General features: G+C 42.3%; 2 protein-coding genes across 2 annotated transcripts in view; both read right to left on the bottom strand.

The window, feature by feature from the left end:
- The window catches only part of LOC121853437 (60S ribosomal protein L6-like), a 23,455-nt gene extending 20,399 nt beyond the window's left edge, over window positions 1-3,056 (bottom strand). Inside the window, exons 1-2 of the mRNA XM_042347561.1 lie at window positions 3,041-3,056; window positions 639-661 (exon numbers count right to left, since the gene is read on the bottom strand). The gene's annotated coding sequence lies outside the window, so the exon portion shown is untranslated. The remainder of the gene's footprint in view (window positions 1-638; window positions 662-3,040) is intronic.
- Window positions 3,057-42,251: 39,195 nt separating this feature from the next.
- Window positions 42,252-69,287, bottom strand: LOC121853567 (serine/threonine-protein phosphatase PGAM5, mitochondrial-like; the record flags this gene model as incomplete). Its single annotated transcript, XM_042347790.1, is given in 3 exon segments — window positions 42,252-42,932; window positions 54,449-54,582; window positions 69,070-69,287. Coding segments are annotated over 3 exon segments (503 nt in total), but the record flags the coding sequence as incomplete, so codon positions are not given.
- Between the last annotated feature and the right edge of the window lie 2,802 nt (window positions 69,288-72,089).

Here is a 72,089-nt window from a genome sequence, read left to right as displayed (position 1 = left end):
ATGGGTGGTCCGACCTTCTCTGAGAGACGTAAACAACAAATGGTGACACTTGACTGACCAAATCTAATAATATTGAAAAATTAATATCTCAGTTACCCTTAATTTCCGGCGGGAATATCACAGAAGTAAAAGGTCTTAGAAATGTCTAAACATTACGAAAAACATATTAATAACAGCGAGAGAAAGACCGGTGTGCATGACTGAAATTTCACCATATTTTTTTCTGTATCTAACCGTGTATGACTCAATATTAAAATCCCTGGTGACATTTATCGCACATTGCCCTATGTTTTTCTGATAGTTTTTGGTGTGCTTTGAACGATTTGGACCTTCATATCTGTCGGGAATCATACATTTCAGAAATCTGATGGTATTTTTGAATTAGTGCACACAACTTTCCTATCCAAAATCGGTAACTTTGCATAAGTGCATCCAACTCTGTTGTGCGTGTTTAGACCGATGATGACCTTCATTTTCATCGGAAATTGTCCAGGGTTTTTTCAGAATTTTTTCGTGGGGCGCTTTCCAAAAAAAAAATGGCTAAGCGAATACAAAATACACAAAAGAACACTAGAAAATCATAAACCAAACCTAACCTAACTGACTCTCACCATATGATGGAATCACTTATTTCTTACCTTATTGGCCGTCTCTTCTTTGTCTTTGGGATAAGGGACGTGTTAACACAATGCCACATATGTTGGTCTTGATGATATTTACATTCGTTCTTGCACTTAGAACACTTTACTGAGGTCAGGAGAACACCATGAGATCTAACATATGCTATAGTTTCTTCGTTTTTTCCCAAAAACTAGCAATCAGCTCCATATAATTTAAGTGACACCCATGGCAGACTTCCACGGTCGGAAATGAATTTGAATTTGGAAATATGAGACCCAAAATAAAAATTGAATTTGATTGGGCCAAAAATACCACAAATTAAACCACAAATCATTTTGGTTGGTTGCCCCCAAAAAACACTTTTGATTGGCCACGTGACGTGTACGAGAACGCATGCGCGTGATTTATGAAGGAGACACGCAGTGTGGGAGGTGAGTTAGGCAATATTGGTGGATGATTAATGGAAGAAATAGAGAAAAATTGGATACACTATCTCTGTTATTATGGGTCCGACTAATTACCCAAATGTAGCCGCAATGAAGTCAAATGATGGTCCTACAAGAATAAATCGGACTGCCAATCACTTCTCGACTGGTATTTGGTGTCACGAAGTCACAAAAAATTGGAAACCTTAATTTAATCTGAGTTAATAGATCGAGTGCATGTACCTAACCTAACCTAACACAACTCAGATTAAATTAAGTTTACCAATTTTTTGACTATGACACCAAATAATAATCGAGAAGTGATTCACAGCCCAATTTACGCTTGTAGGACCATCATTTGACTTCATTGCGACTACATTTAGGTACATTTGAGTAATTACTCGCTCCCTCTGTACATGCACGCGATCTATTAACTCAGATTAAAGTAAGTTTTCCAATTTTTTGTGACTTTGTGACACCAAATACTAGTCGAGAAGTGGTTGGCAGTCTGATTTATTCATGTAGGACCATTATTTGACTTCATTGCTGCTACATTTGGGTAATTAGTTGGACAGGTTATTATACATTTGCGACGTTATGTAATAGAAGAAAATTATCTTAAAATTAGACATCTTATTCGAATATGAGAATAGATTAGGGGTAGGAATGTGGGGTGCGAAAACGCAATAATACCCCCAAATCTATTTTCATATTCGAAAAAAGCGTTTAATTTTAAGATAGTTTTCTTCTATTACATTACCGTTGCAAACGTATAATAAAAGAGTAGGTGCATGCCAGATATTATTTTCTTCCATTAATCTTCCGCCATTATCGCCCACACTACCTCCCACTAAGTGCGTTTCCTTCATAAATGATCATGCGCAAGCATTCCCGTACACGTTACGCAGCCATTCAAATTCATTTTCGACCATGGAAGTCTACGATGGGTGTCACTTCAATTATATGGAGCTGATTGCTAGTTTTGAGGAGAAAAACGAACAAGCTATAGCATATGTTAGATCTCATGGTGTTTTCCCGACCATAATAGTGTCCTAGTGTATGAACGAGTGTTGATATCGTCAAGACCAACATAGTTGGCATGAACCAGGCCAATAAGGTAGGAAATAGATGAATCCATCATATGGTGATAGTTAGGTTAGGTTCGGTTTGTTTTTTTCTAGTGTTTTTATTTTTTTTTGTATTGGCTTGGTCACGATTTTTGTCGGAAAACGCCCCACCCAAAATCCCCGATAACTAAAACAGGTAATTTCCGACGGAAATCAAGGACAAAACCAATCAAAACACACAAAAATACTCTAGAAAAATAGAGTTTTGACTTCCTAACAGTTGTGTGAAATAATGCAAATTTACCTATCTAACTACAGGGGTGATTTTAACTAAATATTTTAACAAGTAACCTACCTAACTTTTAACACCTGAAACTCGGTAATCCATTCCCCAAGAACTCGTCTAATGGCTCATGTTCCTACCGCTACCATTTAACAAATGTTTCTATAACATTACATTAAAACTTCCCCGCGTCCATAAGCCATTCCCAAATTAACCTGTAAAAAGTAAAAATACTGTACAGCGTAACACCACGCCAAATTCCCTCACGGTACACGGTTAAACTCAAATACCTGACTGGAAATAAAGAGAATAACATCTTAAGACTCTTGAATGAATGCTTGCGCATTAATCTATGAAATAAACCATCATATAAGCCAACGTATTACAATAAATACGGTTTTTTGTGGTCGCAACACCCTCGTGTAGGAGCTTCCTCAACTTTGTTTACATCAGTCCGCACCGATACCTCCACTTCACCCTCACTTTTCTCCAAATATCCTTTTCATTTCAGGTAAATTTAAACTTTTAAACTCCTTAATAATATCTACACTTCTCAATGTTTATAACCTCTTCAGCAATAAAGCCAAGATGAAGAAGATGTACAAAGATTAATACTTGTATCAACAACCTCTACACACACTCACGTCCACTCAAATAGGAAAGAACTTCAGAGGGTGGCTACCAGATGGCTCTGCTTTGATAACACATCTGGAAAATATGTAACTCAATATAAACAATAATCGATACGCTCTTAAAAGAAATTTGCACAAATACTATGTATGGTTAATTTTTAAATTATGTTTATTGTTATCATTAAACTTTCAATATAGTTGTTGTTTTTTAATGAAGTCAAGGTGCATTTTTTATATTTGAAATTCCACTTGTCTCCAGAAAAAAAAATTGTAGACAGATTGATAAATGGATCATTATATAGATATATTTCCAATAAAATAATCATACAAATTTAGCATGATAATCAAATCCAGTGTCAGCGTCGTATATAAATAATGGTTACTAAAGGGGCGGATCGAGGAATATCAAAAGGGGAGGGGGGTCCAAGAAGTTGAATGGGGGGAACATGGAGGAGCAATATTATGGGCATTTTAAGGCCTTTTTGAAGCCATGTACAGTTGATATTAGGAGATATTCTGAGGCCAATAGTAATTACTTTCTACTGTGCCAAAACGCCTGAGTAAAATACTGCATTAAATAAAGTATTGCAATTTTCTGATAAAAAGGTGGGCTCCGGATAAGGGAAGGGCCCCCTGTGGTAAGGCATAAGTTGGTTATGAGTAGCCAAAAACGGTTTTTAAAGCTTATTTCCTTTGGTTTCCTTATTTGATGCAAATAAATTTATTATGTTGTAGTGGATTTCTCCCCTACAAACATTGTTTGTCACTGAGTAGCCGACCCTGCGAATTCCACAGTGTATGCCTCGTGGTCTGGGTCAACCAGCGCCGCCTTACATGACGGAGGTCAACTACTAAGCCTCGCCTACCTCCGCTATTTAAGACCTGACCTCGTGGTGACCACCCTCTTCTTCTAGCTACAGCCGCAGCAAGCTACACCACCTCCTCCGCCGCTGCCTGGCGGTCCTCGCTCCCGCCGGCGAGCATGGCGACCCACAAGCTGGTCCTCCTCTGAGCATCCTCACCAACCAGCTCTCTCTACATCACGCTTGTAACCACGCTGCCACTTCCCAGCACCAAGCTGCACTGTGCATCCAATACAACATGTATACAGAGAGCATATTGTGAGTTTCCTTTCTCCATCCCATCCTGAGTCCGAACAAACTACCATACCCCACAATGTACCAGAATCCTGGAGGATAGCGAATGTAATACCGATTTTCAAGAAGGGGGATAGATCACTATCCTCTAACTACCGCCCAATTAGTTTAACATCAATAGTAGGCAAATTACTGGAAGCAATCATCTCAAACTCTATTCGAAATCACCTGGAGAAGCACAGATTGATCAATGATTCCCAGCATGGCTTCACAAGCGGACGCTCTTGCCTAACTAATCTATTAACATTCTTTTCATCAGTTTTCGAATCGGTGGACGAGGGGCACAATTATGATGTGGTATATCTCGACTTTAGCAAAGCCTTCGACAGAGTCCCCCACGAAAGACTAATTAGAAAGGTAGAAGCACATGGCATCAAAGGTGACATCCTTAAATGGATTAGGGCGTGGTTACAGGACAGGAAACAGCGAGTGAGCATTAACGGCACTAAGTCCCATTGGAGCAACGTCACAAGTGGTGTTCCCCAAGGCTCAGTACTTGGACCATTATTATTTATTATATACATAAACGACATAGATATCGGCATAGACAGCAACATAAGTAAATTTGCTGATGACACTAAAATAGGACGTGTTATTAAATCTGACGAGGACTCGGCAAAACTACAGGAAGATCTAAACAAGTTTTTCGAATGGTCTGAAAAATGGCAGATGAAATTCAACGTCGACAAATGTAAAGTACTCAGTATAGGAGATGTAAACAGGGAAACCAGATACCAGATGAACAACGATGCCATAGAGAAATCCGACTGCGAGAGAGATTTAGGAGTAATGATAAGTAGGAACCTTAAACCAAGTAAACAATGTGTTTTTGCTCGTAACAAGGCTAATAAAGTACTTGGGTTCATACAAAGGAGTGTTAGTTACAAGACTAGCGAGGTCATCCTAAAACTGTATCTTGCTCTTGTGAGACCACACCTGGACTACGCAGTTCAGTTCTGGTCACCGTATTACAGAATGGATATAGAATCCTTGGAAAGAATTCAGAGGAGAATGACAAGACTAATCCCGGGCATTAGGAACCTTGAATATAGAGACAGGCTAAAGCATCTTAATTTGCACTCCCTCGAGAGACGTAGAGCGAGGGGCGACCTGATAGAGGTGTATAAGTGGAAGGCAGGGCTAAACAAAGGGGACATTACAAAGGTACTCAAACTATCCAACCAGGAGCGAACTCGTAACAATGGTTTTAAATTAGATAAATTTAGATTTAGGCGTGAAATCGGTAAACACTGGTTTGGAAACAGAGTAGTGGATGAATGGAACAAGTTACCAAATATCATCATTAACTCGAATACGCTGAATAGCTTCAAACATAGGTTGGATGCTTATATGAGCAATAGGGGTTGGGTGTAAACGGGACTGCCCAGTATGGGCCAATAGGCCCGCTGCAGTTTCCTCCATTCTTATGTTCTTATGTTCTTATGTATTATATATTTCAGAACACAAAAATACAATATGAACACAATAAATGTATTAAATAGAAATAAAACATAGCACTATGTATGTAGTTGCAATATAGAATTGGTTAGGTTAGGGTTGGCATTACTTTTATCGTTTGCACTTCGCCACTGATCGGCTAGTTAACCTCTTTGGCGGTTGAATACGTCTCTGCTACGCACTGTGGCATGTACTGTGTAATATGGACTTGTGGTTTACCTCTACAGTATATTGTTCTCTGAATTGTTCTTATGTACGAATGTGTGTGTAAGGGTCCCTTTAACACACATTAGTACATAAGAACAATTTCTAATTTCCCTGGACTACATCCCTTACTAAGGGATGTAGTTCAGGGAAATTACAAAAAAATTCTACCAAACGTTGAACAAATCCATAATGAAATACTTTTACTTTAATTTTATCCTCTTTACCACTGATCGGTTCGTTAGCCGCTTGGGTGATCGGTCACGTCTCTGATTACTTTTCCTTTTCTTTTATCCTCTTCACCAAAAGATCGGCTCGTTAGCCGCTTGGGTCACGTCTCTGTTACGCACTGTTGGTAAGTACTGGGCATGCACCGGCTCCTGAATGTACCTGAACCCGATCCAGTGTTGGACAAGTCTTGTCTTGAAAGAGCTCACACTCGGTGTCGTCACAACACTTTCTGGTAGATTGTTCCAAGAGTTCACAGCTCTCACTCTGAAAAAGTTTGCCCTCACAGTTTTCTGGACTTGCGACTTCTTCAATCTTGGGCTGATACTTGGTAGTTTAGTTTAGAACATAAGAACATAAGAAAGTGGGATACTGCAGGAGGCCGACTGGCCCATACAGGGCAGATCCCTTTCACACCCATCCCAGCACTTCCATGTGCCTATCCAACTTCGTCTTGAAGCTCCCTAGCGTTCCCGATCCTACTATAGCACTCGGTAGCCTATTCCACATATCCACAACTCTATTACCAAACCAGTGCTTGCCTATATCCTTTCTGAATCGGAATTTATCTAATTTAAAGCCATTTGTTCTAGTTATTTCGTTATTACTGAGCTTCAGAACATCTTCCATTTTACCCTTGTTAATCCCACTTACCCACTTGTACACCTCTATCATATCTCCCCTAACTCTACGCCTCTCTAATGAATGTAAGCCTAAGCTTTTCAGTCTTTCTTCATATGGAAGGTTTCTAATATTATGGATCATTTTTGTCATTCTTCTTTGTACTCTCTCCAAAGAATCTATGTCCATTCTATAATAAGGACACCAGAACTGAACCGCATAATCCATGTGTGGCCTCACTAATGCTAGGTAAAGTTTCAAGATAACGTCAGCAGTTCTGTTACTCACAGACCTAGATATGAACCCAAGAATCCTGTTTGCCTTGTTGCGAACGCTAATACATTGTTTTCTAGGTTTCAAGTCGTTGCTAACAAATACACCTAGATCTTTTTCACAAACTGAGTTTTCTATTTCCGTGTTACCTAGTTTATACTTAACGTTTGTATTCGTCTTCCTATCTGTAGTACCTTGCATTTATCAGTATTAAAATTCATTTGCCAGTCTACTGACCACTCATGTAAGGTATCTAGATCTCTTTGAAGGTGTTCAAAGTCACTGTCTGAATTTATCACTCTCCCCATTTTGGTATCATCTGCAAATTTACTAATCCTACTAGTTATGCCTAAATCAAGATCATTAATGAATATAACAAACAGCAGAGGGCCTAATACAGATCCCTGGGGAACTCCGCTTCCCCAGTCTGACTTTAATCCATTTATGCTGACTCTTTGTTTCCTACCAGTTAACCATGACCTAATCCATTTTAATACTGATCCACCTATTCCATGTGCTTCTACCTTCCTTATCAATCTCTCATGAGGACTCTATCGAATGCTTTACTGAAATCTAAATAAATTATATCATATGACTTATCATTATCTACCGCTTCATATACTTCTGAGAAAAAGCTAAGCAAATTTGTGAGACAAGAACGTCCCTGGGTGAACCCGTGCTGAGAAGAATGAATTAAGTTGAATGTTTCAAGGTGGCTTCTGATTTTTGTAGCAATAATTGACTCTAGCAACTTGCCTATTGACGTGAGACTAATGGGACGGTAATTTGATGCTATTGATTTATCACCCTTTTGAAAATCGGAACCTACATTTGCAAGTTTCCAAGCTTCTGGCACTAGGCCCGATTCTAATGACTTATTAAATAAAACTGCTAATGGATTACTCAACTCATCTCTACATTCTTTTAATATTCTAGCATATACCTCGTTTAGTTTAGTTTAACAAAGTTATTGACAAAGATTGGAGTACAGTTTGCCTATTCTGAGTAATTCAGTCAGGTCTTGACACCGAGGGTGGTACTGTAGTGGATTCCTCCCCTACAAACGCTGTTTGTCGCTGAGTAGCCGACCCCGTGAATTCCCCAGAGTATGCCTCGTGGTCTAGGTCAACCAGCGCCGCCTTACATGAAAGAGGTCAACTATTAAGCCACGCCTACCTCCGCTATATAAGACCTGACCTCGTGGTGACCTATCTCTTTCTACCTACATTCCAGTCTTCAAGCAACACCTCCACCGCTCCTGCCTGGCGGCCCTTGCTCCCGCCGGCGAGCATGGCGACCCACAAGCTGGTCCTCCTCTGAGCACACTCACCAACCAGCTCTCTGTACTCAACGCTTGTAACCATGCTGCCTTCCCAGCACCAAGCTGCACTGTACATCCAATACAATATGTATACAGAGAGCACATTGTGAGTTTCCTTTCTCTATCCCATCCTGAGTGAGAACAAAACAACACGTACCCCACAGTATCACTTCTCACTGCCATGCAGGACAGAGGTTCATACACAAAGAAATACATTATATTCATTAACAATATATATATATATATATATATATATATATATATATATATATATATATATATATATATATATATATATATATATATATATATATACATAGATCAGATTCATGTGAGTGATGTCACTGTTCACTGCCATGCAGGACAGAGGTTCGTACACAAAGAAATACATCATATTCATTGACAGTATATATAGGTCAGATTCATGTGGGTGATGTCACTGTTCACTGTTATGGAGGACAGAGGTTCGTACACGAAGAAATACATCATATTCATTGACAGGATATATAGGTCAGAGTCATGTGGGTAATGTCACTGTTCACTGCCATGCAGGACAGAGGTTCGTACACAAAGAAATACATCATATTCATTGACAGTATATATAGGTCAGATTCATGTGGGTGATGTCACTGTTCACTGTTATGGAGGACAGAGGTTCGTACACGAAGAAATACATCATATTCATTGACAGGATATATAGGTCAGAGTCATGTGGAGTGATGTCACTGTTCACTGCCATGCAGGACAGAGGTTCGTACACGAAGAAATTCATCATATTCATTGACAGGATATATAGGTCAGAGTCATGTGGGTAATGTCACTGTTCACTGCCATGCAGGACAGAGGTTCGTACACAAAGAAATGCATCATATTCATTAGCAGTATATATAGGTGAGAGTCATGTGGATGATGTCACTGTTCGCTGCCATGCAAGACAGTGATTCATATACATTGGACGTCATATTCTAATTGAAGAACTAATCAGTGTGGGCTAGCAAATTTGGGATAAACAGCTAGAATGTCCCCCAGCACCCCCGATTCAATGTAGTATTTACAAAGTTCATGATACAATAAGCCAGGTGGCCTAATTCTGGCCACGACTACATCACATTGTCTGGTTCTGTCCTTATGCTGGCCATACCGGTACCTCTCGTCACAAAATTTGTCATATTTACTAATGCTACAACTGCCATGTCTCTCTGCATTTCTCAGTTCTTCTAGATCAGAGTTCATGATTCTGACTTGAATGTTTTTAAGTACAGCATTAGACAGGTCAAAGTCACGGTCAACATTTTCTTTCTTACACACCTCATTGGCCAGTCTATTATTCTACTAGACTGGGGGTCACTAATGCTAAGGGTGAATACTTAACTCTAATCTTAATTTCTAAGGGTCGCTGCCACCAGAACCCCTCTGGACAGCATGTAGCTCATTAGGTAGCGTGCAGATTGGACTAGGCATTGGGTTAGGTTTTCCATTGACCAGATCGATAAGGGGAAAGAAGGGTGAAACCATAACATGTCTTAATTAATTTATTCCTTATAAAGCATGCTGGTAAAAAAGTACAAATGAATTGGTCTTCCTCAGAAGAACAACGAAAATGTTGGTTACCCAGATGGGCACCAGACGTCTTACATTAATGGCGTGTCATCCACATACTTATTGCATAACAATCTGTGACCACCTTACCTCGGTCATTCCTTCTTACACTATCCCTTAACACATCAGACTGCTCCACCTGTATGGAATATAACACCGTCGGTTATCATACATAGTGGCACCATCTCAACACACATGTTACACTCCACCCCTGCAGGTATGGGACTCCTTGTAACTTCAGGTATACACAACAGGCACCTCGTTCGCACACCGCCCTCGATGGGTAAAGACGAGGGCTTCACCTAGAGACATACCAGTACTATTTCTACGCCTGGTATTATAGGTCGCTCCCAGTGACGACCGCAGAGTTTCTCACGGTCTCCTTATTTGTTACTACTCATTTGGAGTGGGGGTGCTGGAAATCCACAGGTTCACAGTGGATTGGCATAGCTGGGAGTAGTCACCACCTGTTGGGACGCTCATAGGGATAATGGCTGCCGGGCAGCAGCACTCCGACCGCCTGGAACCTGAGGTGACGGTAGAACGGAGGGTACTGAGAAATAATGCCTGACGGGCGGTTATCACACCCCCTAACACATTACTATTACACTTATATATCAGGCAAAACTTTAAACTGTAACAACTTCTATATAAGCCTTAATTATAGGGCGGGATATAGCCCGATAGGACACTGACCTGAGGTGACGGTAGAACGGAGGGTACTGAGGGCAGTGCCCTGCCGCTCGTCACCGCATAGGCCTACAGTTTCCAATCTTTAATTTTTACTTTTATTTCTTACGGTTCTCACCTGAACACTTTTCGGTATATTGTCACTCATGCCGTATAAAGACATATTTTAATCCTAAATTACACACTAAGGTAAGGTCTTGGTTTGCTAGTTCGTGGGTAAATTCATTGGGTTGTAGTGGATTTCTCCCCTACAAACGCTGTTTGTCGCTGCATAGCCGACCTCACGAATTCCCCTGTGTATGCCTCGTGGTCTAGGTCAACCAGCGCCGTGCACGGAGCGGGGGTCAACTACTAAGCCACGCCTACCCCCCGCTATTTAAGACCTGACCTCGTGGTGACCTGTCTCTTTCTGCCTACACCAACCAGCCAGCAACACCTCCACCTCCTCCGCCTGCCTGGCGGTCCTCACTCCCGCCGGCGAGCATGGCGACCCACAAGCTGGTCCTCCTCTGAGCATCCTCACCAACCAGCTCTCTCTACATCACGCTTGTAACCATGCTGCCTTCCCAGCACCAAGCTGCATTGTACATCCAATACAACATGTATACAGAGAGCACATTGTGAGTTTCCTTTCTCCATCCCATCCTGAGTGTGAACCAAACATCCTGAACCCCACAATTGGTGACCCCCGGAGATTCGCACTCACACAGGATGGAGGAGAAACTGATCACGCGCCCAGTCTTCAAGCAACATGGAAGACTGGCTTATCCACACAGAAGCAGCTCTCATCGGCTCTACAACTACTGTCTACACCGCAGGTTAGACACCCTAGAGCAGCTCTGCTACTATAAGCAGACACCAGCTCCTCTTCCTGCCCCAAGCACCACGTCCTACCGACCCCAGCACACCCATCCTGCCTCAGACGCCGCCCCTGATGCGGCCCCTGCTCCTGACGCGGACCAACACACCCGTCCTGCCTCAGACGCCGACCCCGGCCCAGCAGTACCCCCTGCCGCTTCTCCTGAGGCGGCCCTTGTCCCTGAGTGCGGACCCACACACCCCTCTTTTCTCCCTCAGGTACTCCCTGCTGATGTCCTGCACCCTGCTGCTGTCGTGGACCCAGCTGCTGTTACGAGCCCTCATCCGCTTCTGCTGACGCAGTCCCTGCTCCTGACCCAGGCCCACACACCCCAGCAGGCGCATCTGACGACTCTGTACCTGCCGTGAGGGAAACACAACATTAATCGCCTCCACACACCCTTTTTCTCCCTCTCTACTCCCACAGATATTGTGTATCTAGACAGTTGTCTCCAGCGACCGGCTCATCTACGCCATCGCCGTTGTCTCACATGAGGCATGCACCGCCCGTTCTGCCTCACATGTGCTATGCAACCCTGCAGACAACAAGTCTCCTACACCGCCTGGAGGGAAGGGGGAGTATTGTAGTGGATTTCTCCCCTACAAATGCTGTTTGTCGTTGCATAGCCGACCTCACGAATTCCCCTGTGTATGCCTCGTGGTCTTGGTCAACCAGCGCCGCCCACGGAGCGGGGGTCAACTACTAAGCCACGCCTACCCCCCCGCTATTTAAGACCTGACCTCGTGGTGACCTGTCTCTTTCTGCCTACACCAACCAGCTAGCAACACCTCCTCCTCCTCCGTCTGCCTGGCGGTCCTCACTCCCGCCGGCGAGCATGGTCCTCCTCTGAGCATCCTCACCAACCAGCCCTCTCTACATCACGCTTGTAACCATGCTGCCTTCCCAGCACCAAGCTGCATTGTACATCCAATACAATATGTATACAGAGAGCACATTGTGAGTTTCCTTTCTCCATCCGATCCTGAGTGTGAACCAAACATCCTGAACCCCACAGGGTTATAATATCAACGCGGTACACCCGAGGCGGGTACAGGACGCGCCTTAAAACAAAGGCTGAATGTTCATGGCGGGGGTGTATCAACTTCACTTAAAACTGTAATTAGGGATCCTCCTCTCACACATTGCACTATCTGAACACAGACATAAGATTCTCTGATCACTGTACCTGTCGTGGGTATATGTCACGTGAGGATACGAAGTGTATTAAGTTCATACCGACGCATACAAGATATTTCCTTTCAAGTATAGTTTCTGGGTCACTTCCAATACCTCACATAGTTCTTATACATTTATCCTTTTTCCAGACCATTGTTCTCATGTATTTTCATATGATATCTGTGGAAGTTATGTTCGCTACACGCTCACAGACGTAAATAGTATGACCTTCAAACCATGATCCACACTTAGTCCTCCAGTACACTAGTCCGGCTCAACTGGACGTTAACATTCATCTTATGGATACCCTGAGTTCTCCTTAATGCTATGAATACATACAATTAATATGATATAACTGTACCTGGGTACAATACAACACATGGTCTAGTAACATTGAGTAGGTGAGTTATCCTTTATCAATGTTTCCCGTTTTCTGAGATTCTACAAGCGCGGTGGTTTTGAATGTTATATAGCGTAATATGAGTTAAATGGGGTTTTTAGGAATGACAATGATGTGCGCAGTACACTATCAGCACGGTTATGATACCTAATTCCAACATGGGACGGAATCTACACAAATTCGATACGAGAGTTGTTCTCATTGGCAGTTATCACATTTCTTTTAATATCACAGAATATCACCACCACCTCCATTTTCTTCAAGGTAGTCTGTAGCTAAGTAGATTCCAATTAGTTCAGTTTGTGTTGTGCTGGCCCAGTTGTTCAGCCTTTGTTTGTTTGACACTATCATCTCTTTTTCTTTATATATTACAATTGCACAGCCTGTTCTATTTGTGTTTGTCTGCACAGAACCATCAGTAAAAGCATAACATTCACTTGATTTAATACTCTCTATGTGTCTGTTAATAGTTTCTAGTGTGACACATCTCATCGCATGGGTGTTTAACATTTGCTTACTACCAACAGTGTAATGACCACGGTCATACACGTCAGTTAACGTAAAATCAGACGATTCATATTACGGTCAATAGCCCACAAAACATGTAGCTATGCTTTCTTATTGGAGTTCCCCATCAGAAAAGTGAGGCGACCTAGTTATGTCTGTTTACAGTTGGAACATTCAAGATCCATTGTGAGTGGTGTTGAAAGCTTCAACTGTCCTTATGGTTAGTAAAACTTGTCAAGTAAGGGAGTGTCGAGTTTGTCAGTTGGAGTGGCATATTTTATGTCGTTCGTGGGGATATCCTGAATTTCCGATCGCTACTGAAGTTATATTATTTTGTCGCCCAAACATCAGGGAATCTGATGTTTGTAGTTTAGTTAGTGTCAGTTGTCTATTTTAGGTCATTAATTTACTGAAAAGGTTCTGTCAAACTCAAAATCTCCAAGACTTAACGACTGTTTTGACCTGGAATGTGGTCTGCGGTCAGGCCAGTAGAGTTGTTAGTGCGTATATAACTCCATTTCACCTCTTTTCCGACAAACTCAATCTCTGATTAGATCATAAAGATAGACGTAGAAAATTAGCCTGACCTGTGGCACTGACGGTCACAGCTAGGTGTCCAGCGACCACTTTGAATAGAAGGTCTGTTGTTAGTAAGATTAGTCTTTCTGGTAGGGATATGCCCCCAGCCTCACATATATACGAATGCACGAGGAAAAATCACACTCTTGTGATTTCTCCTCAATGCATCTCCAGGTATGTGAATGATTGTTTCTCGCCGTCATGTTAATTCAGTTGAACTTAGTCGATTTTTGTGAATATCAGTGTTCATGTTTTAACATAGTAATATTCTGTGCCAAATCAGTCGAGTAACGTAAATATCGTCTGTACCGTTGCCAGACGTATGTTTTGTATAGTTAAAGTTAAACATTCACTCTCTTGTGATTTCTCCTCAACGCATGTCCAGGCCTGTGTGGGAGCTGAATACCCATCGGCTACCGTGGATTGGTAGCCGTATCGGACGATGTCGTTAATTTGATAGGATCAAACTGTGAAGTCCGTATCCTGCAAATTAGGCCCCAGCTCCCTTGGCATGTGTCGGTCTACAACCAACCCCTAACAGCGAGCTTCATTTGTTGTGGAGACACCAGTGTTATATACCCTGGGGCACTCCTCACAGTTACATGGGCCTAAGTATTATTGTATCTTGATAGTGGGATTAACTAACAGAAATATGGAAATCACAGGTTAAGTAGTGAACCCATAACTATTAATAGTACCAGGAAATATGTTATGTGAGTTGAGTACATGAACTGAAGGAAAAGTACCATGTTGTTCATGCCAATAGAACGTGATGTTATAGGTTGATTTGGGATATTGCCAAGTGTCATATAACCATCTGTAGTGACAATGGAATAAGATAATGATTGTTAAATGTTGTAACCAAGAATTGAAGATGTAATTTGTTACTTATAAAAGTAAGACCTGAGGGTCCAGTATTATCTGACCGTGTGTAATAATTACTGAATCTTACTTGTCAAAGAAATAATGCAACTGTTGTCTAATGAAGTAATGAGTAACTGAAGTTGTTAAATGATATAATAAGTACTTGGAGTTGTTTAATGATATAATAAGTATTTGAAGTGTTTAATGAATTAATAAGTAATGGCAGATCTGTTTTGTCAATGGTACAGTAAAACCTGAGGGTCTAGTCTTGTCTGAATAAACTTAATAGTGGGTTAATGATGGATTGCCGGTCTATCCTGTGATTGGTACAGTAAGACCTGAGGGTCCAGTCTTGTCTGAGTGAATTAAAGTAACATCTTATTCACTCGCTGTGTTAATAAATATTGAATTAGTAATTTACGAGTATCACCACTCTATTCCTTCTAAACATTGGTTCCAGAAAATAATACTTACTCACTGCCTATAAACACTCTACCACACTACCCAAAAGCTTTCCGTGAGATATGTTATATTTTAATAAAAGTCTGGGTGGTGGCAGTCTACCGTTGTAAGTATAATAAGTGTTGTACAGTACTAAGAATGACATGGTTCCCCAGACTAATCCGTGGTTGAGAATATAATAAAACAGAGTATACTTCAGCAAGGTAAGGACATATAAATTCAGAAAATATAATATACATTATATGAAAAGAAATGAAAGACTTTAAAACTATAAGCAGAGAAATATCAGAATTACTTATATGAGAATATAAGCAAGAATATAATATATATATATATATATATATATATATATATATATATATATATATATATATATATATATATATATATATATATATATATATATATGAGAAGAAAACACAAGTTCCCAAGCGCTTTCGTGCCTGAAGATGTGAATTACACAGCGCATGGGAACTTCGTGCTTCTTTCCTTGTGGTTATCATATACCTGATCATGCGCAAATACAGTGATTTACTTGCACATATATATATATATATATATATATATATATATATATATATATATATATATATATATATATATATATATATATATATATATATATATATATATATATATATATATATATATATATATATATATATATATTTATATACAGAATTTAAGAATAATAACTATATAAAACAGGATACTTATTGAAGAGAATACTACAAAGAATATACAAGTATATGAATAAATCAGAATTTAAGAGAGAATAATATGAAATGACTCAAATAAGAAGTAAAGATAAATGTCCCATTACAAATAGTGGCAGCTAAAGTGGGATATAAAATGAAAAGAAACTCGGCCCATTACAACAGGAGTGTAATTAATAGGACCTGATATATCCAGCCAAGGAGGAATGGTATTAATGGGTTTGTCTGGGACATTTAGTTTCAAGAGATTTGCAACACTTTTATGAAGCCACGTCTCAAAGAGAGTCTTTTGTGTAAGGTTAGCGAGATAGTCGGGATTACTTAGATAGAACATCAATTCAGTTTGAGCTGTAGTTTTGGGACCTTTGTTCTTCAAAACTTTGACACAAAACATGGCATTAAGTAGAGCTATCCTCTCAGATAGGGAGGGCAGTCCAAGCTCTTTCCTCATGTTTACAATTCTGGTTGATTTTGGGCATCCTAGAATGATGCGCATGGCTTCGTTTTGCATTACCTCAAGGCTGTTGAGTCGTTTAGGCGGAATAGTCACAAGATGGAGAGCATGATAGTCAACTACAGAACGAATGAAGTGAAGATAGAAAGTACAAGCATAGGTGATGTTAATTCCATAGCCCTTACCAACAAGGGTTCTGAGAGGTTTAATGCACTGCATTAGTTTGGCACAAAGGTTGCCGACAAAGTTTGCATCATTCACACAAATTCCAAGATATTTATAAGAACTATATAGTTCCAGGGGCATGCTGTTAATGTTAAAGTCAAGAGGCAGAGGGTGAGCAGGACGAGGATTGAGGACCCTCGTCTTGTGAACAAATATTATGAGACCACATTCCACAGTTCTCCAAGCAAATACATCCAGCAAGGCATGGAGCCTGAGCATGGTCTGTGTCATAATGCAGATATCATCAGCATAGCATATTACAGCCTCGTTTGGCTGAACTGGAATGTATGCAATAAGCTTGTGCATCAGTATATTAAAGAGCATAGGACTTAACACTCCTCCCTGAGGAATACCAAGCTCAAATGATCTCATTCCTGCACTTTTAACTCCCCTAAACAGAACACTGGCATACCTGTTGGACAGATAACCCTTTATCCATGTCAGGAGGTTACCTTGGATGCCAAAATTAGCTAGTTGCTCAAGTATAATGTCTCTATTAGCTACATCAAAGGCTGATTTAAGGTCTATGAAGGCTGTTTGTGTCTTATCTTTTGAGTGAACAAGATATTCTGCAAAGCATGTCTGTGTGCTGTGCCCGGGCAAGAACCCATGCAGATTAGGGCCAGTTTGTCTTTGACTTGAAACATGAGACGGTTGAGAACAACTCTTTCAAGGACTTTACATATACAGGATGTGAGTGAAATGGGCCTGAAGTTTGGAGAGTTAGCTTTAGGGATTGGTACTATGTTTCCATGAGTCCAAGTCTTAGGCAGAATACCCTGTGCGAGCTCATTTGATCCAGGTCAAGCAGTGGATGGTTAGGGACCTCATTTAATAATCTCAGGGTGTTATAGGTTATGCCATCCTCACCAGGGGAGGATGATTCATCCTTTATTAGTGCTGTTGTTAGTTTCAATATTGAAACCCCTATTAATGTGTGTGGTTTTAAGATATTACTGTATGTCAGGAGGCAGGGAATTGATTTGTGACACACTAGACCAGGGGTCACCAAACTTTTTTCACAGTGGGCCGGATAACTGAAAGAATGACGAGCGCGGGCCACATAATATTTAAATTTAAATTGTATCACAACGTCTCGTGTTCCATACGTTTTATCAAGCAAATTCAAGTACCGTCGGCGGGCCTGATGAACTGACGTCGCGGGCCGGATCCGGCCCGCGGGCCGTAGTTTGGTGACCCCTGCACTAGACCATTGGTCTAAGAGCATGTCAGCATATTCTGCAGGGCTGTGAAGAAGCTGGACTGGGGTGGGTAACTTGGTAATGGCTCTAATTTTGTCCCACACTTCTGCTAGAGTGGTTGTTCTATTAATCCCCTGTAAGAATTATTCCAAATAGGAGTTTCTCACCTGACCTTTGAGTTCACGAAATGCTCTGTTAGGTTTGAGGAATGCCAGGAGGTTATCACTAGTTTTATTTTGCTTATAAGTGTTGGCAAGCTGTACTACCTTCTCTCCTTCTTTGGTGAGGATGGGGTCATGTGTCCACAGAGGTGGCTTAGTACTACCCCCCTTCCTCCTTGACTTAACCCAGGTGGTATATGTGGTAATGACATTTACAAGATCACAGCAAAATTCATCCACTGACCCAGGTGTATATCCAGCATATCATCTGTGGATGTAGGCCTTGAAGTGCAGTTTAAGATTATCTGGGATGTTAATTCTGAGATTAGGATGGGGTTTACACTTGACATCAGCAACAGTGTATTCAGTAAGTATTGCATAATGATAACTGAATAGGTGGTCTGAGATGACCTAAGCCTTGACATTACTGTCTACTAGGTTATACCCAATCACATAATCAAGTCTGCCCCCCATTAGATGTGTCACTTTGTCTGTGCCATATACAGTGATATTATGATTATTGATGTAATTCACGAACACCCTTCCATTAGAGTTACACTGGACAGTGTGATGAGTTAAAGTCACCCATACACAGCATAGCATTGTTACCTGATGGCTTTGGTAACACGTCTGCTCGCAGGTCATTACACCGAACATAGATGTTATATAGCGAAAATTGACTGTTTGCTGTCTTTACTTGTAAATTATTGATAGTGAATACTTTCATCGTTGTGAGTTTTGATCCATTTATAGACCAGACCATTCTTTACATAAGTGAGCAGGCCACTTCCTGCTCCACTATTGCATGCTGTAAACCCAGCTATCCTGGGTGCAGCTTTCTTCTGGGTGTAAGGTTCTTGTAAACCAATTACATCAATGTTAAGAACTTTAACAAACCATTGTAAGTCATTAACTCTGTAGTTAACACTCCAGATGTTCCATGAAATGAACCTAAGCTTTCGTGTTACTCGTTCCATCTTGAACTTAGTATAGAGAGTCGCACGTTGGCTTCATAGATCAACCTGACCAATAAGTTAACCGTTTCAAATTCATCACCCCTGGAGTTCTTGATAATGCGCCTCACAGCTCTTATTCCAGTAGGATTTTTATACACAGGTTCCTTCATTAGTCCCGCAAGTTCCTCCTCCGTAAATATTGGAAGAAGTACAGGGTTATGGCCAGTTTTCAGACCTGGGGTTATTAAAGAGACCACGCTGGCAGGCTGGGGCTCATTTTCCCCATTCATGCTTCCATCACTATCGGTCTCGCTCTGGCTACTTACCCTCCAGTTCGTATCATTATGAGAGGAGGCACCAGCTCCTTCAGAAGCTCCACTGTCATTGTTCACTGGTACACTTACTTGGCAGGTTTTAACCTGACTTGCATTGGCTAACGAAGGAGAATCACCGTGCCTGTTGACTTCAGGTGGTGGAGGAGATCCTGCCGCGTTAGCATCACTGAGTGGGACCGCTATTGTGGGTGGAGTCAGCCTCCCAGGACAACCGGGGTGCCAGGCCGTCACACCCTCCTCCCTGCACCTGGGACACTGCCTCCTTGGTAGGGAGGTGTGGCTGTTGATTTCAGGCGATGGAGGCGACCCAGCAGTGTTGCCGTTGGCATCACTGAGTGGGACTGCTATTGTGGGTGGAGGCAGCCTCCCAGGACAACCTGGGTGCCAGGCCATCACACCCTCCTCCCTGCACCTAGGACACTGCCTCCCAGGTGGGGGGTCCTTCTCTCGTCCCCTCCCGAGAGGCAGCTTCCTTGGTGGGGCAGCTCGTCGTGCTATGCATTCCTGCGCAGATGCTGCAGGTGGCTGTCATGTGACAGTATTTCGCCACATGACTGACCTCCCCGAAGCAGTTGTAGCACACCACAGGGGGAGGAGTCCACCGACTGATGTTACTAGGGGTACCATACATGCCGAAGAAGCAGCATTCCTCAGGAGGTGGTTCTTTCCTTTTCCAAACAATGATGATCCTACTAAGTTGTGCACCATTCTTATAAAGTCTTCTTACTCTGTGGACGTCCGGAAGTGACAGAGCGTCACTGGGGGTAATACCCTTGGGGAAGTGGGTGACAAGATATTCCTTAATTTTTTTGTGTCGGACAGGTTCATCTCGCTTATTGAGATGTAGTGAGCCGACCTTTCCATCAATGAAGCATTGGATAGCATCCATCTCCTCTCGGTCTACATAGACAAAACAAGGGGCACTACCTGGCATGAAACATTCAGTATAGTCGTGCAATATTCCTCATTCAGGGTTCTCAACCACTTAATCTTCATCAAATTGGTTGTGTTCTCGGGGAAGACAAGGCGCATGTAGTTAGCCCGAGGAGGGATGGGAAGGCTGCACCTATTGGCTCCACTCTGCTTCCTTCCCTGGGTCCTCATTTTGCGTTTCTGCTGACGAGTCTTAAACTTCTGAAAGCCAGCTTCAGTGTCACCATGACTGTCCTCATCTCCTTCATTTCCTTCGTCAGGAACATCAGCAGAGCACTGCCCGGCGTCGACTCCTGCCATGGTTAGATTTAAATGGAATCCAGGTCTTATACACTGGGGCAGAGAGGTGACATGTAGGCCAGTGGTGTCCGGGTAACAGGGACTTGTGTGAATGGGCTGAGTTGTTTGAAGTGAGCCTTGAGTAACACTGATAGGAGTTACACCCAATATTCACCAACTCACTGTTAAATTCCTGTTCCCACCAGCCTAGTATAACCACCGTAGTCACGTGAGACACCACATAAAGTCATTAACACGTGTGATAAGTGCCAACCATCAGCAGAGCGAGGGTTGGGAGGGAGGGAGGGTGAGACTGGGAGCCACATGGCCGGCCCGGGAGTAGGCTTCACGGGCACCAGGGCGCAGTGGATGCCAGAAGCTGTCACATTGATTACTACACGCCACCCACAAATACATGGTCATAGCTCACTGACACTGATGTGAAGTCTAAGTATAACACCCTGTTTCACAATGCGCAAAATACTGTATAAGTTTGTTTGGTTATCCTTAGTGTGTAATGTGTGGCACACAGGTGATGAACGTTGGCTGGGAGGCGCAACCCTCTTATGATGCGAGGTAAGTTGACCTCTATAGTACCATAGGTAAGAGGGAAGGAGGTATGTAGGCAGGCGGCAGCAGGCAGAACGCTGGCCTGGCACCTCAGAGTCTGACCTCAACCTTAATGGCGGGGACTGGGTGCCACCTTCACTGTATCACGTCACACTGTATTTTCCTCTAAACAGTTTGGTTATGGTACATAATTATGCAGTCCACGTTTATAGGGTCGAGGTACCGAGATAACTAGGGCACACAAGGTAACTTCTCACGCCTGTACCAAGCTTCACACAGCACTGAAGCCCAGTCAGGTCAGAGGACAACGAGCGGGTGTGACCTCCCCTTCCGGTGCCCATAGATGAAGTGATACTTGGTAGAAATATTGGGAATACGTTCCTAATCAAAATTTTTCTTTTTTTACGGGCATTAGCCCACCCGGGCACAGGTCACAGACCCACATCACGGCCTGGGGGGCGAAAAAAATGATGATGATGATGATGATGATGATGATGATGATGATGATGAATAATTAATAAAAAAATAAAAAAAAAATAATAAAAAGTATAGTCCAAAATAAAATAATAATGGTAATAACCATAAATAAATACAAAAATGAAAAAAATAAATCAAGAGTGGGAAACGATATACAGTACATTATGTATGTTGTGTTGTCAATATTAAGAGAAACAATTGAGACCCTGCAATTGTGTGTAAATGAGGCAGAAAGTCAGATGAGCAACCTGAGACTTGGTCTCAATTTTTGTGATGCCATATTGTGAGGGGGCGGTTTTTTAGGCCTGCCACCAATGTGAGGGGGCGGGTTCCCTCTCTGTTTCTACACCTCCCTCATCTTTACTTACTTCTCTTAGTTCTTACTCTTACTCAATTCCGTCACCTATTCTTTGGTAGCATGGACATTCTTTTGGTAGCATGGTCGAGGATCTAGGCACGTGAGTATGGTAATTTTGGTATCAAGTCACTTGGATGGAAATAAAGGTAAAATACTGTGGGAGAAAGGAATACACCTAAAGTACTCTAAAAACAAGTTTATTAATATGCACTCAAAGGGGGAAAGATATTGTATTAATCATATAATTACCAGGCTCACCTCCTGGGCTTAGTGCAAACTCAGTACCTTCTTCTTTACTCTTACTCACAACATTAATGGTGGTACATCACATGCCACTCAGTGTAGATTACTCAACATATACGTAAACAATGACACTAGTATATGCAGGGGTTCACTACCCAACATGGGATAATTATTTCCAACTTATTATCCCTAACATACATGTCACAACCCTCTCTGGACATTCACTTCCAAGGAGTAACCCAGGGCAGAACACTAGGGCTTGCGGCCTTTGTTATTGTGGGGTAGCCAGACACATGGCGGGTCTGGGGTCTGGCCCAATGAAGCCGTGGGGCACATTAATCAGGCCGCATCGGTGCCATCTTTTCATGTATGATCCCGGCTGGCCATCTACTATATCCGAGGCCGTTGTTGGATGGTAGAGCGATTCAAGAATCACAATGGGATCTGGAGACAAACGGGAATCAGCGTCAGGGGACTGAGAAACATGACAACACCAACAAACTCTCTTGTCTAGACAACAGACGTATTTACGTTATATTACTTCTACACTGGGTGAATGACAATTCAACTGTTAAATCATGAACACTGGTGAACACTGATATTCACTACAATTGGCTGAATTAACTGAATGGCTAGGGAACACAGAACCTACCTGGAGACAAACGGGAATCAGCGTCAGGGGATGCTCTCCCTGGCCATCTTGAGTTTATATACCCGAGTTGCCAGTGATCGCTACTCACGCAATGACAATAATTACAAACAAACTAACTGTTACTCATTCAAAGATGACCCTCGGTTGACAAAGGTCTGGCGAATTACTTGGGTTGATTTACACAGACTAATTCAAGATTGAGCTTCCCAGGAGAAAGTGGAATAAACAACGTATTGATAACTGTCTTCACAAAGGCGGGGCTTACTGGGAGGGATTGCGAGGGTAAACACGCTCCTTCTAGGGGTCGCTAACTCACTCATGTTTTGCGGGCGTGGAGTTTAATAAGAATCATTAGTTAAATAGATCAGCAGTCAACGTGACCATGACAATATGGCAGCAGGGTCTACCATTAGACAACACATTATGCTTCCAATATCTTCCCAGGCGATAGTACCTCCCTGTTTGATAGCTGCCTAATACTTACTATACTAAACACCTCTTGCCTCGCAAGCGAGATGTCATGGGTTCGGTTCCGGGGCCGGTGGAAAGTTGTTTGGACACACTTTTTAGCCTCCTTGGTCCCTGTTCACCTAGCAGCAGAGTAGGTACCTGTTGTAAATCTTTAAGTTGCAAATTCGTATTCAGGGAAAGTTGTTGGAGCTTCCAATAACTTGCTGACAAAAACCTATGACTCTTCAGGCTTCTACGCCCTTGACAAAAAAACCTATGACCCTCCAGGCTTCTACGCCCTAACTCATGAGACATAATGGCAAGCATGAACTTAGCATGCTTCCCAGATGGGCGCTGTAAGTGCTTCACCTTGCACAGGATGTAGGGGGTGCCCAATAAACTAAAAAAAAAAAATACTAAATATCCTGATCAATCTGAGGTGAGCTTTTGTCGCTATCTTGAAAAAATGGTAGTTTTTCATGTTTAAACCCATTTATTGTTGATTTTAGGGAGATGACACTAATAAAAAAATAAATAAAAGAGTAAAATTCTGCACATTTTGGTATATTCAGCATTTGTGTAGGATAAATACTTTCCAAGAAAATAAACATTTTGTTTCCACAATAGCTACAATTACTTTCACTTGTACTTTAATCCTATCCACCACTGATCGGCTCGTTATCTGCTTGGGAGATCGGTCACGTCTGTTACTTTTCTTTTTCTTTTATCCTCTTCACCAACTGATCAGCTCGTTAGCCGCTTGGGCGATCGGTCACGTCTCTGTTACGCACTGTTGGCAAGTACTGGGTATGCACCGGCTCCTGAATGTACCTGAATCCGCTCCAGTGTTGATCAAGTCTTGTCTTGAAAGAGCTCACACTCGATGCCGACACAACACTTTCTGGTAGATTGTTCCAAGAGTTCACAACTCTCGCTCAGAAAAAGTTTGCCCTCGCAGTTTTCTGGACCTGCGGCTTCTTCAATCTTGAGCTGTGACCCCGTGTGGGGGCGAGTGTCCGCCAGCTCCAAGTAAGGACACTCGACTGAGTAGTGCCCCCTGAGATGCATATACACCTCAATTAGGTCACCCCTTGCCCGTCTGTAGTATAAGCTAGGCAAGTTCAGGCGCTCCAATCTCTCAGGGTAGTTGAGGTGCCGAAGTGCAGGCACCGGTCTGGTAGCCCTCCTTTGAACATTTTCAATCAACTGACAGTCCCTAGCATATCTCGGGGACCAGACGGGGTGACAATACTCCAGATGGGGAAGCACTTCACTCTTGAAGATCGTTACAACCTTCTTATAAGACCCAATAATTTATTTGCCCGATTTACCTTCTCGCAATGGCCCAAGAACTTCAGCTCATTGTCAACATACACACCTAGGTCCTCACATTGTCTCAAATAGTGCAGTTTCTTCATCCCGTTGGGGCATATGCTACGCCTCCTTACAGTTGGTACACCCCAGGCGCATCCTCGTACACTTTGTGACAATGAATCTCAGCAGCCATTTCTTCGACCGTTCTTGGAGTTCAACAAAGATCCTTCTGCAGCTCTTCACAGTCCGCATGGTTCTTGATTCCCGAAATAACTTGCCATCATCGGCAAACATTTGTATGGAGGAGTTTACAATGTCAGGCATGTCATTTATGAAACAAACAAACAAACAGCGGGCCCAATACACTGCCCTGTGGTACCCCGCTTGTGACAGGTACTGATGATGATTTCATGCCATTAATCACCACACACTGCTTGCAGTCATGTAGAAAGTCTACTATCCACACAAGGACATTTCCCCGAATTCCGTACCCTTCCAGTTTGATTTTCAGCCTTTCGTGGGGTACACTGTCGAAAGCCTTGGCAAAATTTAGGTATATATTGTCGATATTACCACCCCGTTCCAGAATATGGGTCCAAATATCCAATACCTTGAGCAATTGTGTTAAGCATGAGCACTCCGGCATAAAACAGTGTTGGCAACCCTTTACAAGATTGTTTCGTAGTAGACGTTCCATCGCGGCAACTCTGATAATGCTCTTAAGTACTTTATATATTATGCTGGTCAGGCTCACCGGTCTATAGTTGTTCGTGGAGTGACGATCTCCCTTTTTGAAGATAGGACTCACATAAGCCACTTTCCATTCACTGGGGACCTTTTGTTCATCCAGGCATTTACAAAACAGGATCTTCAGGGGTTCGGCAAGCTCGTTGCACAACTCTCTTAGCACTCTGGGATGCACCATGTCCGGGCCGGGACTCTTATAGACCTTTAGCCTGGACAGTTTATTTCTAATACCCTCTTCTGTGAACACAATGTGGGTCAGTGCTGCGTCGAACCGTCTGTCCTCAAACGCAGGAAGGTTAATCGCATCCTCTCTTGTGAACACAGAGGAAAAAAAGCTGTTCAATGCCTCAGCTTTATCCTGGTCAGAATCTGCGTAACTACCATTTTCAAGCCTGAGGCCTGATACTCCTACTCGAGTTTTTAATTTCGACTTTGCACAGTGGAAAAATGCCTTTGGGTTTGACTTGACCTTGCTTGCATACAGCCTCTGGTGTAATGACCACGGTCGTGCATGTTAGTTAACGTAAAATCAGACTATTCATATTATGCTCAATAGCCCACAAAACATGTAGCTATGCCTTCTTTATTGAGTTCCCCATTTAAGGTGTCCGTTTTCTCTTTACTTCAGGACGCCTGAGTCCTCCGTTTTCTCTCAAATTTTGAGTGCAGCCGAGACTTCGTTATTCCTTAGTATAACGACACAAAATTTGAAATTGCAACGGTAATTGTAAATGTTCAGGCAAAGTAGATATGTCTGATTACAGATGAAACATTCAAGATCCCTTGAGTGATGTTGAAAGCTTTAACTGTGTTAGTAAAACTTGTCAAGTAAGTGAGTGTCGAGTCTACCAGTTCGAGTGGCCTGTCCTTATATCGTCCCTGGGGATAGCCATGAGTTTCTAAGTACTGCTGAAATTAGATCATTTTGATGCCCAAACATCAGAGAATCTGATGTTTGTAGTTTAGTTAGTGTCAGTTGTCTATTCAAGAAAGCCATTAATCTCCTGATAGAACATTTCAAACTCCTTATCTCCAAAATCTCAACGTATACTCATAAAGGGTCGCTGTGTAGAATCTCGCTGATGTGATAATGATGTTGACAGCGTGTGTATATGATGACCATTCCACTTTTTCCTGGCAAGCTCAAACTCTGATTAGCTTATAAAAACAGACATAAGAAATTCACCTGACCCATGGCATTGATTTTCATATTTAAATGTACAGCGACTGAGTTGAATGTAATTTCTGTCATTGCGTGATTAGCCTTTCTGGCATGTGTAGCGCACAGGCCTGCATTGTCAGTTAGCCATAAATAAACTCGTGTACGAGGAGCAGCGTCACATCTCTGACGCTGTTTCATCATATCTCAGGTATGTGTTGTAACAGTGAAATTACAGTGGTCCCTCGGCTAACGAGCTCCTTGGTTAACGAGATTTCGGTCAACGATTTACCTTCCATAAGATTCTTAACTTCGGTTAACGAGCAATCCCTCGATTAACGAGTTTTTTACGAGCCGACTTCAACATGTTTTCGCTTGCATTTGGAGGTCCACCAGCTGTAGTATTAGTCCGCCAATACAGTAATCGGTTTTAGGGCTTAAATTCCTTACTATTTTAGTAAATATCAAGAAGTTTATACTATTCAATAATTTTAAAAGTTTAATGTTAACTTTTTTAGTAATTTAACAATTATTGAACATAATTGAAGGTAAAGAAAGTAGTTTCTGGCGTGCCATCCAGCCTGTTAACACACCAGACAGGCTTTAGTCTCTCTCTGTTTTCAGTGGAGGTAACATCTTGCTTGAGACTCTCTTCAACTAAATGCTTTTTTTCTGTTTCCAAGCAAATTATTGGTCATTTTGAAATATAGTTTACATATTGACAATATTTAATGCAGTGCAGTGTTGACTTAAAGAAAATAATCTTGAATTACACCAAGAGAGCTAAAATTTTATGGGTGAAATGGCGCCATGGGGTGACTTCTCTTCCACCCCAATGCCTTCTCTTCTTCCTTCTCCTCCACCCCCATTCTAATTCCCATCATCATCATCATCATCCAGGAGCCTTCTACATACACACCTCAAAGTAAGTGTACTTTTCTACCTTTTTTGTTGAATTTAGGCAATTTTCGGTGAGCTGGAACCAATTACCCAAAAACCCATTGAAATAATGGTTTCGGTTAACGAGTAACCTGCTGGAACGGATTGTGCTCGTTAACCGAGGGACCACTGTATCATTTACCCAGTAAAAGAATTAATGTAACGTAAATATCGTCTGTTGTTGCCAGACGAAAGATTGTTTGTGATCGAGTTATTTTTCACATCTCTGATGTTGTTCCATCATATCTTAGGCACTGTCTGTGTTACCACCACTACAGAGGTCCGATAGCCACCTATGGGAAAGATGGTCAGTGAAGGATATCTTTAATATGGCAAGATTAGAATCTGAGGACAGGAGCACTTAGGGAACACCGTGCTAAGACACTGCAGCGAGTCTACCCCGGGCGCTATTAGCAAACGAGCTTCGGCTGATGTGTAGTAAGCAACTCCCGCTCCCAGTGGACTCAGTCTTGTCTGGTTCATTGATCTTGGTTATATGTATTGAGCAGTGTTGGTATCCATGATTGGGGATAATTAGCAGAAATAAAGTTATCCCATGTTGAGTATTGACCCATAAATATTGAGATGGCCAGTAATAATGTGTGTTATGTGTTGTGAGTGAATCCTCCATTATGTACTACCAACCGAGTTCTAGTTAGAGTGCCGTGTTGTTCATTCCGAAATAATATGATGTGCTAAATAATAGCTTAATTTGGGGTATTGTCAAGTGTGTCATATAATCATCAACATTGAAATAATATAATGAGTGTGTAATGTTGTAACCAAGAAGTGAAGATCTATTTTGCTACTTGTAAAGTAAGACCTAAGTGGTCCAGTCTTGTCCGAGTGTACTTAATTAACATTTTGTTCACTCCTATGTTAATAAATATTGAATAGTAAACTACGAGTATCGCCGTTCTATTCCTTCTACCCGTTGGCTCTCAGAAAATAACTATTGTAACTCAGGTGCCTAGAAGCTCGCTAGCATGCTACCAAACAGTTCAATGAGATATGTTATACCCTGTATTCTAATAAGAGTCTGGGTGGTGGCAAGCTACCGTTGTAAGAATAATAAGTGTTATAGTAAGAATGACATGGTTTTCCCAGACTAAGGCAGAATAAATTGAGAGAAAGAAAATATATAAAATCTAGAAAATACAATAATATATATGTCAAGCCAAAGTATAGAAAAGAATATTAACTAAGAAAGTATAAAAATGAAATATAAGATAGATACTTACAGTCAGAAAGACTAAGAAAATAAGATTAATAGAAAATATACATATGAAGCAAGTATATAAAGATTGAAGAGTAAATAGAATAAATATGAAGCAAGAAATAGAGCCCCATACAGTCGATATTACCACCATGTTCCAGAATTTTGGGTCCAAACATTCAGTACCTTGAGTAATTGTGTTAAGCAGGAGCGGGGCATTTCTGGGGTCACTAATTCTAAGGGGATAACTTAACTCTACTCTTAATTTTAAGGTTGCTACCACCAGACCCCTTGGACAGTATGTAGCTCATTAGGTAGCGGGCAGAGCAAGCGAGGCATTGGGTTGGATTTTTCACTGACCAAATTGAAAGTGGGAAGAAGGGTGAAACATCAATCATGACTTAACTAAATTTATTCCTTATAAAAATATATTGCATCCTATCACAATACAAAAAGAGTTGGCCTTCATCAGAAGAACCACTATTATGTTCATTACACTTCGTATCAATATACGTCTTTCATCAAATAATTACTATTATCACTTATTACTACCATGCTATTGTACTATTCCAGATGATACTAAATGTTACATAATACCTCCTTGAGATAAATGTATAGTATATATCAGGTGCCTCAAGGAGAGCTCAGGTTCTCAACTGGCTCAGCCATGTTAATATTGTGTTTTTCTGGCTAAATAAACTGTTTCAATTCAATTCAATCTTCATTCTTCATAGCAACTAATGACCTTCTTACCTCGGTCATTCCTTCTTACCATAACACCCAACACATCAGACTGCACCACATGTTGGAGTATAGCACCACATCTCGGGTACACTCCACACCTACAAGTATGGAACTCCTCGGTATTCTTAGGTACACATATCAGGTACCTCGTTCACACTCTACTCTTGCCAAGTAGATGGGATACTTCCTTGGTAATCATACCAGTACTAGTTCCACGCCTGGTGTTCTTAAGTCGCTCCACATGGCGACCGTGAAACTTCTCAAACACATACTGTATTTATGTTCTGCTATCCTGGGTGGAGATATGTAGGGTATCCACAGATTCACAGTGGAGGTGCATAATGGTCATAAGTAGACACACCACACATGGCGAGTTCCTCACAGTAGTGGTTGGTGGTGGCTTGGCCAAACTCTCTGGGCCCGTGCGTACCTGCTTTGGTGAGAGACGTGGCGTCACTGAGAGTAAGGCCTGATGGGCTTTTATCACCACGCATTATTGCAACTAATACTTCACTTTATAACATCAGGCAAGGTTTTAAGATGTAAAAAAACTTCTAGACAAATCTTTTTCGTGCTGAAAGGAGTACGATGGAGTTCACTGACCCGTTTTGGTGAGAGATGTCAACTGAGGACGGTGCCTCGCGTCTCTTACTGAACTAGGCCTACAGTTTCCAATCTTTAATTTTCACTTTGATATTATTCTGGTTTTCACATATACACTTTCCTAACTATTGTGACCTTATGCCTTATAATTATATATCTTAATCCTAAATTACATACAAAAGTAAGGGTCTGTTTGCAAGTTCCTGGGAAATTCATTGGGTTATAATATCAACCCAGCACCTTAGTCCGGGGTGGCCTCGGCGCCAACCCGAACAAAAGCCTAGTGTCGTATTTTCATGGCGTGGGTATACAAGATATTCTCTTTGAAACAGTTTCTGGATCACTTCCAACACTTCACGTAGGTCTGATACATTTATCATTTTTCCAGATAATTGTTATCATGTATTTTCATCTAATATCTGCAGTAGCTACCGGGTATGTTCAGTAATCGTTCACAGACGTAAATAGTATGACCTTCAAAAACGATCTACACTTATCCCTTATAGTAAAGGAGTTCCAGAGGCTGGTTGCAAGCGAGGTCAAGTCAAACCCAAAAGCGTTTTACTCCTATGCAAATTCGAAATTAAAAACGTGAGTAGGAGTATCAGACCCGAAGCTCGAAGATGGTTGTGACACAGATAAAGCTGAGGCATTGAACAGCTTCTTTTCCTCGGTGTTCACAAAGAGGATGCAATTAACCTTCCCGCATTTGAGGACAGACGGTTTGACACAGCACTGACCCACATAGTGTTCACAGAAATAAACTGTCCAGGCTAAAGGTCCATAAGAGTCCCGGCCCTGACATGGTGCACCCTAGAGCGATAAGAGAGTTGTGTAACGAGCATGCTGAGCCCCTGAAGATCCTGTTTTGTAAATGCCTGGATGAACAAAAGGTCCCAAGTGAATGGAAAGTGGCTTATGTGAGTCCCATCTTCAAGAAGGGCAATCGCCACACCAAGAACACCTATAGACAGATGAGCCTGACCAGCATAATATGTAAAGTACTTGAGAGTATTATCAGAGATGCCGCAATGGAACATCTACTACAAAACAACCTTGTAAGGGATTGCCAACACGGTTTTATGCCGGGGCGCTCCTGCTTAACACAATTGCTCAAGGTATTGGATATTTGGACCCATATTCTGGAACGGGGTGGTAATATTGACAATATTTACTTAGATTTTGCCAAGGCTTTCGACAGTGTACCTCACGAAAGGCTGAAAATCAAACTGGAAGGGTACGGAATTCGGGGAAATGTCCTTGCATGGATAGACGACTTTCTACATGACCGCAAGCAGTGTGTGGTGATTAATGGCACGAAATCATCATCCGTACCTGTCTCAAGCGGGGTACCACAGGGCAGTTGTTTGTTTGTCTGTTTCATAAATGACATGCCTGACGTTGTACACTCCTCCATACAAATGTTTGCCGAGGATGCCAAGTTATTTTGGGAAATCAAGAACCAAGCGGACTGTGAAGAGCTGCAGAAGGAGTCGTATCATATGTCCCAACGGGATGAAGAAGCTGCACTATTTGAGACTGAATGTGAGAAGAACCTAGGTGTGTATGTTGACAATGAGCTGAAGTTCTCGGGCCATTGCGAGAAGAAGGTAAATCAGGCAAATAAATTAATGGGTCTTAAAAGAAGGTCGTTCAGATATCTAGACGGTCCGCCCCTCGTAACAATCTTCAAAAGTGAAGTGCTTATCCATCTGGAGTACCGTCACCCCGTTTGGTCCCCGAGATATGCTAGGGACTGTCAGTTGGTTGAAAATGTTCAAAGGAGGGCCACCAGACTGGTGCCTGCATTTCGGCACCTCAGCTACCCTGAGAGATTGGAGCGCCTGAACTTGCCTAGCTTATAATACAGACGGACAAAGGGGGACCTAGTTGAGGTGTATAAGCATCTCAGGGGGCACTACTCAGTCGAGTGTCCTTACTTGGAGCTGGCGCACGCTCGCCCCACGAGGGGTCTCCGCTCAAGAATGAAGAAGCCGCAAGTCCAGGGCAAACTTTTTCGGAGTGAGAGTTGTGAATTCTTGGAACAATTTACCAGAAAGTGTTGTGACGAGACCGAGTGTGAGCTCTTTCAAGACAAGACTTGACCAACACTGGAGCGGGTTCAGGTACATTCAGGAGCCGGTGCATGCCCAGTACTTGCCAACAGTGTGTAACAGAGACGTGACCGATCGCCCAAGCGGCTAACGAGCCGATCAGTTGTGAAGAGGATAAAAAAAAAATACTTTACATACTATGTTGGTCAGGCTCACCGGCCTATAGTTATTCGTGGAGTGACGATCGCCCTTCTTGAAGATAGGCCTCACATAAGCCATTTTCCATTCACTGACGACATTTTGCTCATCCAGAAAATTACAGAGCAGGATTTTCAGGGACTCGGCAAGCTCGTTGCACAACTCTCTTAGCACTCTGGGATGCACCATGTCAAGGATGGGACTATTATGAACCTTTAGCTTTGACAGTTTATTTCTCATAACCTCTTCTGTGAACACAATGTGGGTCAGTGCTGTGTCGAACCGTCTGTCCTCAAACGCAGGAAGAAGGTTAATCGCATCCTCTCTTGTGAACACTGAGGAAAAGAAACTGCTCAATGCCTCAGCTTTGTCCTGGTCAGAATCTGCGTAACTACCATTTTCAAGCCTCATGTCAGATACTCCGACTCGCGTTTTTAATTTCGACTTTGCATTGCGGTAAAACGCCTTTGGGTTTGACTTTACCTCGCTTGCAACCAGGCTCTGGAACTCCTTTTCAACCCTTCTACATTCTGAATTTGCTTGGTTCCTGGCTCTTGCATCCATCCTCCTGTCCTGCTCATCGTTTGACCCAACTCACGCCTTGATTTTCTGCTTTTTTTTTCCACTTTGTTGACCGCCTCATGGTTCATGTGTAAAGGGTCTCCTGCATTCCTAGAGGCACTGGGTTTGGTCTTGGGTATATATTTCTCGATCAAATGGTTCTTTACTAGATATAAAATTCAGCGTAGTATCTGCATTCTTATGTCATGATCATGTTTGTGCAATTAGTCCGTTCAACACTTAATTATTCATATTATGCTACAGCGCCCACAAAACATGTTTAACGTTTGTGTCCCCCAGTAGAGATATCCGTTTTCTCTCCACTAAAGGATGTTTTAGTCCTTCGTTTTCTTTTTGTGTACTCGCTCAAGGACTCGGGTATTTTTTTTAATTACCTCAAGATGTTGAAAGCATCTTGTGTCTTATATGTAGAGTATATTGTGTTAAGATTTTATGTGTTGAGTACTCTGTTTGCAAGCTCTTAATCTTATGTACCGTGTGTTCTTACGAGGTGGCTGATGGCCGTTCGTAATTGATGTTGAGATTCTCGGACCGTAGTCCGACACGGGCCTTTGCCTGTAGGCAGCCCATTTGGTGGTTCCAGCTGGAGCTCTTGGAGCAGCCAGACCTGAATTGGGATTGGGGATGGAAGTTGTCCTATCTGCAGATATGAAAGGATACTGCAGGTTTGCAAGTATGAGCGGACCCTCGGTCAGTGAAAGCTTACCACCAACCTCCACTCTTGGACGCGGTCAGTTTCGGAGTGGCGCGCCCCATGAACTGGGGTCCGCACTTGCTGGGGAAGGATACTCCTAAGTTATCTGGGTGGTGGGTATTGTGTGATGACCCGGAGAAGGTAGTGAATGTGGTTTGTTTGGGCCTTTCGGGTTAGAGTAGCCGCTGGTGTTGTGTGTTCTTCTTGGAAGTTTCTAATTCTGTTTCGGAGACTTTGTGTGACTTCGCAGTCGAGGAGATAGTGTCCCAGTGGGTTGGCCGCTGGCTCCTGACAGTAGGTGCTTTCCCTGACGACATTTTCAATCGTCTGCCAGGTGCACTTGTACCCTAGTCGTAGTCGATGAAGGCTAACTTGGTTTTGTCATGGTGTTTCCGTGTCCGCAAATGGTGATTCCCGTTTTGTAGTCACCAGGTACCATTTGGCTGATTGGGAACCAGCATTGAATGCGTCAAGGAAGCTCTTTTGGATGTGGAGCTTGGTAGTCCTTCTGAGGTGAATCTTGATCTGTTGCACATTTTCTGGAACTTGAATGTGTATGCTTCTAAAACGTATGGTTATCTTGGCTGCATCGTCTGCCATGTCATTTCCCCCGATCCCTACATGACTGGGAATCCAGTGTAGGACGACTGGGTGATTTTGTCTTTGGAAGTCCTGTAGCTGTGCGAGGATCGAAGTTATGATGTGGACGTTGTCTCTTGGTTGACTGTGTTACAGCGCCTGCATGGCCGTTTTCGAGTCCGTGTGAATTATGATGGACTGGTTGTGTTCTGTTGCAGCGTGTTGTAGGACTTTGAAACTGCTACCAACTCAGTTTGTAGGGTGGAGCAGTCATTGAAAAGTCTCCATATGAGGGCCTGACCTTGGGTGTAGAAGGCCGCTCCGGATCTTTCATGATTTGGGTCCACCGAGCCGTCTGTGAAGTATGATGTTGCATCAGCCGGTGTCTCGGTGGCTATGGCTTCCTGAGTTATTCTTTTGAGGTCCTCCTTCTGGAGGTTGGCTTTGCTATCACCTAGTTTGGTGATTTTTAATGTGGCTGGTGGAGGGCTCCATGGTGGTGGAACTACATGATCCTTATCTCGTGTGTCTTGGTTGTTCTTGAAGAGTGTTTCTGCTTGCAGGTGCCTGATAACCTCGCTTGCCTCGTGCGACCAGGTGGCCCCTCGCGCTTTGTGGTCGAGGTGGAGGGAGGCACTGATTCGCGTTTTGGCAGCTGTGGGCTTATCTGATCTACAGATCAGGGAATGACGGAGTAGGTATAGCGGTTAAATGAAACTTAAAATATCAACTAATCGATGACTTCCAGGATGAATTTCTAGCAATAAACATAAATACAACTCAAGGAGACGTAACCATTGTTACTACTTATCTGCCACCGAGACGACCCCACTTACCTATTGAAGACCTATTAAAATTGGTTAACAATAGTTACCCTATGTACATCTTAGGAGACTTTAATGCCAGACACAGGATTTTCGACAAAACAAGTAATAATGCCGTGGGAAATGCCCTTAATCAATTAATAAACCAAGGGAAAATCAATCATCTAGGTCGTAACTTCTAACCTGGAGAAATCACAATACAGTGATCCCTCAGTTAACGAGATTTCGGTTAACGAGTTACCCCCATAAGATTCTTAACTTCGGTTAACGAGCAATCCCTCGATTAACGAGTTTCTTACGAGCCGACCTCAACATGTTTTCGCTTGCACTTAGCGGTCAACCAGCTGTAGTATTAGTCCGCCAATACAGTAATCGGTTTTAGGACTTAAATTCCTCACTATTTTAGTAAATATCAAGAAGTTTATACTATTCAATAATTATAAAAGTTTAATATTAATTTTTTTAGTCATTTTAACAATTATTAAACATAATTGAAGGTAAAGTCACTAGTTTGTGGCACGCCATCCAGCCTTTTAACACGCCAAACAAGCGTTAGTCTCTCTGTTTTCAGTGGAGGTAACATCTTGCTTGAGACTCTCTTCAACTAAATGCTTTTTTCTGTGTTCCCAAGCAAATTATTGGTCATTTTGAAATATATTTTACATATTGACAATATATAGTGCAGTGCAGTGTTATTTTAAAGAAAATATTCTTTATTTACAGCTAGTTTAAACTTAAAAAATCACGTGTTGACATTGTTTGAATCCAGCATGGGGTCTAAGAGATCAAGAAATGCGATTTCAATCCAAACCAGGCAGGAAATTATAAAAAACATGAAGAAGGCATTAGAACAAATGCGCTATGCAAAGAATATGGCATGTTGACATCAACTGTGTCGACAATTCTTGCACAGAAAGAAATTTATAGAAGTGAAAGCGAGAGACAAATCTACCAGAGTGTTTAAAAGTAGATCCCTAATTGCAGAAACTGAGAGGTTACTTCTCATCTGGATTAGGGAAAAACAGATGAAAGGTGATTCAGTTTCTACTGAATTCATTTGTGAAAGAGCCAGGGAGATTTACGAACATTTAAAGACAGGTCAACCTGGTTCTTCAGGCACAGAATTTGAAGATTTTCGGGCCAGCAAAGGCTGGTTTGAAAAATTTAAGAAAAGAAGTGACATTTTCAGTGTTGTTAGACATGGTGAAGCTGTTAGTGCTGATAAGGAAGGGGCAGCAAAGTTTTTAGTGGAATTTAAAGAACTGATGGAAGAAAAATATCTTCCACAGCAAGTGTTCAATGTGGACGAAACTGGGCTGTTCTGGAAAAAGATGCCCAAAAGAACATTCATCACCAGAGGTGAAGCCTCTTTACCTGGGCATAAACCCATGGAAGACCATCTCACTCTATTGCTTGGTGCCAATGCTTCAGGGGATTTCCGACTGAAGCCTATGCTCGTCTACCACTCTGAGAACCCCATGGTGTTCAAGCAACAGAAAGTGATAAGAGCAAAGCTTGGAGTTTATTGGAAGTCCAACCGTAATGCTTGGGTGACAAGACAGCTCTTTAATGAATGGGCTGTTGAGGTGTTTTGTCCTTCTATCAAAAGCTACTGAACCACCAATAAACTCCCTTTAAAGGCTCTTCTCCTCATGGATAATGCTCCTGGTCATGACCCTGAACTTGCCAGAACTTTGGAGTATCAATTTGACTTTGTGAAAGTGTTGTTTTTGCCTCCCAACACTACATCAATCATACAGCCAATGGATCAGAATGTGATCAGCAACTTCAAGAAGTTGTACATGAAGAAAATGTTTAGGAGGTGTCATCAGGTAACTTCCACTGATCCTGAACTAACACTGAAACAGTTCTGGAAGACACAATTCAACATCCTGGAGGCTGTAAAATTGATTGTGTCATCATGGCAAAAAGTCTCCACTAGATCCCTCAATTCTTCATGGAAAGCACTGTGGCCATCAGTAGTCCTTTATTTTGAGTGATTTCAGGATGACACAGAGTTGGACCAGGAAATTGTGTCCATTGGTCAGTCATTGGGCCTTGAAGTGGAAGAGGATGATGTCGAAGAGCTTGTGATGTCTCATGAGGAGGAACTTACTCCTGATGACTTGAAGCAACTGGATGAGATGTTAGAGGCTGACAATGGTGAGGAGGAAATGGAAAGTGATGACCAAATGTCAACTAAAGAGTTGAAAGATGTGATTTACCACTGGGAGAAGTTCAGGGAACTGGCTTGAAAGCACCCATATGTGGAAAAAGCTGAACTAACTTTGTGTCATGTTGAGGACTCAATGGTCTCCTTCTTTAAACATAAGTTAATGGTGAGGAGGAGAGATGCCCCACAGATCACAATTGACACTTGCTTCAGTAAAAGGCAGAGGGAACAAGATGCTATCCCTCAGCCTTCTACTTCAAGAAGGAGAGAGGATGTTCATGGTGGAGAATCTGTCAGTCCAGAGGTTCCTGACATTTTCATGGAAGGTGACTCACCTTCCAAGAAGCAGTAAAATGCTTCTCCTCCACCTCCACTTCCTTCTCTTCTCCCTTCTTCTCCTCCACCTCACACTTCAAATTCACATCAGTTTTTTTTTTTTTTTTATCGGGCACCCCTCTACATCCTTGTGTAAGGTGAAGCTCAGAAGCATTTACAGCGCCCAACAGGGTAGCATGCTAAGTTCATGCTTGCCGTTATGTCTCATGAGTTAAGGGCGTAGAAGCCTGAAGAGCCAAGGGCGTAGAAGCCTGAAGAGTCAGTGGTTTATGTCATCAAGTTATTGGAAGCTCCAACAACTCCCTGAATACGAATTTGCAACTTTCGACTTACAATAGGTACCTACTTTACTGCTAGGTGAACAGGGACTAATGGGGGCGAGAAGTAAGTCCAAACAACTTCCACCGGCCCGGGAATCGAACCCATGACATCTCGCTATCAGCATCATCATCCAGGAGCCTTCTACATACACACCTCAAAGTAAGTGTCAATTTCTAACATTTTTGTTGAATTTAGGCAATTTTCGGTGAGCTGGAACCAATTACCCAAAAACCCATTAAAACAATGGTTTCGGTTAACGAGATTTTCGGTTAACGAGCAATCTGCTGGAACGGATTGTGCTCGTTAACCGAAGGACCACTGTACACAATCGACACCAGACAAAATTTTTACCAACAACAGTCTTTTTCAATTACCATATTAAACAAGGACCTCTCACAGGCAGCGACCAGTGACGAAAATGGCTGATGCTGGAGCCTTGCTGGGTGCCAAACTAGAACAAGTTGGGAAAGAGATCCTTGCTAGGACTGAGGAAGTAGCAGATAGAATGGATGTGGATGCTAAGAGGAGTTATGCGGAGGCATTAGCAGGGCCACGGGAGGTGGCGGAGAGTAATGCAGGATCAAAACAGGTTCTACAGCAGCTAGGGACAACGGGAACGTTTCCAGGGCAGGAACAATGTAATAGTTTTTGGAGTCCCTGAGAGCCAGGCAGAGGGGACACAGTAAGATAACACACGATAAGATGCAGTATAAGAATATTTGTTCAGAGGTTCTGAAGATGCCACCAACCCCTCAGGATGCGAGGAGGCTGGGACAAAAGCAGGGTTAAAAGCCTCGCCCCTTCAAGATCACATTAGTGAGTGAGGAGGAATAATGGGAGGTTATTCGGCAGGCAAAAAACTTAGCAGGTAGCGAGACATTTCAGAGTGTTATATTCGGGGTAATGGAAGCAAGTGTGCCGACACAGAACCAGGGGGCAGCAACGAACATGCCACCCGCTCTACCCCCCACCCGGTAGGTGGTACCAGCTCCACCTATCAGCCGGGAGGAGGCGAGCGAGGTGTAAACAATGACATTTCTAACCACACCCTGCAAAATACAGTATAATTTGTTAATTCTGCAGCTTCTGAGACTGGAGGTGGCTGGAGTTACTACTAAGAGCAGAGACGTTACCGAGAACAAATATTGGCTTGAATGTCATGTACACTAATACGGATACGTTCCTTGATAAGAGAGAGGAGTTGGAAACACTACTGAAGGTACACCAACCAGATATTGTGGGAGTTGTAGAACTGTTGTACAAGAAAAGGAGAATCGACCCAGAGGAATGCGAGTTCAGTATTGCTGGATATGGCTCATTTACGAACCTTTCTCAAGAAACTTGCTAGGCAAGACCTTAGAGCCAGCCAGGTGAGGGTACAGGGAGAGGATGTTTTTGAAGAGTCCAAGTGGTGTATTTACAGATACCTAAATTGTGGTCCACTAAATCAAAGGAACTTAAGAGCCTTAATAGACAATGCAGTGATGCTCAACCCTAGCCAACTCCTTATCATGGGGGACTTTAACTATGGCGACATCGACTGGAGAAACGAGTTCACCCCAAATGACATTAATAACCCAGCTACTCTTTTTGTAGAAACTCCGAGAGATAATTTTCTGTTTCAACATGTTAGAGACCCGACACATTACAGAGGGGAGCAAACATCCAAGCCACTAGACCTCATCATAACAAACGAGGAGGGTATGGTGGGCAAATTGGAACACCTTGCCCCAATTGGCGCCAGTCACCGTAGTGTTTTCATTCAGATTTAACTGTTACCTAGTTCAAGTTAAGGCCAGCCCAAGGTGCAAATATTACAAAGGAAATTACAACGGGATGTGGGAAGAGATGAGGAGTTGTCCACTGGCCTGACTCATAAAAGCACAAGAACGCAGACAATAAGCTGAATATCATAACTAGCAAAGTGACCAATTTGATCGATAAATACATACCCAAGACCAAACCCAGTGCCTCTAAGAATACAGAGGGATCCCTACACATGAACCATGCAGCGATCGACAAAGTTAAGAAGAAAACCAGGAAGTTCAAGGCGTGGGTTGGGTCAAACGATGTGCAGGACAGGAGGATGTATGCAAGAGCCAGAAACCAAGCAAAGGCAGAGTGTAAAAAGGCTGAAAAGGAGTACCAGAGGCTGGTTGCAAGCGAGGTCAAATCAAAGCCAAAGGCGTTTTACCGCTATGTAAGTTTAAATTAAAAACGCAAGTAGGAGTATCAGACCTGAGGCTTGAAGATGATAGTTATGCAGATTCTGACCAGGATAAATCCGAGGCATTAAACAGCTTCTTTTCCTCGGTGTTCACAAGAGAAGATGCGTTTAACCTTCCTGCGTTTGAGGACAGACGGTTCGACACAGCACTGACCCACATTGTGTTCACAGAAGAGGGTATTAGAAATAAACTGTCAAAGCTAAAGGTCCATAAGAGTCTCGGCCCTGACATGGTGCATCCCAGAGTGCTAAGAGAGTTGTGCAAGGAGCTTACCGAGACCCTGAATATCCTGTTTTGTAAATGCCTGGATGAATAAAGGTCCCCAGTGTTTGGAAAATGGCTTATGTGAGTCCTATCTTCAAGAAGGGCGATCGTCACTCCACGAACAACTATAGACCAGTGAGCCTGACCAGCATAATATGTAAAGTACTTGAGGGTATTATCAGAGATGCAGCAATGGAACATCTACTACGAAACAACTTTGTAAAGGATTGCCAACACAGTTTTATGCCAGGGCACTCCTGCTAAACACAATTGCTCAAGAAATTGGATATTTGGACCCATATTCTGGAACGGGGTGGTAATATCTACAATATATACCTAAATTTTGCCAAGGCTTTCGACAGTGTACCCCACGAAAAGTTAAAAATAAAACTAGAAGAGTACGGAATTCGAGGAAATGTCCTGGAGTGGATAGAAGACCTATATGACCGCAAGCAGTGTGTGGTGATTAATGGGACGAAATCATCATCTGTACCTGTCACAAGCGGGGTACCACAGGGCAGTGTAATGGGCCCACTGTTTGTTTGTTTCGTAAATGACATGCTTGACGTTGTACACTCTTCCATACAAATGTTTGCCGATGACGCCAAGTTATTTCGGGAAATCAAGAACCAAGTGGACTGTGAAGAGCTGCATGAGGATCTAAGCTCCAAGAGTGGTCGAAGAAATGGCTGCCGAGATTCAATGTCACGAAGAGTAAGAAGTGTGTACCAACGGTAAGGAGGCGTATCATATGTCCCAACGGGATAAAGAAACTGCACTATTTCAAACTGAATGTGAGAAGGCCCTAGGTGTGTATGGTGACAATGAGCTGAAGTTCGTAACATTGCAAGATGGTAAATCAACCCATCTGGTCCCCGAGATATGCAAGGGACTGTCAGTTGGTTTAAAATGTTCAAAGGATGGCCATCCAGACTGGTGCCTGTACTTCGGCACCTCAGCTACCCTAAGAGATCGGAGCGCCTGAACTTGCCTAGCTTATACTACAGATGGGCAAGAGGTGACCTAATTGAGGTGTATAAGCATCTCAAGGGGCACTACTCAATTGCGTGTTCTTACTTGGAGCTGCCGGACGCTCGACCCACACGGGGTCACAGCTCAAGATTGAAGAAGTCACAAGTCCAGAAAACTGAGGGGAAACCTTTTCGGAGTGAGAGTTGTGAACTCTTGGAACAATCTACCAGAAAGTGTTGTGATGGCACTGAGGGTGAGCTCTTTCAAGACCAGACGTAACAGACATAACCGATCGCCCAAGCAGCTAATGAGCCACTCAGGCAGTGGTTCCCAACCTTTTTTGGCTGCGACAATAAATTTCCCAACAATACGGTGTTGCGACCTTCAGGCATATTTTATATTATATAGCTTGAATGTTTAGTAAAAATTTTTTTGACTATGATGAGTACTTTATCTTTTAATTGTCTGAAGTCCCCTCGCGACCCTACTAAGGACATCCCGCGACCCTGATTTGGGTCGCGACCTGAAGTTGGGAACTGCTGATGTACAGTATCATATTACCACAAGACAACTAATTCAAGTTCAGCATTTTCTATGTAATGTGACTGTTATATTGAAATTTGACAATTACTCTGGAAGTTGGTGCCTATTTTCCTGAATAAATTGGGTAGAACTCTCAATTTATTACCAATTTCAATATAGAATCCTGTATTCTAATACTACAGTATAGTGTTCCTTCCATACAGAATTCTCATCAAACTATATTGTGTATTCATTGGTCACATGTTCATTATTACTTTGCATTACCTGTTGTTAGAGATTGTTTCTTTATTGCAGATACTTATCAAAGGTTAAAAGGAAAAGGAATTGATAGATGATTTTTATTCCAAACTTTATGGAAGCTATGGTATTACAAACTCAAATAAATAGGTTTACATACAGTAATATCTCTGTTAGCCGGATTCCTTCAAACCTGGAACTCTCCGATAGATGGAATTGAAATTAGCTCGGAAAAGCATTCCCAAAGCCGTAATTTAAAAAAAAATCCGGCTTTGGGAACAAATTTTTCCTTGGTCGAAAATCGAGACCATATTCTAAAAATGTCTTGAATAAAGACGAAAGCTCAAATATTTTTGGGAGGGACCAGACATCCTCTTTAATAAGGTGATAATCAACTCTAGGATTGTTCCAGCACTGGCAGAAACACCCAATAAGCATACAGTAGTCATTTTATCACTCAATACACAAAGCTAAAGTAAAAAAAAAATAATAATAATAATCTGACAATAAAAGCACCGACAGCATATTGTGCTTGCCTTGATGAACTTCAAATTTCACCAAAATATAATTTACTGGCCAGTTACTTGGTCCAAAAATAGTGGCCTTTTGAAGAGAACTTATACCTCAGAGACCTTATCTGGTGGCATGTAACCACATTCTCCCAGCTGCTTCAACACCACCTGACCATCAGGACGAATAATGAGGTATGTCATGCTTCCATTGTTCACCGTCATACGTGACCAAGCTTCAAGAGGAAGTTGCAAGGCTCTGGAAAAGGAGTTCTAATGTTACTTCATGATTTGCTGACAAAAATAAAGCAAATGACAGAATTAAGAGCAGTGTTGAATTAGAATGAATCAATTTGCAGAGACATGTAACAAATGTAGAATTGAGTTAAATGTATAAATTGTCAGAAACTACACATTTTATTATTACACAAACACATTCACACAGGTACTCTTCAGGTCATGTAACACTTGGCTTGTGTATGTTTGACTTTACATAAAACTACTATCAAAATAAAAAAATATCGGACGCATAGATTTTGCACGAAATCGTCATCCGTACCTGTCACAAGTGGGGTACCACAGGGCAGTGTATTGGGCCCGCTGTTGTTTGTTTCATAAATGACATGCCTGACGTTGTACACTCCTCCATACAAATGTCTGCCGATGACGCCCAGTTACAGGTGCTCCCCGACTTACGACTGCTTGGACTTACGTCCATCGGTACTTACGACCTGCTCTGACCTTACGACCGTCGGGACATACGACTGCGGCAGTCGTGACCAAAAATGTTTTCAAATGACATGCGCATTTTCTATACCAAAACGTTTCTGTCCTGGGCGAGAGCGTGGCGAGAGGCAGCTAGTGCCGATGTTGGTGCTGCCGAATCTTTTAAGGAGGAGTTAGATAAAGTGATTGTGGAAGGGAATTATTTGCCTGAGCAAATATTCAATGTGGATGAAACTGGATTATTGTGGAAGCGCATGCCTGAGCGGACATACATCCACAAAGAGGCGAAAACAATGCCAGGATTCAAGACATTCAAGGACAGAATTACACTTCTGTTGGGGGGGAATGTTGCTGGTTTCAAGCTAAAGCCCTTCATGATCTATCATTCAGAGAACCCCAGGGCTTTTAAACGTAAGCAAGCACACACTGCCAGTGTTTTATTGCAGTAATAAGAAAGCCTGGATGACCTAGTACTGTTTGAGGAATGGTTCATGACTTGTTTCATTCCACGAGCCAAGGAGTGTCTGCAACAACGGATTCCATTTAAGATTTTGCTGATTTTGGATAATGCTCCGGGACACCCACCACACCTGGACGACATGCGCCCTGATGTTAAGGTAGTCTACATTCCACCTAACACTACCTCTATCATCCAACCCATGGATCAAGGTGCTATTGCTGCCTTTAAAGCGTATTATTTACGCACGACCTTCGCTCAGGTTGTTGCTGCTACTGAAGGTGAGAAAATGCTCAGAGAGTTTTGGAAGGAGTACAATGTTTTGTCATGTATAAAGAACATTAGTGCAGCATGGGATCAGGTTACAAGACATTGCATGAATGGAATATGGAAGAAAATCCTGAAAAGATATGTGAAAAGTTTCAAAGGATTTAATGAAAATGAAGTTATTTCGGATATTAGTAACAAGATAGTGGAGTTAGGTAAGCAGCTGGAGTTAGAAATTGATAATGAAGATGTTGGACAGTTGGTTGAAAGTGTAGCAGAAGAGCTCAGTAACGAGGATCTTATTAAACTAGATGCACAGAAAATTGCAGAAGAAGAAGAGAGACAAAATGTAGAAGAAGAACCTGCACCCCCCAAAAAGTTTTCAGTGAAACAAATGGCAGAGGCATTTGCTACAATTAATAAAGGAATGCAAATGTTTGATGGCATGGATCAAAATTATGAGCGTTATGCCAAAGTTGACAGAATGATCCAAGATGCACTTGCTTGCTACAGAGAAATTTATAATGAAAAGAAAAACAAACTGTGCAGTCTAAATTGGACATCCATTTTAAGAAGTCCCTCAGTGCTGTCTCCTCACGCCCCACCAGTGCTGCCTCTTCACTCCCTAAAGATGATCCAATACCTTCAACCAGCAAGTTTCCAGTCCACAAACCTGTCTAAAGAAAGCAACAATGATGACCCACCCAGCCCTGTCTCCTCCTCTGCTTCTTCCAATTAACGTAGTCTCTATGTATAATAAGAAAATTATGGGGGCCCCGTGTGCATTCAGCCGACTACATTAAAGGTAAGTGCTCAGTCACACTGTATCCATTCCTCATGATTTATTACTTTTACTGTACTGTATCCATTCCTCATTATTTATTACTTTTACTGTACTGTATTTCATTGCAGATTTTTTATTTTATTTATTTTTTTAAAAAGTTGATTTTTTTTTATTTATTTATTTATTTATGTCGGACTTACGACCTGGATTTGGGTCCCTAACCTCGTCGTAAGTCGGGGAGTACCTGTATTTCGGGAAATTAAGAACCAAGCGGACTGTGAAGAGCTGCAGAAGGACCTATGTGCGCTCCAGGAATGGTCGAAGAAATGGCTGTTGAGATTCAATGTCACGAAGTGTAAGAGGATGCACCTGGGACGTACTAACGGCAAGGAGGCGTATCATATGTCCCAACGGGATGAAGTAACTGCACTAGTTGAGACTGAATGTGAGAAGGACCTAGGTGTGTATGTTGACAATGAGCTGAAGTTCTCGGGCCATTGTGAGAAGAAAGTAAACCAGGCAAATAAATTATTGGGTCTTATAAGGTCGTTCAGATATCTAAACGGTCTGTCCCTCGTAACGATCTTCAAGAGTGAAGTGCTTCCCCATCTGGAGTACTGTCACCCCGTCTTGTCCCCGAGATATGCTAGGGACTGTTAGTTGGTTGAAAATGTTCAAAGGAGGGCCACCAGACTGGTGCCTGCACTTCGGCACTTCAGCTACCCTGAGAGATTGGAGCGCCTGAACTTGCCTAGCTTATACTACAGACGGGCAAGGGAGGACCTAGTTGAAGTGTATAAGCAACTGAGGGGGCACTACTCAGTCGAGTGTCCTTACTTGGAGCTAGCTGACGCTCGACCCACAAGGGGTCACAGCTCAAGATTGAAGAAGCTGCAAGTCCAGAAAACTGTGAAGGCAAACTTTTTCGAAGTGAGGGTTGTAAACTCTTGGAACAATCTACCAGAGTGTTGTGACGGCACCGAGTGTGAGCTCTTTCAAGACAAGACGTGACCAACACTGGAGCGGGTTCAGGTACATTCAGGAGCCGGTGCATGCCCAGTACTTGCCAACAGTGCGTAACAGAGACGTGACCGATCGCCCAAGCGGCTAACGAGCCGATCAGTGGTGAAGAGGATAAAAGGAAAAAAGTAAAAAGTACATGCAGGTAAACTCGGGTACTATTTGTGGTTGCTTAGCATTGCAGACAGTAATGAAGACGGATTTTAAGAACTACATACAGTCGGCCCTTAACATACGCGGGCTTAGCATACACGGATTTGCAAATACGCGGATTGGCCCGCCGGAGGAATATTCTGTACATTGAAGTACATTCAAATCGCGCGCCATTCATCTCGTGCGCGACACCGAACACAGGACACCGCCCGCTCCCACAACCTCATACACACACGCATAGCTCTCCCTCACTCAGCCAGTCTCGCTGTAACCACGCTTGTGTTGACATCAGCATTGTAGTTGCAAAAATATTACATTTCCGTGAATGTATTATACCATGCACAGTATGAATAGAATATCACTAATATAACAGTAATTTAACCAAAAACTATTAAAAAAACAAATAACTTATCTTGAACATCGGAAGGTCTTTTGTTTTCATTTAGTTTATCCTAATTTACATTGAAATACATTACGTTTCAGCAAAACTACTATTTATTTCTGAGAATATGGAAATGTAATATTTTTTGCTGAAATGACGTATGTATTACAGTGGAAAGTGACGAATGCAATGACTTTCGCTTTCTTTCGTTCAAAAGATGTTATCGTAATCGCTTTTCGAATGGTTTTCAGTTAAAAACTGTTGTATTAAAAAAATATTCTATCCTAATTCACTTGTGATGCAACAGTTTTTTAACTGAAAACCATTTGAAAAGCGATTCCGGTAACATCTTTTGAACGAAAGAAAGCGAAAGTCATTGTTTTCGTCATGATTTTATCCCACTTTCCGCATATGTTAAGGGCCGACTGTACTGTATATAAAGGGTATGCGGATAACCACATAAGAAAAAGAAAATACAAAGTTCCCAAGCGCTTTCTTGTAAGTCGCATCATCAGGGGTGAATATAGATTGAGTAGATGATGAAGCCGATATACTGTACAGGGGGTTCCCAGGTTACGAACGGGTTCCGTTCCTGAGGACATTAAGTCGGATTTGTATGCTTGACGGAACGCATGCAATGTGCATACCGTACTTACAGAACAATGTCTAAAATCCCACTGTATCACAGCCCAATTCCTTATAGACATCTAAAATCATTTAATTTAAGACAATAGAAATATAATGACAAAATTCAGTACTGAACCCATAAATGAAAGTAAAAAATAAATCAGATAAATAAAATACAGTAAATTTCAAGTTTAACCCTGTTCGTATCAGTGGGCATTCGTAAGTTAGATGTTCTTAAGTTTGGGACCCCTGCACTGTGAGATTGAGTACCTAGGGACAGCAGGTGTCCACTATATTCAGGTCACTAAGTTTCCCAAAACTTTCACCTGGTTACAAATCTGCTTAATGACAAAATTATCCAATTAGTACATGCCATTACTCAAATTCATGTTAACATATTTAGTATGTAGTAGGCAGCTATCAAACAGGGCGGTACTACCTCCTGGGAAGATATTGGAAGCATAATGTATTGTCTAAAGGTAGACCTTGCAGCCACATGGCATCACGAGAATTTAGACCAAGTCCTAGGTTGCCGATCTGTCTTTGCCACATTTACACACAATTGCAGGGTCTCAATTGTCTCTTACTATTGACAACACAACATATAAAACTGTACTCACTCTTGATCTGTTCAATTTTTTCTATTCTTTTATTCTCCTATGATGTCAGTTGACAATACAGTAGTAATATCTCCGTTAGCCAGAAACCCTCAAACCCGAAAATCTCCGATAGCCGGAATTGAAATTTGGTCGGAAAATCATTCCCAAAGCTGGAATTTTCCAAAAAAATTCCGGATTTGGGAACAAATTTTCGAGGTTGAAAACAGAATTTTCTGAAAATGTCTTTAATAAAGATGAAAGTTAAAGTATTTTTGGGGGGGACCTGACCTGACTCTCAGGTGGAGGTAGGGTGGGGAATTAGTGGTCTCATTACTGACCTTCTGATGGAATGTTAGGTCACCCTTTCTTGGCTGGGGGGATTAGTGGGTCTCATGACCTGAAGAGGTCTTGAATAAACACGACAGCTAAAGTATTTTTAGGGAGATTATGATAAGTATAAATAGGCAAAGTTGCATCCCTTCAACATTACATTACATTTTAAAAAATGGATTGAGAAAGCAGAAAGGTGTGGATGATTAGAGATGGAGTGGAAAAGAGTGGTAACATGCACCAGTGTTGCCAAGTGATAAGCTCCTCAACAGCTGATCTTTTAATTTGCCTCCATGCAGTCACACAACAAAACCCTCACTGGATGCTTGTTGTCTTAATTCCCATGTGTGTGTGTGTGTGTGTGTGTGTGTGTGTGTGTGTGTTTTGAGCTTGCCGAGCACATTCTAGGATTTGAAAAAGTTGAGTTTGTTCAGAACTTTATCTATATCTCCTTTATTCATTCCTTTCACCCACTTAAATACTTCAATCATATCTCCCCGCACTCTTCGTTTTTCTAGGGAATGCAAGTTTAGTTTCTTTAACCGATCTTGATATGGAAGGTTTCCAAGTCCTAGAATCATTTTCGTCATTCTTCGCTGCACCGACTCCAGTGAATTGATATCCATTCTATGAAAAGGGCACCAGAACTGAACCACATAATCAAGGTGCGGCCTGACTAGAGCAAGATATAGTTGCAATAAGACCTCGGCACTCTTATTACTTACACTTCTAGATATAAAACCTAATGCTCTGTTTGCCTTATTTCGAACATTAACGCACTGTTTTCTGGGCCGTAGGTCCGGGTTTACAAGTACCCCAAGTCTCTTTCACAAGTCAACTTATCTAGGTTGATGTTGTTAAGGCTGTATACATTGACAGTATGTGTTCTTCCAATATTAAGTATGCTGCACTTGCTGGTGTTGAATTTCATTTGCCATTTCTGACCACTCCTGCAGTTTATTTAAATCCTCCTGTAGTGCATTTGCATCCTGCCCTGAATTAATCTGCCGCCCTATTGGTGTCATCCGCAAACTTGCTTAGGTCACTGCTGATCCCAGTATCTAGATCGTTTATGTATATTATGAACAAGAGTGGGCCCAGTACTGACCTCTAGGGAACCCCACTGGTTACACAGCCTCACTCAGATTTAACACCATCTACGCTGACCCTCTGTTTTCTATTGGTGAGCCACGATTTTATCCAATTTAAGAATTTCCCCTCGATACCATGAGCCTTAACTTTCCTCAGAAGCCTCTGATGCGGTACTCTGTCAAACGCTTTGCTAAAGTCTACATAAATAACATAGTAATTTTCGTCATTATCTACTACCTCGAAGACTTTCCTAAAAAACGTCAGCAGATTTGTTAAGAAAAGATTTTCCCTTTGTATATCCATGTTGAGAGTCATAGATTAATTTGATTTTCTCTAAATGTGATTGGATGCTATTTGCTATAATTGATTCAAGAAATTTCCCCACTACTGACATCAAACTAATCGGCCGGTAATTTGACGCTGATGTTCTGTCTCCCATTTTGAATATGGGTACTATATTGGCCTGTTTCCACAAGTCTGGCACAACCCCCGTGTCTAATGATTTTGTAAATGAATTTACGAGGAGTCCGCTAATCTGTTCCTTGCACTCTTTCAGAACTCGAGGGAAAATTTCATCCGGCCCTGGGGATTTTGTCTTCTTTAATTTATTTATCTTAAGAACATCCTCTTTTCTGATAGTGATATTCTTTAATTTCTCTTCTTCATTTCCCCTAAATATCAGTTCCACCTCTGGAATTTCCTCGTGAATTTCTTCTGTGAAAATTGATAAGAAGTGCTGTTTAGTGCTTTGCTTATTTCTCAGTATCATCGATCACTTCTCTCTCTGACTTTAAAGGTCTCACTTTATCTTTGATCTTTGTCCTAAATACCTGGAAAAATCCCTTGGGATTCGCCTTGGAATCTCTTGCTATCCTGGTTTCATAGTCCCTCTTTGCCTTCCTTACATTTTTCTTAACATTCCTAGATAGTTCATTATACCTATTTCTGAGCTGCTCCTCCCCTCCCATTAATTTCAAATAAATTCCTTTCTTTATTCCTATGTCATGTTTAAGTATTTTGGTCATCCTCCTTGGGTCAATCAAATTTGACCTAATTTTTCTGCAATGTAAATTTTGTTCTTGTGCTTTACTTAGTATACTAGTGAATATATTATCGTCATGATCAATTGTTGTGTCGCCTGTGACCTCGCCCGTTCCTACCGGGGACTGACCTGACTGTTCCCAGGCGACCTCACCTAGGTACCCTTCTTAACCACCCATAATACGCCGATCAAAAGTTTGGGACTCTGACCATATTGTCAGTTTTTGGTTTCCCAATTTAGGGTGAACCTGATTTCTCTGTGATCACGGTTCCCTAGTTCTTCCCCTATTGTGATATCTCTGATATTTTCTTTATTTGTTAATACTAGGTCTAATTTATTGTCACCTCTAGTAGGTTCTGTAATTAGTTGTTTTAAGAAATTGTCCTGTACTGCATCTAGGAAGTTTTCAGATTCATAGTCACCTACAATGTTGTCCCAGTCAATATTTTTGAAGTTGAAATCCCCCATAATGCACAGGTTGTTGTATTTTGCTGCCCTACTCATTTCCTGTCATATGAGCTGAGTTGCTTCTTTCCCAAGACTGGGGTGGCCTGTAAATCACTCCCAAAATTAGTTTTTCTCTTCCTTCCGCAATTTCTACCCATACAGACTCGGTTCCTATTTCACCCTTTATTGAATTATTAATACAACATTTTAATGTATCCCTGACGAAGAGTGCGACACCTCCCCCCTTCCTACCTTCTCTGTCCTTGTGAAAAAGGTTGTACCCTTCTATGTGGTACTCTGATAAAAAGTTCTTGCCAGCCAGATTCATCCAAGTTTTAGTGATTGCTAAGACATCCACATTCTCGGTACATACAACCGCTCTCAGCAAGTCTATTTTATTTCTAACACTCCTACTGTTTGTACCGTATAGTATACATTTAAACCTACTCTTCACTGGTCCTGTTTTACCCCTTGTCCTGAGTAACCAATTTTACTTCCCAGGACCTGCTTGTTTTTGACTCCCACTTTCTCCGACCTCTTTCTACTGGCGAAACCCCCCCTTTGGAGTGACAATTTCACGCTCCAAGGATGTACACGTCTTTACCCCCACGCGAGACAAGTGTACAGTACTCACAAGTGTATCACAACCTGTACTCAAATGTACTAAGTTAAATACTAAAACTATTATGTATGGTGCAAAATAAGGAATGTTTATACTCAAATTAATCACTATCTTACAAGATCTTACAAGAATTCCAGCAATGCAAGTTATATGCTCCTAAGATGAGACGGTGACATTTTATAAGCAAAAAATAAAACCACTGCTTTCATAATACTAGAGTTTGGTTAATCTTCCATCCTACTGCTGTCAACAACCCACCTCTATTGGGGGTTAAAGTGACAGCCAACAACCCCCCCCCCCAAAAATTTTTTTTATTCCTGTGTGTGGAGTGTGTAGTGTGCACGCAGGAGTGTATATGTGTGTCTGTCTGAGGTGTATGTGGAGTGCGTAGTGTGGAGTGTGTGTGTGTGGAGTGTGGAGTGTGTGTGTGTTGAGTGTGGAGTGTGTGTGTGCTGAGTGTGGAGTGAGTGTGCTGTGTGTGGAGTGTGAGTGTGCTGAGTGTGGAGTGTGTGTGTGTGTGTGTTGAGCGTAGTGTGTGAATAGTGTAGTGTGTGTATAGTGTAGAGTATGTAGAGTATGTAGTGTGTGTGTGTGATATAGTGTAGAGTGTGAATAGTGGAGTGTAGTGTGTATAGAATAGTGTAGAGTGTGTATAGTGTAGTGTGTGAATAGTGAAGTGTGTGAATAGTGTAGTGTGTGTGCATAGTGTAGAGTGTGTATAGTGGAGTGTGTGTGAATGTGTAGTGTGTATAATTGGAGTGTGTATAGTGTGGTGTGTGAATAGTGTAGTGTGTGTATAGTGAAGTGTGTGAATAGTGTAGTGTGTAGTGTAGTGTGTATAGTGTAGAGTGTGTATAGTGGAGTGTGTATAATAGTGTGTGAATAGTGTAGTGTGTGTGTAGTAGTGTGTATAGTGGAGTGTGTGTGAATAGTGTAGAGTGTGTATAGTATAGTGTGTGAATAGTGTAGAGTGTGTATAGTGTAGAGTGTGAATAGTGTAGAGTGTGTATAGTGGAGTGTGTGTATAGTGGAGTGTGTATAGTGTAGAGTGTGTACAGTGGAGTGTGTGAATAGTGTAGTGTGTGTACAGTGGAGTGTGTGTATAGTGTAGTGTGTGAATAGTGTAGAGTGTGTATAATGGACTGTGTGTATAGTGGAGTGTGTGAATAGTGTAGAGTGTGTACAGTGGAGTGTGTGTATAGTGGAGTGTGTGTACAGTGGAGTGTGTGTATAGTGGAGTGTGTGTATAGTGTAAAGTGTGTATAGTGTAGAGTGTGTATAGTGTAGTGTGTGTATAGTGTAGTGTGTGTATAGTGGAGTGTGTGTATAGTGGAGTGTGTGTATAGTGTAGTGTGTGTATGGTGTAGTGTGTGTATAGTGTAGAGTGTGTATAGTGTAGAGTGTGTATAGTGTAAGTGTGTATAGTGTAGTGTGTGAATAGTGTAGAGTGTGTATAGTGTAGAGTGTGTATAGTGTAGAGTGTGTATAGTGTAGTGTGTGTATAGTGTGGGTATTATGGTGTAGTGTGTGTATAGTGTAGAGTGTGTGTATAGTGTAGTGTGTGTATAGTGTAGATTGTGTATAGTGTGGAGTGTGTATAGTGGAGTGTGTGTTTAGTGTAGTGTGTTTAGTGTCGAGTGTGTGGGTGTGTATAATGTAGAGTGTATAGTGTAGTGTGTGTATAGTGTAGTGTGTGTGAATAGTGTAGAGTGTGTATGGGGAGTGGAGTGTGAATAGTGTGGAGTATTGTGTATAATAGTGTAGAGTGTGTATAGTGTAGTGTGTGTATAGTGGAGTGTGTGTATAGTGTAGTGTGTAGAGTGTGTATAGTGTAGAGTTTGTATAGTGTAGTGTGTGTATAGTGTAGATGTGTATATTGTAGTGTGTATAGTGTAGTGTGTGTATAGTGTAGTGTGTGTATAGTGTAGTGTGTATAGTGTAAAGCATTTATAGTGTAGTGTGTGTATAGTGTAGTGTGTATAGTGTAAAGCATTTATAGTGTAGTGTGTGTATAGTGTAGAGCATTTATAGTGTAGTGTGTGTATAGTGTAGAGTGTGTATAGTGTAGTGTATAGTGTAGAGTGTGTAGAGTGTGTGTAGTGTAGAGTGTGTAGAGTGTAGAGTGTGTAGAGTGTAGAGTGTGTAGAGTGTAGAGTGTGTAGAGTGTGTGTATAGTGTAGAGTGTGTATAGTGTGTAGTGTGTAGAGTGTGTATAGTGTAGTATTCATAATGAATTCTTTAATCTCAATAGATCTTAATACTGTACCACAATATAACTACAGATATGACTACCAAAATATCCATATTTAAGCATTTTTATCGTTTTTAATATTTTGAGTAAAAAAAACATACTGTACTTTTTTTAAATATAAAGTCAGATTTCATTCCTAACGCATGATAAAGGTCAGAATCGTAATCAGCAATTTTGTTAACATAAACGGATTCTTTTACCTAGATCGTCCAAACTGAACAATTCTAATCATTTGATTTTTCTAAGTCTCCCAGCAAATTGTTAGCCATTTTGAATCTAGCAAGATGGCTGATTGCCAATATTGTTTGTTTTTTAGGTTATTTTAAGCATATTAAACATTTCTACATCAGTGGTAAATGTTTTTCATTAAAAGCCCACAGGGATAAATGGGCTCTTGCACTATAAGACGAGTGAAGAGGAAAGAGAAAGATTCTAGGAGAGCCACAATAACTGTAGTGAAAGGGATGCATTGAACATGGTTGTATGCAGGCCGATAACATACGAGTCAGGGGGCATAAAAAACCCAGATTGACTACACATTTGTCCGAAAATCAGATAAGAAGCTTGTCAGGGATGTAAAGGTTATAGTAAGGGAAGAATGTGTCTTCCAGCAGAAATTGCTAGTGATACATTGCTTAAAAGGTGAAGGTATATGTTCCGAATTTCAAATATATTTATGATATTCACAATGTACACTCACACCAAAAAGTATCGGTGCAGGGTGAGATCGACGAGTTCCGAAACGATACGTATACACTGTGATATGTCGGGAAGGTTGGTAAGTGTATCCTCATAACCCCCCCCCCCTCTCCACTAGGTGTTGCCATATGGCTGACAATCAGGGCTGCCAACATACGGCTGGAACAACTCGCCTTTCCCAATACCTATCATCACTGGTCTCAAATTGTTCACACTACAGTATGCACCGATACTTTTTGTTGCTAGTGTACATTATACCCAATATAATTTCACTAACCTGCACACAAAATATCTGATGACATTCCCATGACACACAAACACCTCGTAACTGTCCTTTTCCTGAGACGATGAAGCACGGTGAAAATACTTCCTAAAGGCAGCTTCAATACGAGCACCATCAACGTAAAATTCCTGAGAAAAATAAAAACATTGGCAAGGTTGAAGTGAGGAAAAATTACTCCTAAAATAACATTAACATAACCCAATTGCCACAAGGTATGGCTACAGGGTAAAGGGTAAAAATTTAACCTTTAACTACAGCATGTTATGAATTTATCTTTTATAAATATTAAAAGCTGAAGCACCAAATGTTATGACAATTTGGGGGGATAAGTTTTTCTGATAGAGTGAATGTTGCTGTGATAAGAATATTACTGATACAGTTCCTATCTGAACTATTTCTGGGTCCTTTTGTCAGCTCTAATCATAAACCTTAGCTGATGCAAAGTGTAAATATTTAGTGTTACCTCCCAACATTATGTAGTTTTCCTCATCTCTAATCTACGTACTGTATATAAAATACAATGTGCGTGCGTGCATGCGTGTGTAACCAGTATAATTTAGATTAGTAATTAATAACTTACAACCATGGATATATAATTATGAACATTCATTATTCAATGACCTGTAGAGGTTATTCATAAGTTATATCGCTTGGTGTTATGTTCTGGATAACAAGTTCAATATACAGGAGAGAACATAAACACCTGTATAGATTTTGTAGGTTCGGTTTACTGGATAAGAGATATGTACACAAAGGGGAGTACCGCTCCTCAGCTTGGCTGCCTGTCAACTGCTATAGACGACGTATGGCAAGTGATACATTAGCAGCTTCCATACGTCGCCAGGCACATTAATTAAGCATGTGGGATATGGTAATTACATTGCCACACGCTGCTAGCTAGGCTGAATAAATAATACATAAATGGAGCACATACATAATATACATACACCTCCCTCCCCCCTATACGCTCATAGCAAAGTCTTGAGCGGACCTTTTCTTTTGGATCCGTTCTGAGCGTCGAGGGACTTCATCACTGGGAAGGGTATGGGACTCAACACTGGTGGCGGGGCCAGCAGAAGGCATTGTTACGGGGCGGCGGTTCCTCCACCAGCAGCCACGCATCACTGGGTAACCGCACCTGGTAGTCCCTATGGACTCACTTGACCCATGACTACGCCTCACTTTCTCCCAACGTAGGGAGGCAGTTTGTGTCCTGAACACGGACTTGGGTGCCGGTTAATTCAACCTGGGGAGAACCTATGGTCAAGAAGCGGCGATTTCATCGCCCCTGAACATCACGTCATGCTCGGAGATCACAACTTCAGTCTTGGCCTGACACTCCTGGAGAAGGATTGAGGGTGAGCAGGGACACAAGAACTAAGGGGCGCCCATACAAAACCTGGGCAGGGGAGCGTCCGGTGTAGTTAGGTGTGTTGCGGAGTTCAAGAAGGCCCCGGTCGAAGGCCTCGCAGTCAATATTCCCAGAAGGGGCCACCTTAAGGATGAGGTGCTTCAAGGATTTGACAGCAGCCTCAGCGTGGCCGTTGGACTGCGGGTAATGGGGCGATGACAACACATGCCGGATTCCCCATCGGTCAAGGAACGCAGCAAAGTCCCGGCTTGTGAACTGAGGCCCTCCGTCGGTTCGCAGGCGTACAGGAACGCCCACGTCACGGAAGTAGTGGCGGAACTTGCTGATGGTGGCGGCAGACGTCGTGTCATTACCGCACCTGATGACAACCGGCCAACCAGAGAGACGGTCGACGATAACAAGGAAGGACTTTCCTGACACAGAGAAAAAGTCGGCCGACACAGACTCAAAGGGGCGGGTGGGGTTGTCGTCAATCATAAAGGGTTCCTGCTGCTGGCTGGGTTGTAGTACGTGGCGGGGCTTACACACCTGGACAGTATTGGAGATGTCGGGGTCGATGCCAGGCCGGAACACAGTCTGTCTTGCATGCCGTTTGGTGGCCTCGGCTCCACAGTGACTGTCGTGGAGGCGAGCCAAGGCGTGGAGACTTGAAGCAGCAGGGACAACTATGGAAGGAGAGGTGTCACTGGCCAGAGGTAGGGGTAGGGCAGCAGCAGGGTAGTTGCTGCTCCTTTCGTGCACCCTGTTGGCGTATTTTACCTCGAGAATCGGTGTTGGGAAGTCCTGGGAGATGATGGCCAACTCTTGACAATGTCTGTAGGACAGCAAAGGAGTCGGGACACCGTTATGCACATCAATCCAGGCTTGACACGACCTGTTGCCAAAGGTGACTTGTGCTCGGAGTGAACCTAGGGCTGGGGCCATCTGTGAACCATCTGCCGTGACGCAGAGGTCCTTGGGAGGCGGTCCTAGATCGCTTGGAGAGAGCCCCAAGCATTGCAAATGCTGGGGACCGATGACTGTAGCATCAGCGCCGGTGTCAGGCAACATCTGAAGACGGGATGACACACTGCCATAGGTCACGATGACACTGATGTACTGAGGAACTTTGGTCCTGGGATGTGAGGAGTACACCCTCCTAATATGGGTCGGGCTTTGTCCAGGGTCGTCGTGCCTCTGATTTGGCGACTGTGGGCGGCCCTCTCTGGTGGAAGGGAGCTGAAGCTTCCGCCGACGCTGTCCCTTGGGTTTGTGGGAAGGGCAACACTTGTCATAGTGGCCCAGACGACCGCACACATTGCACTGGACGCGTTTGGCTGGGCACCGTACTGTGAGTGACCAGTGGCCCTTACGGTCACAACTGCTGCAGGTAGACTGAGCAGCTGGACACACCTGTGTTCCGTGCTGCTTACCACAGTTGTTGCAAAATGAACCGGGCGTGGACGTGGTGGGCGAAGGCGTAGGAGCAGACTTCTTGTCCTTCTTGTACCGGGACACAGCGCGTACAGCTGTAGGGGGAGCTCGGATGGCAGAGGTGGCACACCTGGCAGCCTCATAGGAGCGACATATCGTCAACACATCCTTGAGAGAAGAGGAAGAGTCGAGGGAGGTGAGGCGTTGGACAAGTTCCTCGTCCTTAACACCCATCAGGATCACCTGCTTCAACTGGGTCTCCTCGCACTGCTGGTGGTGGCCTAAACATATATCTACCTCTTCCGAGGCTCCCTTAAGACGTACATAAAAGGCGTCAAAAGACTCACCCTCCATCTGTCTGCAGCTAAACAATTTCCTTCTGCACAGAGCGTCATTCTGCTGTCCTTTGATGTGCCGTTGTAGAATGTCCAGTACCTCCTCTACAGACAGCGAAGAGGTCGGAGGTACCTGCAACGTATGTTCTAAGACACGCTGAACTTCCAAGGACAGGCACATACGCAGCTGGATGAGTTGTTTAGGCTGTGACAAACTCTGGAGATCTACCATTGTAGAATAATCAGTCCACCGTCGCCGCCATTCACGAAAAGTCTGGAAATTCACATCAGGCTTCAAGATGGGCGGTGTTTGAGCTGCTGCTTTAGGTGGGGCTGGGGGGCGTGAAGGAAGCATTGATGAGGTATCTGAACCAGTCAGTACCGAGGCAGTGTTAGAGCCAGGGGCTTGGTTAACAGTGAGGCGAGATATCAAAGCTTCAAACCGTGCATTGTCTTCCAATCTCCGTTGGTGGTCTCTCTCTGCCTCTGCTTGCCTCCTGTGTTCATCCGCCACACGTCTGTGAGCTTCATCCTCGCGCCTTTCATCTCTCATAAACTTCATTAAAGCAATTATCTCTGGAGACAACGCTGAATATTGAGGTGAAGGGCTGCGCGATGTTGTGGGAGCTGGAGCGTCGTGGTCGGCCATGTCATCCATCTCTGCCGAGCTATCATCCGCCTCACTCATCCGGGCGGCGCTGGCTCCACGGCTACGTAAGGCACGAGACATAACTACTTCATCTGTGTACTGTGTCTTAAATCAGTGTTGACCGGTCAGCCCGTCGTATCAACAAGATTTCAGACAAAAAAATTAATTAAATACACAGATAAGTAGGTTATATATATAAAATATATATAAGGGAGCCGCGCGGTCAGTGAGTGTTAGTACATGTATGTGTGTGTCGGGCGGGCTAGAGCGTCTCGCCATGAGGGGCCTCGAGCTGTGAGGGGGTGTGGAGGCGACGCTGTGAGGGGGGGGTGGAGACGGCGAGGAGCGTCAGTCACCCTCTGGACGCGGTCAGAGAAGGGTGCACTGAACTCTACTCCCCACAAATGCCCAGAACATGCCGTGTACCTTGAGAATCCTTTAGAACAAGGTCACACATGAATGGCACGAAACACACAATGCACTAAACACTTCACAGAAAATCACTGTCACTGACACTGCTCAAAGTTGCTAAATTCTTCGAGGGCGGATGGCGGGCGGCGGTTGACACAGGGCGAGGAGTCCATAAGCCGGCTTTCCACAAACTTTGCACTGTCACTCGTAATTATCCAGTAAAAGTACTCACTGTGTCATGTTATGTTCTGGATAATAAGTTCAATATACAGGAGAGAACATAAACACCTGTATAGATTTTGTAGGTTCGGTTTACTGGATAAGAGATATGTACACAAGGAGAGTAGCGCTCCTCAGCTTGGCTCCTTGTCAACTGCTATAGACGACGTATGGCAAGTGATACATTAGCAGCTTCCATACGTCGCCAGGCACATTAATTAAGCATGTGGGATATGGTAATTACATTGCCACACGCTGCTAGCTAGGCTGAATAAATAATACATAAATGGAGCACATACATAATATACATACATAATATATAATCCAGCATACATAATATACATACACTTGGTATAAGACTTAGCAGCCGGCTTCAGTCGTGCCGACAGGCTGGGTGTTATGACTACGCCAAGTGTCGCAGTTTGATGCAACCCTCTGAGTAAGTAGGTAATTCTTTAACACGGACTTGATTGCTCATATTTGTATACTTTGGTTCACTTGCAATGCCTCAAGAACTTGATAGTTAGATAATGTATATAGATAGTGGCACTGTCAGTGAAGAATGATTCATGGGTCAACGAGATCTTTTCCAACAAGTTATTTATAAAACATAACATCAACACCGCTGACTGGTGGTCGGCAGTACATTCCAAGGAGGTGACGATTTCCTCCTCCTCGGAGAACCTTATAGAAGCTTGACTCGTGGATCACTCTAGCGGTGCCAGTGTGAATTACACTCCCCGAGCGTTGCTGCCGCGGGGCCTGAGTTAGTCTATTGCCGTACCCCACACCGTACACATCTATCACCAAGGCCAACTCCGTCCTAGAACTCCAAACTGAGACCACCTCAGTTTTAGAGCTTCTAACACTAGGACCACCTCAGTACTAGATCATGGGGTCAGCCTATTTCTCTGTACAGTTGTAAATTGAAGCTGTATAATACACTGTCTGTACATACACACAAGTGTCGTGTATAACTCATCCCACTTTTATTAAAGACGTGAAACCAAGGCAGACATCAATTATCAACAGCCTGGGACATCTTGCTGATCACAACGGGACTCTAAATAACTACTGTACAAGTAAATTACTTTTAAGTGGGACGTTATTCCTGGCAAGTCCACTCCTCATAGGCCTTGCAGGTTTATAGGCCTACATGTGTGTGTGTGTGTGTTCATCATAAAAATGCATGGTTTTGAAGATAAGGAGCTGATATTTTGTAGGGTGGTGTGGGTGGCCTAGTGAAAGGTTATACAGTACACTACCTCCTATCCCTCCACCTGGATGAAGCTCGTTAACTCACCTATTTTCATATACAGTCGGCCCTTAACGTACGCGGGGGTTATGTAACAGAGATACCCATGAATGTTAAAAATCTGTGTACTTTTGCTGCCACCCCCCTAAAAAACCCCTGGCCCCCCATGTCCTTATTTACCGTATACAGTATACCTGTGTGTAGTTCGAGTTTTTAAGACCAAAGTATTTGGCAAAAAATTGGGAGTCGACCTCTAAACGGGTAATAGTTTCGTTAGGTTGAAAAATATTTACCAGTAACTACCAGCAAACAATGGAAATGACACACCACCAGCTGTGAGTGTCGGTACAGTTGCCAGGGCAGATCTCTTGCATCATCATAGCAAGCCCAAAGTATTCAAATGCATGGTATGGTATGCACAGGACGATGTAAAACATAAAGTATTCATTTTTTAAAGTTTATTTATAGATACTGTACATAAATTTTTGTTCATTACATTTGAAACATCAATCTTTGTTAATTAAATTTGAAACAAAAGAAAACTATTATACCGTATTTCTAAATACCGGGTATTTTCATTAAAATGTTACATCACAAGTATATTTTACCTTAACTGTGACTGAATGAATATATTCTCAGAAATAAATATGGAAATGTAATATTTTTGCTGAAATGACGTACGTATTACAGTGGAAAGTGGGATAAAATCATAACGAAAACAGTGACTTTCGCTTTCTTTCGTTGTTCAAAAGATTTTACCATGGAACAAACCTGTACTGTACATGTATTAAATGATTACGGTACTTAAATTGTTATGTCTATTGCAAATATAGATTGTTTATACAGGTATTCAAATAAATCACTATCTTAAAGAATCCCAGCAATGTAAGTTATATTCACCCAGGTCGTTTGGGTGGCAAATTATGAGAAGAGCTTAGTCACTCTTAAGTAATGATAAATAAACAGTAGGCCTTCAGTGCCAAGAGTCACATCTTATCTCAAATAAATAAACAAACACCACACTCTGTCACTTCACCTCCCGCCCCCGCCTCCCTCCCATGCTCCCTGGCTACCTCCCTCCTTGTGTTCCCAGACAAAAGATTGGTGATAACTTTATTCTTTAAGGTGTTTATTTTATATAATATCTCAGACTAAAGTTAGGAGATTATAATTTGCATTGCTAGAATCCTTGCAAGACAGCCAGTAATTTGAATATAAACATCATATATTTTGCTCAAGAGATAAAAATTTTTGTACATTAGTGTACAGTACTGGTTTTCAGTTAAAAAACTGTTGTATTACAATAATATTCCCTCCTAATTGACTTGAATAAATACTTGAATGGAAATATACAATATTTTTGTTGAAACTACCCACGTTTCAGTGTAAAGTGTTGTAATAATAAATGGTAAACAACTTGCCTTCGGCACTCTGTGTTTCAGGCACGGCGAGCCTCAGTTTATAGGACGTAGAGTGTTTTAACTGAAGGTTTTGTTGTTCCAATACCCTCAAAAACTTGGGTTGACCTATAAACAAGGAATATCATAAATTAACGATTTTTTGGTAAAAAAAAATGAGGGTCGACCTACAATGCTGATGTCAACACAAGCGTGCTTACAGCGAGACTGACTGAATGAGGGAGCGCGGGGGTGGCGGGCGGTGTGCGGTGCCACTCGCGATTTGAATGGCGAGCGATTTGAATGTACTTCAATTACTTCAATGTACAGAATATTCCTCCGGCGGGGCAATCCACGTATTTGCGAATCCGTGTATGCTAAACCCGTGTATGTGAAGGGCCGACTGTAATCCTAACCTTAATATTCAATGAATTGGAATAAAAAATCATAACCAAACGAAGTGAATCTGAAATCCTAGAAAATACTGTTGCCAGATCAAAGCATTCAATAATAATGGTACAAAAATACAGCCTGATAGATAGACGGACTACCACAAGAGATCTCTCAATTTTTTACTAAATGACTCTTACCATCCTGAAGTTTTATGGCAAGGGATGAAGTGTTATCACAAGATCTGATAACCCCTTATATCTTCCACTACTAATACACCTGTCTCGAACATTCACATCAGTCCTTCCCTCATATACTGTGCTGTACACTTACTACCACCTCCCTCATATGCTGTACACTACACTTAACACCACCTTCCCTCATAAACTGTACACTTAACCCACCTCCCTCATATACTATACACTTAACACCACCTCCCTCATATACTGTACACCTAACACCACCTTTACATATTATACTGTCATCTAACACCACCTTCCCTCCCATACCGTACACTTAACACCACCTTCCCTCATATACTGTACACCTAACACCACCTTCACATATTACACTGTCATCTAACACCACCTTCCCTCCCATACCGTACACTTAACACCACCTTCCCTCCCATACCGTACACTTAACACCACCTTCCCTCCCATATCGTACACTTAACACCACCTTCCCTCCCATACCGTACACTTAACACCACCTTCCCTCATATATTGTACACCTAACACCACCTTCCCTCATATACTGTACACCTAACACCACCCTCCCTCAAACTGTACTATACAGTGGTCCCTCGGTTAACGAGCACAATTCGTTCCAGCAGGTTACTCGTTAACCGAAACCATTGTTTCAATGGGTTTTGGGGTAATTGGTTCCAGCTCACCGAAAATTGCCTAAATTCAACAAAAAAGGTAGAAAAGTACACTTACTTTGAGGTATGTATGTAAAAGGTTCCTGGGTGATGATGATGGGAATTAGAATGGGGGTGGAGGAGAAGGGAGAAGGGAAGACATTGGGGTGGAAGAGAAGTCACCCCATGGTGCCATTTCACCCATAAAATTTTAGTTCTCTTGGTGTAATTCAAGATTATATACTTTAAATCAACACCGCACTGCATTATATATTGTCAACATGTAAAATAAATTTCAAAATGACCAATAATTTGCTTGCAAACACGGAAAAAAAGTGTTTAGTTGAAGAGTCTCAAGCAAGATGTTACCTCAACTGAAAAGACACAAAGACTGATGCCTGTTTGGTGTGTTGACAGGCTGGATGGCGAGCAGAAAACTAGTTTCCTTACCTTCAATTATGTTCAATTAACTTCAAAAATTTTTAAAATGACTAAAAAATTTACTATTAAACTTTTAAAATTATTGAATAGTATAAACTTCTTGATATTTACTAAAATGGTAAGGAATATAAGCCCTAGAACCGATTACTGTATTGGCGGACTAATACTACAGCTGGTGGACCGCCAAATGCAAGCGAAAACATGTTGAGGTCGGCTCATAAGAAACTCGTTAATCGAAGGATTGCTCGTTAACCGAAGTTAAGAATCTTATGGAAGGTAACTCGTTAACCGAAATTTTGTTAACCAAGGCGCTTGTTAACTGAGGGACCACTGTACACAGAACACCTTCCCTCATATACTGTAATATACAATTAACACCACCTCCCTTATATACTGTACTGTACAATTAACACCACCATCCCTCATATAATGTACTAAACAATTAACACCACCTTCCCTCATATACTGTACTATACAATTAACACCACCATCCCTCATATACTGTACTATACAATTAACACCACCTTCACTCATATACTGTACTATACAATTAACACCACCTTCCCTCATATACTGTACTATACAATTAATACCACCTCCCTCATATACTGTACTATACAATTAACACCACCTTCCCTCATATACTGTACTATACAATTAACACCACCATCCCTCATATACTGTACTATACAATTAACACCACCTTCCCTCATATACTGTACTATACAATTAACACCACCATCCCTCATATACTGTACTATACAATTAACACCTCCTTCCCTCATATACTGTACTATACAATTAACACCACCATCCCTCATATACTGTACTATACAATTAACACCACCTTCCCTCATATACTGTACTATACAATTAACACCACCTTCCTTCATATACTGTACTATACAATTAACGCCACCTTCCCTCATATACTGTACTATACAATTAACACCACCTTCCCTCATATACTGTACTATACAATTAACACCACCTTCCCTCATATACTGTACTATACAATTAACACCACCACATACTGTACTATACAATTAACACCACCTTCCCTCATATACTGTACTATACAATTAACACCACCTTCCTCATATACTGTACTATACAATTAACACCACCTTCCCTCATATACTGTACTATACAATTAACACCACCTTCCCTCATATACTGTACTATACAATTAATACCACCTCCCTCATATACTGTACTACAATTAACACCACCTTCCCTCATATACTGTACTATACAATGCTACCTTCCCTATACTGCCTACAATTATACATATGTACTATACAATTAACACCACCTTCCCTCATATACTGTACTATACAATTAATACCACCTTCCACTCATATACTGTACTATACAATTACCACCTTCCCTCATATACTGTACTATACAATTAATACCACCATCCCTCATACTGTACTATACAATTAACACCTCCTTCCCTCATATACTGTACTATACAATTAACGCCACCTTCCCTCATATACTGTACTATACAATTAACACCACCTTCCCTCATATACTGTACTATACAATTAATACCACCTCCCTCATATACTGTACACTTAACACCACCTTCCCTCATATACTGTACTATACAATTAATACCACCTCCCTCATATACTGTACTATACAATTAACACCTCCTTCCCTCATATACTGTACTGTACATGAAACGCCATTTCCTTCCTTCATATACTGTACACTTAACACCACCTCCCTCATATAAAGTGCTGTACACTTACCACCTACAGTGGGGTATGCTATAACGAATCTAATTGGTTCTAGAACCTTGTTCGTTATAGCATTCGTTCGTTATAGGATTAATCCGTTCCAGGCCCCCAAATACAACCACTTTACACTGAAAAATATAATATAAAATTGTAAAAATTGTAAAAATTGTAAAAAAGTGCATAAATATGCATTTAAACCCCTGAAATAGAGAATATCATTAATACTTGTAATAAAAAACAATAAATTATTAGAAAAAAAAAAAATTTAAATACCTGTAATGTTAATTGTAGGAGTTTCGTTCGTTATAGCCTTCTCAATTTTATAGGTAGAACCGTTCGTTATAGGAATATTCGTAGCAGGATCCGTTCGTTATAGCATACCCCAATGTATCTCATATACTGTACACTTAACACCACCTCCCCCGTATACTGTACAGTATTGTACACTTAACACCACCTTCCCTCATATTCTGTACACTTACCACATTCCCTCATACTGTACTGTGCACTTAACACCACCTCCTTCCCTCATATGCTGTACAATTAACACCTCCCACATATACAGTACTGTAATGTACAGTTACCACCTTCTCTCACATATTGTACTGTACACTTAACACCACCACTTTCCCTCATCGTGTAGACTTAACACCACCTTCCCTCATATACTGTACACTTAACACCTCCCTCCCTCAGTTGACAATACTATTGAAGCGGGGCCTTCTCGGATGGGTCCCACTGGTCGGGAAGGTTGTGGACCCCAGGGCCGACCTGATCATCATCAAACTACCGGAGCCTCAACTGACGCCACCACGGTTGCTGGAGGATCGGCTTTTTTCACACTTCATTTTTCGAACATTAGCGGCCTGATACAATTTTCGTTCTGTGGAGCACCATCTATTACTGCTATCTGAACTTCAACTGACCAAAGCAGCTTCACCCTAACATTTTCCAGTCTTCAGCTATAACCTTTATACCCTTTCCATTCTACGGGAGGTGTATGCGCCTACTGCAACACGCGTACACCTATAGCTCGACTCACGGATCTTGAATCTTTTCTTATTATGTCATCTGGCTCAAAATATCTCTACCAATTATGACTGTTTCCTATAGTGTTCTCCCAACTCTTCCAACTATTTGAAACTCATGGACTATCTCACTTCTTGCCAAGAGTCGTTACTATCCACACACCACAACACCGAGATCCTCTACCTTGGGGATTTCAATGTACATCACAGTGTGGCTTAGCTCTGCAAGGGATGACCCAGGTGGAGCCGAGTTACTTTTTTCCTTAATGATCTGGAACAAATAATTAAACACCCTAGACGGGTTCCTGATCGACACAATCAACTTAATAACAGTCTTGATCATTGATTTACCTATAACCCCTCACATTATTCACACTCAATTTCTCCCCCCTTAAGGTCTACTGATAATCTCATTTCTTTTAAATCAAACTGGGCACGACCATCTCCGCCAACCCCCTCTAAATGCCAACTATGACACTATCAGAAGGCAAACTGGTAATCCTTGCGAGAAGTCTTCTCAGGCTTCCCTTGGGATGAATGTTGCTTTTCCACTCGGGACGCCTCGGTATGTGATGACAGCATTGCTGGGGTTATACAGGGTGGTAGCAGTGCATTTATCCCATTTTCTACCAAAACTTTCACTTTACAATCATGGTTTGATCGCTCCTGTTCTCTTGTGTGTAGGGAGAAAGATGGGGCGCATAAAGTTTGAAACTATCTCCTCCTATTGCCCACTCTTATTATTTCTTGGAATTGTTATAAGGCTATTCTTCGTAGGGCCAAGCGGAAATTTATAAGATAGAAAGACCGCTGACCTGACTAACTCTTCTTCTAGTATAGCCTTCTGGGCCAAAACATCTGTAATAACTTCTGCAGTCCCTCTTTTCCTCCTCTCTTCCAACTCTCCCCCTGATAAAGCCAATCACTTTGGCACCTTATTCTCCTTTAACTTCCACCTTAAACGATTCCAACTATCCCTCCTACTCCTACTGAACCTATGCACTTTCCTATAATCTCCACTCGTAAGGGTGCTTGTGTGTATCCAGGTTGGATGCAAGTAAGGCGCATGGACAGGACGGAATACTACCCCCTAGTGTTCTGAGGGAGTGTGCAGACATTCTAGCCCCTCTGCTTGCTTGCCTTTGTCTATAAACACACTTTTCATCCTTCTTGGAAGCATGGCCTCATTGCCCTAACTTCATCCCTCAATAAGATTTTTTAAACTATCTTACTCTCATTTTCTCCGTCACCTTGAACGCCATTCTCTTTTGTCGGATCACCAGTATGACTTTCGCCAGGCGAGATGTACTGGTGATCTGCTCTCTTACTACAACCATCTTTGGTCATCCTCTCTTAGGGATTATGGGGAAACTTTAGTCGCGGCCCTCGACATCTCCGAAGCATTTGGCAGGGCATGGCACAAGTCTTAGCTTTCTAAACTTCCCTCTTATGGTTTCTCTCCCCCACTTGTTCTCTAATTTCTAGCTTCCTTGAGAACTGATCCATGGCAGTTATTGTCGAGGGATCGATCTCTCGCTCTTTCTCTCCCAATAGTGGTGACCCACAGGGTTCTGTTCTTTCACCTATTCTCTTCCCTCTTTTTATCAATGATTTACTTCACATTACGAATAATTCTATCCATTCTTATGCTGATTATACTCTTCACTCTTCAAATTTTTTCCTTCCCCTAATTCTCAAACTAGGTCTGTTTCTACAGCTGAGATCATTTCATCGATCAATGCGCATCTCCGAATGGGGAGGTAGAAACTTGGTTATATTCAATAGTAATAAAACTCGGTATTTACCAATTACACTTTCCAAATTAGATGATCTCCCACCAATCACATTTCAGGACGCAATCATTCTGCCAAGTTCTAAAATAGATATGCTAGGTCTCACCATTTCCTCTAATATGTCACGGAAGCCACACATCCACAACATTGCTAAAGCTGCTTCCCGAAAGCTGGGAATGTTGTGCAGATGCCGTAGCTACTTCACTCCTAAGCAGTTGCTTCAAGTTTATAAGGGATTCATTCATCCTATCTTGGAGTACTGCCCTCATATCTGGGGTGGTTCTAATGGCCAACTATTAGATAGGGTAGAATCAAAGGCATTTAATCTTATTGACTCTCCTCCTTTAGTTGATAATCTTCCTTCTCTTTCTCTTCGCCGCAATGTTGCTTCACTCTCTCTTTTACATGTACTTTAACGGGCAATGTTCGGTGGATTTGGCATCCTGTGAACCGCCGGCAAAGCCGTGGGCTCGTAACTCGTCTTGCCCGCGATGACCACTGTTTCTCTGTGGCTGTCGGTCACACAAGAATAACACGTTATAGTACATCCTTCTTTCCTTACACAGCCAAACTGGAATGCTCTCCCTTCTTCTGTGTTTCCATACTCTTACCACCTGTCTCACTTCGAAAAGCTGGTTTTCCAGCATCGTGGTGTAGATTAATATGATCTTTTCTTTTCTATTTTTAACTTCTTTTTGCACTTATTTTTTCGCCCCCTAGACCCTGTTGCGGGTCGATGACCTGTGCCCAGGTGGGCTCTACCCCGTAAAAAAAAAAAAGTACTGTGCTGTACACTTAACACCACCTTCCCTCATGTACTGTACACTTAACACCACCTTCCCTCACATACTGTACACTTGACACCACCACCACCTCCCTCATATACTGTACTATACACTTAAAACCACCTGCCTTCATATACTGCACTGTACACCACCTCCCTCATATACTGTACTATACACTTAAAACCACCTGCCTTCATATACTGCACTGTACACTTGACACCACCTTCCCTCATACTGTACACTTAACACCACCTTCCCTCATACTGTACACTTAACACCACCTTCCCTCAAACTGTACACTTGACACCACCACCTCCCTCATATACTGTACTATAAACTTAACACCATAACATCAACACTATCAACAATCCTTTTAAGTCCCACAAAATTATGACGAACTTACTAACTTTAATTGAACGGGGACGATAAAAAATGTAATACCTTAGTAACTGTTGTAAAAGTGGGTTATGTAAGCATCCATCTAATGCCAATAAATACACTAATAAAAACCTACATGCATTTCTGGCTGCCACCCATTGATGGGAGGCTCAGGTAGAAAGGGTGCACCCTCTCTCAGTAGGTCACAATGTTCCACGTCTTTTACACAACTCAACTTTCCACTGATTATCTTTGCCGTTTCTGTTGCTCGGGTCATGGTGGAGTACACAATACGAGAATAAGGTAGCTCGAGTTGTTTAAGTCGCTCTCCAGTTAGTGCAGCTTGCTCACGACCTGCAAAAGGTGATTCTATTGAAAACTATGTCACACAACCCAGAGATACCAATTACTGAGGGAGGGGGGGGAGGGTGTTCCCTTTCCTTCCTTTCCCTTCTCTTCCCTCCTTCTTTCCTTCCTGCCTTCAATGCCTAGATCCACCCTTGACTGAAATAGCCAGTACAGTGCAGCACAGTACATTACATAAAATTATGCAGAAAATTTTTGGGGAATAGTAAACCAGATGTGCATATCAGATATCTCGCTTATAAGGCAGAATTTGAACATTAAAAAATCTGCCCAAAGTTAGGGGGCGCATATCTCGGCTTATAAGACGGAATTTGAACATTAAAAAAATCTGCCCAAAGTTAGGGTCAGCTTTAATCACCAAGATAGTACCTACTCTTAAATATTGCGTCAAGAGTGGTGATGGAAATATGGTAAACCACTCTCACAAAGTCCTACCAGGGAAAGTGACTTTGATCGTGACCGCCTGTAGCTATTTTTAGCCGTCCTTGTGTTCGGAGGTGGTCAGTAATGCATATCTGTATATTTATCGATCATAATATTTATCTCCTATAAAATAATTAATTTAAAAATTAATTTTTGCCAAAAGAATATTCAGTAAATGACTGCGTTAATTCTGAAAACCACTGACAGCAGTAAATTTAGGATATGCAAATGATGAACAGAAGTCACTTCATGGAGTCATGGATTCGGGAGTTTGGTCTCAATGATCACCAGTTATATTGCTAGCCTCCTTTTCGCGAAACAAGTATATAAATTAAAGAAAATACTTGTAGTATGATGTATTACAGTATATTATAAATAAATAAATAAACAAATAAATCGGCAAATCTATTTTAAGTAAATGGAAATATTTCACTACACCAACATTAGTTCCAATTAAATAACTGCCGCTATGAGTCACTAGTGTACACCAGCTGGTATAATTTGATGCCAATACTTGAAGTGAATTGCATTATTTTAAATAACCAACAATAAATAAAATGGAAAAAGATCAAAGGTGAGAAACATTATATTGTGCTGTATGTTGTGTTGTTGTAAAGGAAGAGAAACAATTGAAACTCTGCAATTGTAAAGGTAATGAGACAGAAAGATAACCTAGCAACTCTAAGACTTGGTCACAATTTTCGTGATGCCATATGGAAGTAGGGTCTACCTATTAGACAATACTGTACATTGTGCTTCCACATCTTCCTGGTGCAGAATCTCCCCATTTGGTATGCCTAAAACTTTTTAGGGGTAATATTATTACTTTTGATACAACATGATAAATTACGAAACAATGAAAATAAACAAACAAAAGTTATTTATCAAGACTCTCTCCTTGAGAACAGAGGGATGAGGGGAAGGAAGGAGGTTGAGATAAGACGGCTATTTATAGCCTGTCTTGTGTAGGAAGTCGACCACACTTAGAAATAATTAATTTTATTATGGTAGTGCTGTGGGAGGATGTGGAGTGGTGTGGGGGGTTGTGGGGGTGTGCTGTGAGGATGGGGATGTGGTGTGGGGGGTTGTAGTGCTGTGGAGGATGTGTGGAGTGGTGTGGGGTTGTGTAGGGCAGGGGAGGATGTGTAAGTGGTGGGAGGTTGTGGGTGTGAGGATTTGCAGTGGTGTGTGGGGGGGGTTGTGGGAAAAGGGTGGAGGATGCTGTGGAGGAGTAGTGTGTGTGGGGGCTTTGTGGTCTGTGCCAGGAGGATGTGAGTGGTGTGGGGGGCAGGCAGTGGTAGTGTTAGGAGGATGGTATGAGTAGTGTGGGGGACTTCAGGGGTACAGCGCTGTGAGGATGTGTGAGTGGGGTGTGGGGGGTTGTGGGGAAAAGGTGGAGGATGCTGGGGAAGAGTAGTGTGGGGCTGTAGGTACAGCTGTGAGGATGTGTGGAGGTGGGGGGGTTGTAGAAAAGGGGGAGGATGCTAGAAGAGTAGTGTGGGGCCAGGCACAGCGAGGATGTGGGTGGAGTGGTGTGGGGGGGTTGTAGAAAAGCAGAGGATGCTGTAAGAGTAGTGTGGGGGCTTTGTGGTACAGTTGTGAGGATGTGTAAGTGGTGTGGGAGGTTGTGGTAGTGTGAGGATGTGTGAGTGGTGTAGGGGGGGTTGTGGTAGTGTTATGAGGATGCTGTATGAGTAGTGTGGGGGCTTTGTGGTTCAGTTGTGAGGATGTGTGAGTGGTGTGGGGGGGTTGTGGTAGTGTGATTTGTAAGTGGTGTGGGGGGTTGTGCAGTGGTAGTGTTAGGAGGATCACGGTATGAGTAGTGTGGGGGGCTTTGTGGTTCAGTTGTGAGGATGTGTGAGTGGTGTGGGGGGGTTGTGCAGTGGTAGTGTTAGGAGGATGCGGTATGAGTAGTGTGGGGACTTTGTGGTTCAGTTGTGAGGATGTGTGAGTGGTGTGGGGGGGTTGTGCAGTGGTAGTGTTAGGAGGATGCGGTATGAGTAGTGTGGGGGCTTTGTGGTTCAGTTGTGAGGATGTGTGAGTGGTGTGGGGGGGTTGTGCAGTGGTAGTGTTAGGAGGATGCGGTATGAGTAGTGTGGGGGCTTTGTGGTACAGTTGTGAGGATGTGTGAGTGGTGTGGGGGGGTTGTGGTAGTGTTGTGAGGATGTGTGAGTGGTGTGGGGGGGTTGTGGTAGTGTTGTGAGGATGCTGTATGAGTAGTGTGGGGGCTTTGTGGTACAGTTGTGAGGATGTGTGAGTGGTGTGGGGGGGTTGTGGTAGTGTTGTGAGGCTGCTGTATGAGTAGTGTGGGGGCTTTGTGGTACAGTTGTGAGGATGTGTGAGTGGTGTGGGGGGGTTGTGGTAGTG

This window comes from Homarus americanus, unplaced genomic scaffold (assembly GCF_018991925.1).
Source record: "Homarus americanus isolate GMGI-L3 unplaced genomic scaffold, GMGI_Hamer_2.0 scaffold4896, whole genome shotgun sequence".
NCBI classification, from domain to species: domain Eukaryota; kingdom Metazoa; phylum Arthropoda; class Malacostraca; order Decapoda; family Nephropidae; genus Homarus; species Homarus americanus.
This window is presented reverse-complemented; position numbering and strand designations above follow the sequence as displayed.